Genomic DNA, 68,528 nt, shown 5'->3' with positions numbered 1-68,528 from the left:
AACCCAAGTGTTGACAAAGAACCTTCCATACAGAAATCTTACTATATGGAGACTAAGGAGAGAAATTACTCACTACATTGAGAAGAACAGATAGTGCTCAGGCAGGGTTGGATCCAGTGAGGACATCCTCTAGGTGAGAAGGGAGACACACATCCCAACTCTCAGCTATAACCTGTTCCAGAGGCTTTTCACAGAGAGCAGAAGTCCACAGGAACCCCCAGCTGTGGCTGGTTGGAGTGGGGGCTCTGGTGAGGGTGTGGGGAGGAGCACAGCTTTACAGCTGAAACAATATTTACCTCCACATCTGAGAGACTTTGCAGCAGGGAACAGGGAACAGCATGGGGTAAAACTCAGCCCTGGGAGAATGCTTGGTGAACTTAGCAGTGTTGAAAAGAGGGGGCTGGGAGAGGGGGAGACAGGCCCAGGAGGGTAAACTGAGGCCTGGCTTCCATGCCAGGGAGTTTGAACTTGAACCTATAGGTACTTCTTCCCCAGAGAGTTCTTGGAATTAGCCCAGATTGCAGATGTGGTCAGATGTCTGCAAGGCCCTGGTCCCCATCTGAACATCCCTCTATTGCCAGAGTGTGGCAGGTTTGGCAGCCTGTGGTGGCAGAGGGCCAGGTCGGAGCTGTGTGCACAAGGGTTGTTATCCTGGCCTTTGTGCCTGCTGCTCCAAGGACCTGCCAGTCTTCCAACTCTAGTTCAAATTCATGTTCAGGTTTGCCCACATCCTCTTGGGAATTGGATCCTTTCATAATTCTACATCGTTGTGAAATGTTTAGACATCAGGAAACTGGAGGGAGTTGACATACAATGAGATAATAATAGAGAATTTTAAAATAGATAATGTATTCCATATTACTTTTCTCTTCATTGATGGCTAAAATCCCCATAAAAACCACAGGGTCAGATTGCTCTGACTCGTCGAGAAGTGGTTTCCGATAGTTTTAAAATAAGGATTAATTACATCTAAGCTGGAATGATTACGAGCTTCTGACCCAAAATGTAACTTTAGCCTAATTTCATTCAGTTTACAGTTTCAGAACCAAGAGCTAATTTAATTAATGTTTATATGAGCATTAAACATCATTAATAATAGTGTGGTGCATTGTTAAAGTCATTGCCCCCCAACAAATGGTTCCCCTGCGTCCCCAATCCCTTGCAGTGTGACTTTGCTGCTCCTCCCTAAGTCAAAAGATTCAACCTTTTTCTCCATCCCTTAGACTCTGGGCTTGCTGTGGCTATCAGAATGCAGCAGAAGTGACATTGCGCAACCTCCGAAATTAAGAGGCATTGTAAATTCCGTTGTTAATCTCTTGGAACACCCGGATACCACGTGGAGAGACACACCAAGCGAACAGCCAGACCAAGGCTCCAGGCAAGTGCATGAGGCCATCTCAGACCTTCAGGCCTCAGCATTTCCACCAGCTCTCTGAGCCAAGGGAGTAACAAATTGCCCCCAAACAGCTACTTAAGCAACAAGGAACAATATCTCACAGGGTGGTCCAAGAGAAGGCCACAGCGCCTTGTACAACCTAGTCTCAGAAGGTAAAAGCCATCACATTCTGTTTATTAGAAATGAGTCACTAAGCAGAGTCCACACTCAAGAGGAACTTCCACCTTTTGAATAGGTAGAACCAAAGCATTCGTGGACATAACTTTAAATTCACCAGTGGGGTTATTTTAGGTTAAAAGAGGTAAAGGAACCAAAAGCAATGTGGGAATACTAATGGGATCCTGGATTTTTATTTTTATTTTTTATTTTTAAATATATATCTTTATTGACTCCAGAGAGAGGAAGAGAGAGGGAGAGAGAGAGAGATGGAAACATTAATGATGAGAGAGTCGTTGATCAGCTGCCTCCTGCACACCCCCCACTGGGGATGGAGCCCCCAACCTGGGCATGGGCCCTGACGGGAATCGAACCTTGACCTGCTGGATCCTAGGTCGATGCTCAACCGCTGAGCCACGCCGGGCCAGGTGGATCCTGGATTTTTAAAAAAAGGCGTAAAAATCATTTTGGGGACAATCGAGGAAACCTGAATATGAAGTAAGTATGAGATGAATTAGGGAATTACTGGTCATTTCCACAGGTGTGACCGTGGCACTGTGGCGATGTGGAGGAAGGTCCTGTTAGAGGACACAGACCGGAGTAACTAGCAGAGAAATGTCAAGATGCCTGCAACTTATTTTCAAACAGGTCAGGGGGAAAAAGGGAGATAAAGCGAAGGAAGCAAAGTAACAACACTCGAGTCTCAGCCGAGAGTATAAATGTGATCATTGCACTAGCCCTTAACTTTTTCATACTTTCAAAACAAAAAGCAGATAAATATATTAGGATAATTTGGGGCCAAATTCAGGGTGAAGTCTCAAATTCAAGGCTGAGGAATCAGGTTATCACCCTTGGTTTGGCCATAAGGAAAGTGAGAGCCTCTACTTCTGAGTAAATGTTCTCTTACCTAATATTCTCGGCGAGTGGGTGTCACATTAGCCTCCAGGGCTCTTCCTGAAGGAGTCATGGGAAGTCTGCAAACCTTCCTGGCCTGTTCGCAGGGACCCCTGCTAATCAGGCCCCGAGGCCACACTGGAGACATCAAAGACCCTGGGGCGGAGAACAGGTCAGAAGTGGTGTGGGGAGGAAAAGCCGGTGGACTTTACAAGTCAGAACTTCCAGGACGGCCAGTGAAAGTCTGAGGGGAGAGAGTGAGCTGCAGAGGCGGGCAAGGGGAGCCCCTCAAATGGTTTCAGAACCCAGGGCTTTGAAGCAAACCACCCGGAATCCGCTCTCTATTGGATGCCGAAGGGCACAGGAGCGGAGAACTGTGTCTGAGCTCAGCGGGCAGCCGAAAGCCCCAGGACTGTGCCTTCCAAAGCAAGCCCACCCCCTTTCCAGGAGAATGCCCAAAGGAAACCCTGCACATTAGAATTTACGGTTAGTGATGGAAAGGAATAAATTAATAAGACGTTATTGCATGATTCAATAAATCCTATTGATGCCAATCATTTCACCCATTTAATGACGTGGTGTTATTCTTAACAACCAGATATTGATTTTAAAATCATGTTTGATTAAAGCCCACCAGAGAGAAGCAAGCAAATCCGGTCTGGATGTGGGACTTTCTAAAAGATAACTCAGTTTCTAGATTAGAAGAGCGTTAATAAAAAAATAAACTCTCAAAACTTGGAAATAGAAACGGATGACTCAATGTCCTGCCCTTTCAATATCGTGCTGGGGCACTAACACCCTGGTGGGGGGGACAGCTTCGCTTCAGGTTATTTAAGGTTAATTAAGATGTTTCACAATTCCGTGAGGGAGGGCAATAGCATGTACAAAACTGACAGCGATGTGTGCTTCTTAGGGCAAGGGAGATTAATGTTGTCTGGTAGGGATGCAAATGATTTCTGTCTGGTAGCAAAAATCAAAATGTTTTGATGATCAGTTTTATTACCTTACAGGTTATTAACCAGGCTTTAAAAAAAAATTGAACTTAGCAGTTATTTTCCAATGCCTGTGTAATACTCAGTTTCTCAAAGTTCCCTTCAACCACCTTAGCTATCCTGCTGCTTCCCTCACTCCTGAGTTAATGAAATATTTGATCCCTGGTTCCTTTATGTTTATGGGAGACGCAGGTTTGGTCTTTTTTAAAAATTCTACTTTGAAAAGAGACTTGAAAAACTTACCATCAAATACAATATGTGGGTGCTATTTGGACTCTGTCTTCCAACAAACCATTTTCAAAGATATTTTTGGGGAGATGGAGACATTTATAAGGTGGTCTAGGTATTAGATGCTACTAAGAAATGACTTAATTCTGTTAGGTGTGGAGATGGCATTGTGGTATGAAGTAAAAATATGTATATTTACTTTATTAGTTACCTAGTGTTATGTAACAAGTTATCCCAAATCACCATAGTCTTTTAAATGTAGGCTTCATTATTACTTAGGTTTGGCGAGTTCAACAGATCAGGAGTTGCCTGCCATTGAAAAGATAGTTTATTATACTCACACATCCCATGAGAAGGGGGCACATCATGCTACAGGTGGAAAGCCAGTGTCAGGGGGAAATGTGGGCAAGAGCCTTTAATGTGGTTTCCACAGGGAGGAACAGGTGAGGCAGGGTAGGTGGGTTTAGGATTGGCTGATCTGAATAATTTCAGTGGCTCTAGGGCACAGGGGCTGTCTCTAGTTGTCTGCTACCTGGCCCTGGGGGTGATTAGTGCAGGCAGGCAGTGTCCCAGTGCGTGAGAGCCCTCTGAGAGTCTGATAAAGGAGGTGGTTGGGTGTGGGCTCTGGACTAGGCAGATGTGCTGTCTCTCTGAAATTGGTTGGCCCTGGAAGGGACAGTCTTTCCAGGGTCAGCAAGGCCCCAGATGTCAAAGCATCAGAATCACATGATTGATACACATAGTGACTTAAAAACTTTTTAGTGTTTTATACAGTTTCTGAGAGTCAGGAATCTGAGTGTGGCTTAGCCAGGTAGTTCTGGCTCAGGATCTCTCAGGAGCTCACCATCCAGATCTGGCCAGAAGTGCAGTCATCTGAACCTTGATTGGGGCTGGAGGATCTGCGTCCGAGGCACATGGCTGTTGGAAAGAAGCCTCCATTCTTTGCTGACTTTGGCCAGCAGCCTCAGTTCTTCACTACGTGTGCCTCTTTATAGGTTGCTGGCTTCTCCTAAAGCAAGGGATCTGACACACACAGAGGTAAACCACACTTATAAAAATAAGTTAACATAGAAGTGACATACCATCACTTCCTCTGTATGATATTGGTCACAGAGACTAACTATGGTGCAGTTGTGGGGGAGGGCTATACAGGGTGTGAATACCAGGAGGTGGGAATCAATGTGAGCCAACTGGAAGACTACCACAGTCCACCAAAGACCCATGTCCTTCCCACATGCAAAATATAGTCAACCTCTTCCAGAGTCCCCAGAATCTCATCCTATTATAGCATCTGCTCAATGTCCAGAATCTTTAATCTAAATCAGGTCTACATGTAATTATATTTCCTTAAATATAGTACAGTTCTTCTCGACAAGTTATTTTCCCCCACCATCCACTCTGTATTAGTCAGCTTAAGCTGCTATAACAAAATACCATAGACTCGAGGGCTTAAACAACAGACATTTATTTCTCACAGTGCTGGAGGCTGGGAGTCCAAGATCAGGGTATCAGCACAGTCAAGTTTGGGTGAGGACTCTCTTCCTGGTTTGGAGATGGCTGCCTATTTGATGTATCCTGACATGGCAAAGAAAGAGCTAGCTTAGAATGGTACTAATCCTGTTGCCAGGACCCCACTTTCATGGCCTCATCTAAACCTAATTACCTCTAACGGCTCCATCTCCAAATATCACGTTGGGGGGTAGGGCTTCCACTTATGAATTTTGAGGAGACACAAACATTCAGTCCATAACACCTTCCCCTACTGGACATACAATGGGACAGAGGTAGAATAACCACTCTAGACCCTTCTGGCCAAAAATGGAGAAAATGAGAGCCATGAGGAAGTTGTAGTCCATATAGATTCTAGAATCTAGCCAGGCAAATGTAAATTCCTTAGTTATGTCTCAAGGCTTGGGAACTGTACTCCAAGGCCCCAGGCTCTGCTCCCTGGGCTCTTGGTTCTTCCCTACCGGTCATTTGTCCTTTTTCATAAAAGTTATGTGTTTGCAGCTGAGTAATTTCTCAGTCTGCTTCTTGTCAGTAGAATTTTGAGGGCCCAAAGGCCTCTTTTTATTTGGTACTGTCCCTTTCAGTCCAAGCTGGGGATGGTTCTGTACATACAATTCTCTTTAAATCTTTATGGATTTTCTGTGACTCTCGTTGGGATCCACTCCATAGATGAAGACAATGCCCACAATTCTTTTTGAGATAAGTCCTTCCCTGCGTAGGGCTTCTGCAGAGAGCAGAGGGACAATAAAGCTAAGCTTTCTAGGAGCACTATCCTTTGACTGAGAGGACCTGGGAATGTCTTAGGCAGCTTGGGCTGCTATAACAAAATACCAAAGACTGGGTAGTTTATATATACAACGGAAATTTATTTCTCATAGTTCTGGAGACTGGAAGATTGAGATCAGGGTGCTAGCATGGTTGGGTGAGGACCCTCTTCTGGGTTGCGGACTTCTTGTTTCCTCACATGGTAGAAAGGGGAAAGGGAGCTCTTTGGGATCTCATTCAGAGGGGCTCCATCCTCATGACCTAATCACTTCCCCAGGTCCCCACCTCCCAAAACCATCACACTGGGGATTAGGATTGAACATAGGAATTTGGAAGAACACAAGCATGCAGACCGTGGTGGTGAGGCACACCTCTGATCGCCTTAGAGGACCTTCTGTCTGACTGAGCAGTACTCTGGGATACTACCTTATATCTTTCTGAATCCTTAAAAACGATTTCACGGGGACACTCTAGGGTTTATCTCTGGTGCATAGTTTTCCTGGCAGAGCCCTCAATTTGATCTTTGCTTGGAAGCCATTCCTTAGTTCTAGCATAATTTGCCACCTGGAAAGGCTGAGAATTTTCAAGCCCATCCAGTTGTAGCTCCTTTCTTCTTAACAGCCCTTCCTTTCATTTATCTCTCTCCCCTGTAAGCAATCTGAAGAAACTAGGCAGCACTTTCAACACACTGGTTCAAAGTTACGAGTCCCTTCGAGTTTTCTTCTGTCCACATAACTGCAGGCAACAGCATTACCAGGATACCCTTCCTTCAGTTCCAAGAGCATTTGCCTCACTTTCCTGCAAGCTCTTACCTGAATCTTTAAAGACATTGACTCTGTTGTTAACATTTTCTCCAAGGCACTTTAATTGCTGTGTCACAATGTAACCCAACATTTAGCAGCTTGAAACAATAGAAATTACCTTGCAGCTTCTGAGGGTCAGGAATCTGAGTGACTCAGCCAGGTGGTTCTGGCCTGGTGTCTCTCAGAAGGTTACTATCAATGTTACATTTCAGATGGCTGGGGCTGCTGTGATGTGAAACTTGATTGGGGCTGAGGATCCGTGTCCATGGCGGCCCAGGCACATGGCTATAGGTCAAAGGCTTTCTTTGCCCCATGGGCCTTTATGGTGGTACTCATGACACGGCAGCTGACTTCCCCCAGAGGAAGTGATGAGAGAGAGACAGAGACAGAGACAGAGACAGAGATTGTAATATGGGAGCCACAGTGTCTGTTTTAACCTAATACCAGAAGAGACATACCATCACTATTTCTGGATTCTACTGGCCACAGTAGAATCAGCCCTGGCACAATGTAGGACGGGAGTGGATTCCCAGAGGCAGGGAGTATTGTGAGTGATCTGGAAGTCTGACTACCACAAAATTATTTATGGGCAAAATGTCATGTTGTCTATAATTTACATACTTCAGCAAAAAAAGAATTTGATGAAGCAAATTTAGCAAGCTATTAATAATAATTATATCTAAGTCTAGGGTATATAGGAGTTTATTGTACTCTTTCTACTTTTCTATATATTTGTAAATTTTCATTAAAAAAAGAGAAAAAAGCTAATTTAGGCTTTCTGTCTGTCTGGAGGTGATGGCTTATTGGCTCAAGAATCTCCTAGGGGGGGAAAAAAAAAAGAAAAAAAGAATTTTCTAGACACCAGCTACTTCCTTTTGTATCCAGCCTCTGACCTGCCTTCACCAGCAATACCTGCTCTGCACATAAGACTCAGTGCTTTCCCTGCTGGCTACCTACCGCTGTACTCAAGGGGCGGGAGGCTGAGTCAGCACCATCACCCCTAAGTGGTAACAGATGAACTGGAATAGGTTCTCCTCCAGGTACTTTGAGCTGCTCTGAAACACACCAGCACTTTTTCTGATTTTGATCCAAAATTTCTTCAGAGGACCAGTTCCATGGAATACTTCTGACCTTGCCCTCAAGATCAGTGTTAATCACAGGGTTTTAGCAGAGTCAGCGGTTTTGTTTAACTTTGCCTTTGCTCTGTTTGTTAATTCAGCTTGGGCTCATTCAGTCCCTGGAATTTAGTTCCTTATTTCATAATGAAAAATAAAACAACTTTGGAGGGAAAACCAGCTGTGACTGCTGAGTCACAGCTCTTTAATGTATTAAGGAACTCCATGAAATCCTAGTGTTCACTTACGCTGAGTTTCTATAAGAATGTAACTTTTAATTCTTTTCATTTTTCTTTTTTTTTTTCTGGAGCCTGGGTTAAATATTAACTTGTGTGATGAATTTTCCAGAGGAGTTTAGAATTAAAATAGGTGAAGCTGAAAAACTGCCATTTGGGGTGTTGAAGCAATTTCTGCATTTTAGGATAGAAACAAGGATTTGTTCCTGGTTCTCAGTTTGCTCTGGGTGATAACACTCTGGTGACTTCTTTTAATTATTCAGATGTAACAAACAAAAACAAAACCCAACAAGCAAACAAACAAAAGTACCTACCAATTATTTTGGAAAAACCCCTTCTCCCCTCCTTCCCCTCCCTCCCCCTCTTCTCCCCCTTTCCCCCTCCCTCTCTCCCCCCTCCCCCCTCTTTTCTCCCCTCCCCCTCCCTCCCTCCCTCCTCCCCTCCCCCTCCCTCCTCCCCCTCCTCCCCTCCCCCTCCCCTCTCTCCTCCCCTCCCCTTCCTTCTCCCCTCCCCCCTCCCTCCCCCCTCCCCCTCCCTCCCCCTCTTCTCCCCCTCCCCCCCTCCCCTCCCCTCCCTCCTCCCCCTCTTCCCCTCCCCCTCCCTCCCCCTCCTCCCCTCCCCCTCTCCTCCCCTCCTCCCCTCCCCTCCCCTCCCTCCTCCCCCTCCTCCCCTTCCCCTCCCTCCCCCTCCCCTCCCCTTCCTTCTCCCCTCCCCCACCCCTCCCTCCTCCCCCTCCCTCCCCTTCTTCTCCCCCCCTTTCCCCCTCCTCCCCCCTGCCCCCCGCCTCCCCGGGAGCCTGGGAACCGGGAAGCCACTGGCCCGCGGGATCCCGGGCCGGCGTCCGCTTCCGCCCGGGAAGGAGGCGCCTCCCCTCGGCTCCGCCGCGACGGTCGCTCGGCCCGGCCGCGGCGCTGCCCCTCCGGCCTCGCCTCCTCCGCGCCGCAGACGGTTTCCAGGCGGCCACGAGGTACGTGCGCTTCCCGGGCGCAGAAACGCGCCGAGCCCCGCTCCGCTGAGTCCGTGGGGTGTTTGCACGAGGCCAGGTCCTTGCGGGGCGCAGGTGACGAGCCCGCCGTGAGCACCCGGCTTCTGTCGAGCGGGACGCCGTCGCCGCAGGAGGGCCGCCCGCGTCCTCCCGTTTTCAGCCACGCATCTTAGAGTGGAAATCGTGCTGTGTATCCGCTTGCGTTCTTTCCCCCCCAGAGGCTGGTCAGAAGCCTTCCCTTCGTGCCAGTAGATACTCTTTGTAACTATTTTCCTACATCGAAACGTTTTGGTGTGTGGTTTTTACTGATATAAAGCTGGGGCGGGGGGGGGGGGAGCATATTTGCATCAAGATCACCGTCCCCATTTGGCAGCGCTTTGAAAAGGGTGGATGGTAGGAGAGGAGGTGCTGGGTCAGGAGTGTGGGGTCCCGGCCGCTGGGTGCGTGCTGCCAGGAAAGGCTGCAGGGTGCGCGCACCCACGGCCCTGGGGGTCGCGAAGCACAAGTGTCGCCTTGCCCAGGCCTTGCCAACATTGGGTACTGCCAGTTAGGTTTCTTGCTGATGGAAGGTGCCACCTGTTGCCTTGAAAGCCCATTTAAAATGAGGTGGTCAGAAGTGAGCCCTGCGAGTATCTGGGGAAATCCTATCTCCGCCTGGAACCGCCCAAGGAAAGGTCAAAGGCAGCTGCGGGACTGGCAGGTGCCCAGGCCAGCGTGTGCTCAGGGCTGGCTTTCTTAATGCTGCCCGGACCGTGTACCCTATAGAAGATACAAGCATGATTGCTGAAAAATATCGTCCGCAACTGGAGGAGCTGACGTTCATAGAATCATCTAAGGAGAAGGAGGGCCCTGTCTTCCCCTGTAAGACTGAAAATCGGTTCCCAGGCACGTTCCTACTATGTTTACCCCAGTAAAGGAAAGTCGCTCAGCCTTCCCCGTAGCCACCGCCCTTCCCATATTATCTTTCAGTGTTGCTTTTGTGGCGCTTGCAGATGGTTTCTATTTCCAAATCTCTGAAGCCTCCAGAAATTTATTCCTAGACTTCTTTGCTTGTTACAACCCCATCTCCGCCAATCCCCTTCGCTAGTCAAAAATCTGTTTTCTGCATTTCTGGCTGAGATCTTGATGGCGCTGGGAAGTATGACTTGGAGTTGTTTAGATCCTTGGGGGTGTGAAAGCAGGAAAACCACACTTGCTCACCACACTTTACCACCCATTTCTCGCCTTTCTGACTTCCGGTGAGAAATGGGAATGTTGTTCGAGGATACTGTTAGAAGACAATTTTCAGTGAAAGGTGAAGTCACGACTCTCATACAGGTATAAAAATGAACATGCGTTAAAGGTTCTGTTTTATTTATTAAAGAGGGAACCCAGCAGATTTTATAAATGGTTGAAAAAAGAAGTCAAGAAGCACAAATTTATGTGGAGTAGAGAGAGGACTGCTTCAGGAAGGTACACCGTAGAGAGGAGTGAGGACTGGCAGCTTCTTGAGATTTGCAGATCAGACATACACCAGTGATCTCCATGGGTCTTGACTTGTAATTTTGTGGAGGCACTTGCTGTGCGAAGCAGGGCTTGAGGCTGTCCTGGAAAAAAAACACCTATTCATGACAGTTGTTACAGAATAGCACACAGACCTTGTTCAGGACCATTTTGACAGATGCAGGGGCCACTGCAATGGGATTTTTGCAGCAGCAGAGAGATTGAGCTCAACTCTGAACACAACAAGGAAAAGTGGAGATTTATAGCCAAGGAGCAGAGTAGGGGGTCAGTGGATTGAAAATCACTAAGGAAGCATTAGGGTTAGGAGAATTTAGCTAAACCGACTTGACAAGATTTTGGCAGAAGACAAAGCCAAGGTGATCAGACATCACCTGGGGGGTTGGAAGAGGGTGAGGGTCTGGATCAGATATGGAGGGTAGGGGATTCTACTAAGCTACTTAGCAGGTTTCTTACTAAAACTGGGCAATGCAGAGACAAACTTGGAAGCCCAAAAGTCAGGGCCTAGTTGAGAATAGTGTTCAGAGGAGTTTGGTCAAGGAGAGAGTCTTTGTCAAGAGACCATCAGTATGTAGGGGAGTGGGCTTTGCAGTCATTCACACAGATGTGGCATCTTGCTTGAATATTATGGGGGAATCACAAGCATTAGTGTGAATTTAGTCTGGCATTGCCAATGAATGTGCCCATCAGGATGTCCTCTGCAGGAGCATAGCGTGTCTTTGCCAAGTCTGGTGCCATGAAGAGGCCCCTGACTTCCAGAGGCTTCACCAGTGGGAACCAAAGATCTGACCTTAGGGTGGCCAGGATGTGTTGCCAAGTCCACCTGCTGTGATACAGATAAGCCTTTCTGGACACACATTTTATGAGGACCTCACGGTACATGTCAGACCCATAGTCCCATCCCCTTCTAGGAGGAAACTGGAAACCTTACCACTCACAGTGGATGACTCTTATAAGTTCATATAGAAAAAACTATTTCAGTGGAAAAGTATTCATTGTCCACAGCATACCCTTCTGGGCTGTCTGATTCTGACTCTGTTCATTGTATTTGAACGAGTTTGCAATTCTTCGAAAGTCCTGGGTAACTAATAGATTTGAGATCCTGTCCTGCCTGCTAGAGATTTAATTGGCTTCTTCCCCTCCAGTGGAAAATCAGTTTTGTCCCCACTTGCGATTCATCTCAATCTTTCTTTATGACATGTAAATTTATGTTCTTTTTTTTTTTTAACCAGTTACATAACATCTGTCTCATTCCCTCCTATCGTATGTGTAAAATAAAATCTTTAATGTGTTCATTTTCATATCTATGAGGGTCATCGTTTTACTTTTTTCCTAAAATTATCTTTTAACAAATGTGTCATTTGGGGGGAAAGAGCCAAAATCCTGACAGGTATATGTATAGAAAGTTTCTTTCTAGTACAGTCAGTAGAGTGTCAAGGGTATGTTCCCTGAGGCTCTCACTCCACTAGGGGGTACAGTCCGTAGAAACTGCCCTGCCCACTGTGACCTTGGCCCTGGTCACACAGGCTGCTGTACCACGTGACGGGTCTGGCAGGAGCCCAGCCTTCCACACACAGCACACCCAGGCCTGTCCTGGCCACCTCCCCTTTCAGCAGGAGGATAACCTTGCAGGATCAGTCCAGAAAGTGGGTCTCCTGGCTGTGAACACTCTTTTTAGAAAGTGGATATCAACTGCAGCTAAAGTTAAAAGATTCAGGTTCAAGGCTAATTTGGAACAACAGGATTTTCTGTGGTCTCCGTGTCTTCAGGACAGCCCAGGTAAGAAACCAGTCCAAGGAATCAGTTCTCCAACACAGTGCAGTGGACATAAAGTTCATTGCTACTGACATTGGACCTGTTCTGACTTCTCTGACTAATCATAATTCTATAATGTAGCTTACGAACAAAAAACCCCATAAAAAATAGAGCCAAATTTGATCAAATGGCTAGCTCTTAATTTCTGTCTCCTTAAAATTGTTATTTCTAGTTATGAACACCTAGAATGTTATGTAAAGTACACGATATAATAGAGCTGCTGCCCATAGTCACATGACCCAGATTTTTAAAAACATTATCTTTTTTCCTATGTACTTCAGATAAAAACTTTTTAAGGAAATAAAATATAACAAGTACAATGAAAGCCAGCAATCTCCTTCCCCTGCCAGTAGCCACTGTCCAATGTTGATGTGTTTTATTCTCTTGAGTTATACTTTAAAAACACTGTATTTATTAATAAAAGATGTATTATTTTGGAATTTTAATATTTACTTAGCATAAAAAAGCCATTATCTTTGTTATAGCATTATGTTTTTGAAATTTATCATATTGATATATGTAGTTTGTTCATTGAACTGCTACGCAATATTCTTTTCATGCCTTTTCTTGTGTCCTAGTGTTGCCATAACCAATTATCATAAACTGAGTGACTTAAGACACCAGAAATTTATTCTGTCAAAATGTATTCAGTCGTGGAGGCCTGAAGTTCTAAACGAAGGTGTTGGTAGGACCCTGCTCTTCCTCAAACCTTTAAAGGAGAATCCTTCCTTGCCTCTCTCCCAGCTTGTGGTGGTTGCTGGCCTTCCCTAGTGTTCCTTGGTTTGTAGATGCGTCACCCCGACCCCTGCCTCTGTCTACCTTCTCTCTGTTGTGTGTCTCTATACCAGATTTCCCTCTTCTGAATAAGGACACCAGTCATTAATTAGATTAGCATCCACTCTCATCCAGGATGACCTAACCTTAATGTGATTACCCTTTTCGAAGACCCTATTAATTACTAAGGTCCCATTCACAGGTTCTGGGGTTAAGACTTGGCCTATCCTTTTTGGGGGACAGAATTCGACCCACAACAATGAATGAATCACGGTTTATTCCATTCTCCTCCTGATGGTCGATTAGATTGCTTCCAACTTTTGCCATCCCATCTATGCTACCAAGAATATACTTCCATACCCACCCACTGCATGTGTGCATGGGTGCACACACACGCACACACACACACATTTCTCTAGGGGATTTCTCTAGGGCATAAACCGAGTAATGGGATTTCTGGGTTGCAGGGTGGCTTCATCACTGCTAGACCTTGAGAGACTTATTTCTAAAGTTGGTATCAGTTTACATTCCACGGGCACCGTCTCTCGGTGTTAACAGACTTATTGACCATCTGTAAGATGTAAAATGGTATGTCATTGATGTTCTTTGTATAATTTTCTTAAATACTAGTGACTTTGACTATCTTTTCATATCATTCACGTGTTCCCTTTTGTGAGTTGCCTGTTCATATCTTTGGAGCATTTTTTCTATTGGGGTTGTCTTTTTCTTCTTGATTTATAAGAATTCTTCATAAGTTTAATCTAGACACAGAATCTTCTGCTTTGAGAATAGTATCTTCTAGTCCGTATCTTGTCTTCTCGCTATGTTTATCTTATCGTTTTAAAAATTTAAATGAAAATTAATTTTTGTTGTTGTTGAGGAAAATCTTAATCACATATAAAAGTAGAGAGACTAGTACAAAGTACGCTCCTGAACTCACCACCCAGTTCCAACACGAGGACAACACGGGGACACGGGGACATCACGGGGACACGAGGACAACACGGGGACACGGGGACATCACGGGGACACGGGGACAACACGGGGACACTCCCTTCCACCTCTTCCATCCGCTGGGCTATTCTGAAGCCAGCAAACCCCAGACTTCTGGTCGTTTTATCTGTACGGACATCTTTGGGTTCCGTGTTCCCAGGTTCTCCTTTCTGATGGTGCCTTGACATTTAAACATTCAATTTGAGAATCTGTCTCAAATAGTGGATCTAATCTATTTATATTTATTCGGATCTATTTCAGCCACTTGCTTTCTTCCTTGGCAGTTGATAGGTTTTAACTTTTCTTTCTTCCCCTTTCCTGCTTTGTTTGTTTGGTGAGGCTTATTAGGTTCCTTCCTCATTTCTCCCCACGCTGTCACCATAATTTCTCCTGAAGGTTGTTTATTTGGAGCGCTTCCTTCCGTGTAGCGCTTTATAGTGAGTTCCTTTTTGATGGGTATTGTTTTTGGCCTGGATTGTGAAAGTCTCTCTATCAAGTAGATTTGCTTTTCCTTCTGCCTGGTGCCCAGGGCCAATTGTTATGTTAATGTATCAGACCAGGCTTTCCTACTTGAAAAGGACTTTGTAAATTTGGGGGGGGGGGGGGGATGGTTTCTTTCTTCCCCCTTCCTCGGCTTCTTTACCATCTTCCTAGTCCTGGTTGGTAGAGTTTTTCTTTTTTGTTGTTGTTTGTTTTCTATTTTTTCCACTAACTCTGAACCTTTGAAGGGCTCTTACATTACTTGGAGAGGTCTCAGCTACAGATCCTATCTTACGGGGTCCCAGGGCCTTGCTGGATGCAGAATGGGGCTGGTAGAGTGGGTCCTGGCTTTGGCCTGTCTCCAGCCTCGCCGAGCTCTGGGCCTACGTTCCCTCCACGCTGACCCTGGTTTTAGTTTCTTCTCCTGGCTAGGGTGCTGTTCCTTTCTTCCTATGAGCTCCACCATATTTTGCTTTTATTTGATGGTTACATTCGTTCTGGCATTTCTAGTGTTTGCCATGGGAACAGAGTCTTATTAGCCCCAATCTGTGGTATTGCCAGAACTAGCCATCATTGATTTTTTTTTTCTTCCAGGAAATAGATTGTAAAGGTATGCCTAATAGATATTACACATATTAAAGGTATATGAGAACATATCAAGCTAATATAAAATTGTTTCCTATAATGTCTTCAGATGGACCAAATATCATCATTGATTTCTTGTATGAGTACAGTAGGAGTAGAGTTAAAATTAACATTTCTCTGTAATCTTGATTTTAGTTTACTTACTGTTCATAATCTTCGGATTCGCACCATAAGGAATATAAGGCATATTTCTCTCTCTGCAGCCCAGCTTAAACCTCCCCAATGGCTAACGAAGCCCACCCTTGTCCCTGTGACATTGGCCATAAGATGGAGTATGGAGGGATGGGCCGTGAAGTTCAAGTGGAGCACATCAAGGCTTATGTCACCAGATCCCCTGTTGACGCCGGCAAAGCCGTGATTGTCATTCAAGATATATTTGGCTGGCAGTTGCCCAACACCAGATACATGGCTGACATGATTTCAGGAAACGGATACACGTGCGTATAAAGTTGTTCCTGTGCTTAAATCCATGTAAATTTCAGTGCTCTATATTTTATTCTCCTCAGGGGAAACAAAAACAGCACCAAAAAACCCCTGACTGTATTCTTTTTAAAAATGTTTAACTTTATTTTTCTCGTTGTCACGATTACAGAGGCCCCCATTCCGCCCCCTCCGTTGCCCACCTCCACCCAGCGCCCGCTGCCCCTTCCCTCTGGCCATCGCCACACTGCAGTCTGTGTCCATCGGTTGTGCATGTATGTCCTTGCGTCCAGTCCCTAATTTACATTACCCGCTTCCTTATCTCTCTGGGGCTCGGGTAACCGGGAAATGTCCTAGGAAACTTAAAACACCCACCTGCTGTGCCCCCGAAGCCACCGCTCCTGCCCAATCCCAGGGCTTCAGTTCTTCCTGGGAGCGCCCGCGTGTGGGGCCCTGCCGGACACAGGTACAGGACACGTGTCCCTGGCAGACCTCGCCAGCTCTGAAAGGGACCCATTACTCGGCTCTTAGAGCATGTCAGCCTCGAGTCAGATTTCACAGGCAGGGCACCCTGGTCTCCACACAAACGATCATGGCCCCGTCTGAGCTAGAAGTGGCACAGCGACACCTCACTCGGCTCCTCACTTGTACCTTTGTCCTGTCCCCGGCCAATGCTGCCACCTGTATGCTTTCCACCTGCCCTGGTGTTGGAAACAGCTTCGGTAAAGCACGGAGGAGAAGAGGAACTGTTCTTTCCTCTCCAGCTTCAGAAATCATCAGCCCAGCAAGCCTGAGTTTGGAGCACCCTGATTTCTTTTGTTTTCTCCAAAAGAGAAGCTGGACATCAAAGGGTGCACTTTGCTTTTTTCCCTATGTAGAAAGCCCGACTTAAAGGAAGCAGACTCCCTGTTGTGAGTGCCGACTGAAAAGAGGACTTTCACTTGAGTTTTTCACTTTTTCATGCCCCCCAGTTTCGTTTAATGATGAGGCAATTTAACATCCCAGCAGCAAGCCCAGTAATGAAACAAGCGAGTGACAGCCCTGATTGCCTCTGGCTCAGCCAGACCCGCCTGAAGGCTGTGGCAGGCCTACTGTCCTCTCAGTGACCCCTCGACCCCTCGAGGGCCGCACCGTCTTTGTTTTCTCTTTGCAGTTTGGGAAACCGGGGCGTGGAGACAGTTGTGGTTGCCTCAGGTCACCCCGCTGCAGCCCGCAGAGTGAACGGGATGTGGCTTCTGTTGTTTCAGGCGGTTCCTTTAGCTGACAACAGAGTAAAGACGTCTGATTTACTGAGCCCTTTCGCACCGTATGACTCATTTTGCCCCTCGAAATAAGCCTGTTGGGCGGTGCTGGGCGTAGACTTTGTCAGATGGAGAAAATGAGGCTAAAAGTGGTTAAATGAAATTTATATTCTTCTGACCCAAATTTCAGCGTTTTATCCTGTCCCTGTGGGAGGAGCTGTGTTCCCCCATCTGTGGCGATGGCCCTTTATTATAGGAAACAGGTCTCTGGCCAGATCCGTGTTGGCCTCATCCTTCTGGGTTGACTTGCACGGAAGACTGTGAAAGGGAGCAGAATAAACCGTCCCACAATGTGACGGTTGCCATGGGCATTGTTTTGAGCTGAAGGCAAACAAGACCTAGCAGACTCAAGAAAAACTTTTATCTTTCCCTTAACTACCTAAAAGAGTTTAGATAGGGGGGCCTCACCCAGGAAGAGAGTGATTACCAGAAATAATGTTTACCCGAACGGCCTACCTGCACGGCAGGACAGACATCTAATGACCAAACATCTGTTCTTACCCTCCCATCTTCCCTTCGAAGCCCTATCCCAGTCCTCAGCTCAGAATGGCATATAAGCCTCAATTGTCTGACTGACTGCCTTTGGGTCTCATATTTTTATGAGGCTCCCCTACATGTGACATTGTTGATGTAAGAAACGTTCAAATCTGTAGAAAATTTTTATAAGAGTTTATTTGAGCCAAACTGAAGACATAGACCAGGGAGCAAGATCTCAAGTGCTCCTGAGAATAACAGGAATTAATAAGTGGCACGTTTCGGAGGGAAAATATGGAAGATTACACGGAGGTGGGAGAAACAAGGCGGGGATTGAATTACAGGAGAGTTAACACGATTATGTGCTTTCTCCAGGGTGGTTATGCTTGTTTCAAAGGTGTGTTAACCTAGATGCCCAGAAACAATGGACAGGGCTTGCTTAAGGCAAAGAAAAACCTCTTACAAAAAATTACACGTCTGGGGTGTGACTGCCTACCACGACCTGCCCAGTTAGGAATTTATGATCAGATCACCGTGAGGTTACTTTCCCTAGAACCCCTTTTCTCATCCACAAAGTTGAATTTGTTTTTCACCTTTTCATCTGTCTTATATCAATATAATTAGTAGACTAGCCAAGGAACCTAGAAGGGAAGGAGAGAAATTTTTTCTGCCCCTACAGTTGACATGGACTCAGGCAAGCTGGCTGTTCTCTCGTCGCAGCCCCTTTTAGAACCCTCATTAGACTACACTGTGTGGGCAGGAGATTGTGCCCTGTTGGAATGCGGGGTGGAGCTAAGGAAAATTGCTTGGTCATAGTGAGTGGACACGCTCACCAGGCGTGCCCTTCTGACCTGAGGCTAATGTGAAAGGCCAGCTGAGAGGTTTGGGGACAGGCAGGGCCCACCTTGCTCCAGGCCCTCGCTGGTGGGTCCCTCTGTCCTGTGTGGTAATATCTGGAGGAGTGTGTGCACTGCTGAGTTGCCTGGTCATTTAAAATGGGCTGGGTTATACACAGGCTGCGAGAGGCCCGCACCTTTGGTTGTGAAATCTGAGATGGTTTGGCCCAGTGCCAGTTGGCCTCTTTGTTGTGATCAAAGTTGGCCCTGTGGCGGTGACTTCTCTTTTCCTGTGAGTGAGGATCGCCAACGTAGCAAGTTTCTTAAGGAATGTAAGTAAACACCGAGTCCCAACAGCAACAGAAACTGAGATCAATTAATGTCCCTAATTTACAGGACCATCGTTCCGGACTTCTTTGTAGGGCAAGAGCCATGGAACCCCTCTGGGGACTGGTCCACCTTTCCAGAGTGGTTGAAAACAAGAAATGCCAGAAAGATCGATAAGTAAGTTATTGGCAGGTGTGGCTGTGTTTGTGGTATCCCCCAGGGCACCAAGGAGAGCTGAGTCCTGAGGGAGAGGTGGTTCTGGCATCACTGTTCAGACATCTAGCCTTCCTCCAAGTAGGACTTGGATGGCCGTGACCCTGGAATTAAGTATATTGCTTCTAGTTGAAAATGTCTTCTGAGTTGTTCCAAATAACCAATTTGCAAATGAACCGTTTACAAGGCAGGGGCCACTGTGCTTGATCTCTTCATGGCTTAAATAGTCCTGGTGGCTTTCCAAATCTTCCTCTGCTCTTTGAGTATAGGAAGAGACAGGCAGTGCAGAGTGGGGTGTCAGGCAGGGGGAATGAATGTGCCAAGCAGAGAGTTTGGGGAGCTGCCCAGTTTCCACTGGTGCCCATCAAGAGGAGAGAGGAGACTGGGGTGCTGGGCAGGGGCAGATCTTCTGGTCAGGTCTTAGAGCCATGCTGTGGCCTTTGGCCTTTACGCCGAGGCTGGGGAAGGCTGTCGCTCAGCTTTTGCTGGGAAGCAAGCTGGTCGGATTTGCTGATCTTTGGGAAGGAGCCCGCCTGCAGCCCTGTCAGGTGGTTGGAGGCGCTGGGCTTGGCAGGGGGACTTGCCAGGAGAGGCATCACTCATCAGTTGGGCAGGAGGCAGTGAGGATGGCGGAGCTCGGAAAGTAAGAATCTCAGAACCTCAAGGAACAGCTGCTGATAAAACCCTGTTACCTGCCCAGTGCCCTTCCCGGGGCCTCACAAAATACCTCTTGATTCTTGAATAACTATTCTTTCTGTTCCAGAGAGGTTGATGCCGTCTTGAGGTATCTGAAACAACAGTGTCACGCCCAGAAAATTGGTGTCGTGGGATTCTGCTGGGGAGGAGTTGCTGTCCATCACGTGATGATGAAATACCCAGAATTCAGGGCAGGGGTGTCTGTCTACGGTAAATCTGCCTTGCACAGACTTACACGGTGAAAGCAGGAGGATTCGTGGGTGACCATACCATGAGCCTCTTCCCAAGCGAAGGGTCCCAGGTGTAACACAACACAGTCGTCATGAAATTGGCTTTAAAAAATCTGGAAGTCGAGGTGAAGGCTTGTACTGCAGTAACCAGAGGATGTCACTGGGAGTGGGGAGACCTGGGTCCCAACAATGTTGCTTTGGGAAAGTCACCTAACCTGACGTCTCAGTTTCTCCACTTAGGATGAAGGGGATAACATTTACTTCTGTGATAATGGATAATACTAAGCAATATTTTCATGAGGAATATCTTAGAAAAGATTTTTCCAAGATAAAAATTATTCTCAACTGCACACACGTGTGTGTACACACACACACACACATACACACACACACTCTAAAGAAGAAAAGGAAAACCCACTCTAAAATGTAAATAGCAACATGAACGTGTCAGCCCAAACAAACCAAAGGTGTCGCAGCACTGAGAATAGCACATGTAGAAATGGCATACTAAGTTCACGAAATAGAAGCAGTTAGACCATAAAAAATAGTTTTAAAAAAAGGAAATTTGACCACCTTTCATAATATATATCATACAGTTATACTAATGATGCTTATTTGGCTTAATAGTTCCTCACTGTGGTGTTTTCACTTACTTTTAGCATTAAAAAATTCCCTTTAAGTATTTACTTAAATGAAAGGAATACATTTCCAGTTGTCACTGGGGTTGCTAGAACTTGCAGTCCCTTTGTGTGAATTAGCAAAAGGTGCTCCTGCAGGGACGGCTCTCTGGCACCCCCTTATGGCCGCTGTTGCACAGTGCATGGGTTGTGGCGCATGGCAGGACTAAGAGGCCTGGGGACATCAAATACCTGTCCAGCCATGCGGTGAGGCAGGGAGCCTCCGTGCCCATCTTTCCTGTGGCTCTCTGACTCCTAGAGAGGACTTATAGGTGACGGGAGGCTCTCTAGGTTACTCAGGTTTGCTGTGCTGCCAACAGGAAATGGGGGGGGGGAAGCCATCCATTATGCAGCACATGTGTGGCTGGAAATCATACCCCGTGTCCCTGTCCCCACCCTGCAGGCATCATCAAGGATTCTGAAGACGTGCACAGTTTGAAGAACCCCACGTTGTTCATTTTTGCAGAAAACGATGCTGTGATCCCTCTTGAACAAGTAAGTTGGCATCTTTCCTCTTCGCACTTTTATATTTAACAACACGATTTGACATTTTGGGGAAAACATACTAAAAGGATTCATTGGTTGTTCCAAATATTTTTCAACATTAAGGTTTTTTAAATTTGATTTTTTAATTTTTAACATTAAGTTTTCAAGTTGGGTTTCATTGGGGACTTAGAGAGGGATTGTAACCCCACCAAAGTGCTCTTGGAGTGTCCTGGTTACCAGGCATAGATGAAGCCCTGCCTCCCAACCCCACATGTGTAATCTGGTTGGTAAGGAAAATGCAGACGAAAACTGTGGTTCAAAAGCAGTCATTTAGAAATTATTGTTATTCATAAGCAATACTTTGTTAACATAAATTTCAAATAGTTTATACTTGAATAAATGGAATTTTATATTACATATATTGAATATTACATATTTGTCATTGAATTAATTGAATATGTATATTGAATATTACATATTATACAGTATTTGGATTATATAAGATGTATTAATACAATTTCAAAGAGTTGATGTTGTATCATTTTTATATTGCCCTGAATTCTCTCCTTTGCCAAAGGTAAGGACTGTGTTGGTTATAACATTAAAAGTAAAAAATTCATTATGGCTGTGGAACTCAATTTAAAGTATTGATGTTGAATCTCTTTTATGAGCATTCACAGGAGATTTAGTGATTGGAAAATACAACTAGAGGGTTAGAATCATTTCATCATGAAAATCTTTGCACACCAGGTCTCCTTGCTGACCCAGAAGTTGAAAGAACACTGCAAAGTGGAATACCAAATTAAAACCTTCTCCGGGCAAACTCATGGGTTTGTGCATCGAAAGAGAGAAGATTGTTCACCTGAAGACAAGCCCTATATTGACGAGGCAAGAAGGAATTTACTCGAATGGCTAAACAAGTACATTTAGCAGTGGCCAGTGCCAACTTTTCTCAAGATAGGTTTTGTCCAGAAATTGGCTTTGAAATACTTAGATCTTTTGATTTAATTTCCATTTTGTATAAATCAAGGAATCCTGAAATTCATTATTTCATCTGAAACATAGATTCAGTAGGAAATGTTAATGTATTAGATAATTTACTTTTTAATATGTACCTAAATAAAAATTTAAAAAATAGGTTAGTACCTGAAGACTTGATGGAGTAATATCCTAACAGTAAAAACCTGGGGTTATTCTGGACCAGCTGATGTCTCAGGTGTGGCCTTTCTGGTCTTTAATGGAGGACATCTTTTAAAATGACTAATGTTGCAAAGCCACGAACACATGAATTGTAAACGTAGGTAGATTAAAAGCCCAATTTAATTAGACTGATATCTTTGTCTTAATGCAAATGAATTTCATGTTCACATATTGCACTGAGAGAGAGATTAAAATAGGGGGTCCATGGGCCTAAATTATATCAAGCTAATACACTTTTTGAGTTTTTGAATTTGTGGCTTTTTCTAAAAGCTAATTAAAAAATGATGGGTTGGAGTTACCATCCAGCTGTCTCCTATGCATTTTTGGGTCCCAGGGGCTGCAGATGCATTAAAAATCGCTCATGCATTTAATCAGAATGAAAATGAAATCAAATAAAAAGTTCAGCTCCTGAGTAGCCCTGCCACACCTTGGCCGCTCCACAGCCGTGTGTGGCCAGTGGGAACCATATTGGGCAGTGCTCACATACACTAGAAGGTGCTTCGCACCCTCTAGCTGCTCCTGTTGACTTTCTGTTAATCCTGTGACCTCCCATGTAACAGCCCCGAGGTTGATCTTCCTCAGTCCCTGCCGAGAATTTGGTTACTTGGCAAACCAACCAAGCCTAGACCAGTGAGCTGGCCTTCCCACTGGACCCTCTCATGTCTGCAGACACCAGAGGGCTGCTTAGTTTCCAGCCCACACAGGCCTGGGCCCTCAGGAGGCTCCCTCCCCTGGGTGGGAGAATGGGGAGGGGGCTTGCTTGGGTCCTGGGTGGAGGGTGGGGATTTCATCCCATGTGCCAGGGCCAACTTGGGGGGCTGTTCCTTGTCAGCCCTGGGGCTCCTATAGAAGATGGGGAGCAAGGAGCCCCGCAGCCTCAGGGAGCCACACGGACTCCTCTTTCATTGCTGGGTTGGGCTGCAGAGTCCCAGCTGGCTGAGGTTATTTTTTTGAGAGCAGCAGGAGTGACATTGGCCCCTCGGGAGACAGAGGGACAGGGAGCAGTGAGTGTCCTGACCCCAGGCTGGGGAATGGAGAGGAGGGATTCCAGAGCCATTAGAAGCAGTGAACTCGGTATCTGAGGCTGGCATAGATAACCCAGCACGGGGAATACTGGAAGAGAACTGTGGAGGAAAGTTTGGTTTTGGTTGACCCGGGAATATCAGTTTTTTTTGGGCTGCAGATAACTGGAAGCCTAACAGTATCCGACTAGTGGTGGCTAAGAGAGTAACATTGAAGTCTCTTTCACAACACCCCTAAATGGATCTAAGTGGCTCAGGGCTTTCCTGATGTCAGAACATGGTCAGGAGCCTGCCATTCCAGGTACTCCTCAGCCTCGCAAGACACCAGCCCCAGCAGCAAGGCCAGGAAGGGCTCTTGTGTCTAGTTTTGTGGGGGAAGAAACTCCCTGGAAATCCTCCGGCTGGTGACGGCACGTGTCATGAAAGAGGCCTGGAGTAACCATGGGTTAGTTGGGGAGTCCATGGCCAGGACTGACTGGGTCCCAGGCTGGGTACAGTGAAGAAAGGGGAGCGTGGAGGTCTGGTGGGTGTGCAGCGGAGGCAGCCCACCAGGTGTGGGCAGAACGTGTGAGGCAGAGTGGGCGTGAAGAGCTCAAGGTGTCCAGGGCCTACCATGTCAATTTTGGGCAGGCACCTAAATTGTTTTTCTCAACGTAGGATGAGGAAAATGACTTACAGGGCTGTTGGGGGAAATGGTCTCATATGAGAAGTATCATCATCGTACTTTGACTTGGGTCGTGGTGAGGACTTCACATACCTTCAGAGAGGAGATGGAGGAGCCAGGGATGCATGAGGACAACTAGGACTCCATGAAAATCACGGGAGGAGCTTCAAAAAGCAAAAAAAAGGTGGGGGGAGACAATCACTGAGGTAAGAGATCCGCCCCGCCCTGGGCCATGTGAAGATACATTGGATCTGCCAGCTCCTTTATCTTGGATGTCTAGCCTCCAGAACTGAGAGAAATGTTTATTAACCTCTCAGTCTGTGCCACTTAAAAAAAAGGTTTTTACTGACTTGAGAGAAAGGGAGAGAAACATCAATTGGCCGCCTCCTGCATGCACCCTACTGGGGTTTGAGCCCACAACCCAACCCAGGCATTCTGGGCACGTGCCTGACCAGAAATCCAACCGGTTGTTACCTCCAGGTGCATGAGACCACACTCAACCAACCGAGCCACATCAGCCAGGGATACCATTTTTGAAAAAAATGTCTGTTCCATACCCAAATCTGAGTAACCAGTTCATCATTCTTTGAAGTAAAAATGGTGTTCCACAAGGGGCTAGTTCAGCTGAGACAACCACCATACTTGTTGCACAAATCTTTAAATACTTACATCACAGAACACTAAAAAGGATGCACTCCAGGGCTGAGAACCACTTCAGGCAAGAGGCTCTGGTCCAAAGCAAGCTGCTCTATGCTCTTTGCGGGCTGGAATCAGTCCTTGTAAATCAACTCATCTGAACTACCACTCACTTATTTAAGCAGAGCTTTATGTCTGACGGGAACCTACTCTTGGAAAAGATGCATCCTGATGTGCCACTCAAAATGTAGTAGCACAAATTATAATAGTGCAACTTCACAATCCATTGTATGATGAAATACTCAATTGTTTAGTTCCATAGACATTCTAAAATTATGAAGACTGATATTAGCACTTTTTCTGAAATCAACAATATAGTTTTTAGCAAAACAACCAATGCACCAATGTAGAGAAAACACGATGACCCAATGGTTAAGAGTGGTCAATGTCCAGGTTCACAGAAGGTGACCCTGACACTTAACTCAGGAAGAATCACTATTTCCTAATCTTAGGAAATGTGACAAGTCTTATCAGCAAATCCTCTACCCCTAGTGGCACATAAGTGAACTTTATCATCATGATTCTCTATAAGAAACATTGTTTTAGAAAATCTAGAGAACCATACACAAGCAAAATAGCATAGGGGATGAGAGGAGAACTCTCGAGTTAAGACTGCCTAGGTTTGATCTGGCTCTACAACTTACTGGCGAGGAGATGTCTAGCAAATGATCTAATCTTACCTGTAGGGTGTGAGTAATAAATTATCCTTCACAGGATGATGAGAATTGAGACAATTTAAGTCTTCAGAGAAAGACCTGGCCGTGGTAACAGCAGTCACTGCTGGCCAGTGTTATTTTAGTACAGAATTAATTCAATAGCAATCCACCCATTCATGGCAATTGCAAAGCATTTCCTCCCACTAGAGCCATTTCTCCCTTATTTTCTAGAATTCACTCTAACCTATGCTTATTCTATCCCTCTGATAAGAAAACCTCAATTGTATTCTGACTTGCCCTTCTAGGCATCTGTAGGTGCTGTAGGAGCCTGTGCCCACTCTGACCTTCTCCATACACAAGCTGGCTTGTGTTCAGGGTGGGCTAGGACCAGAATAAAGAGGGATTATGTGAAGATTTAACTTGCAACACTGGTTTCATTAGCACTGTAATAATATCCTAGGTTAAGTCAGTGTAATCTAATAGCACTTAAGACAGCCCAAAATTCTGTGGTAGAAACACTCACCTATGACAGGTCTCTAGAATCATAAGATCCACCCATTTAGACAGGCGCAGCATTTAAATACATTTAATAGGATCAAGCCCACACTCCTCTCAATGTTAAATCTCGAGAACAATCTCAATGTTTAAGCTGTTAAAATAGTTCCTAGAGCTTATTAAAAAAACAAACTCTTTGAATGAAGGCAGCATTTGATTACAGTGAATACTTATTTATCTTAAAAAGCAAAAGATAAAGGTGGTTTTTAAAGAGATCTCTTTAATATAATGAATACAAAAGCTTGTGAGACATTGTTCCTACTACAATTTTATGTCTTTGAACAAGTGAAACTATGGTTACCAAACAACTATTTTTATTATAGCATCTATAGTGTCTGAAAAAGAACATAATAATAAATAACTGTAGATGTATCATAAGACACCCTTTTATTTAATCACAATAGTGGTTCTTACTACTACATTTTACTCTAAATTTTTTCTTTATTCTTCAGATTCTCCAGGCTTACGGATATCATCAATCTTCAAAATCATTCTAACCATCTGTGTTGCAAGAGAGATTTGTTGCTTTTTGCCAATCAAGGTTTCTATGACATGTTGTTGCTTCATATCTGAAAAATACAAATAAATTATCCTAAAATACCATACATTTAATATTGGAAACTTCTGATTAATGAAATCAGACTAAAACATAGGAATTACAAATTTGGAAGCCAGTTAACTTTATTCTGAGGAATAAATGTCATTACTGCCAAGGACACTCTGGAATTTGAACCTGGTATAACCAGAAAGCTGGGGGAGGGGTGGGCACAGGGGGCACCTCTCTTCAGTTATAAGCTAAAACGCTAGGCAACTAACTAAAAGGTGAACCCTTTCGCCCAGATGGCATGGCTTAGTGGATGAGCATCGGCCCATGAACCAGGAGGTCAAGGTCTGATTCTTGGTCAGGGCCACATGCCCGGGGTTTCAGGCTTGACCCCCAGTAGGGGGCGTGCAGGAGGCAGCTGATGGATGATTCTCTCTCATCACTGATGTTTCTATCTATTTCTTCCTCTCCCTTCCCCTCTCTGAAATCAATAAAAACTTAGTTAAAAAAACAACGGTGAGGCCTTTCAGTGACATCTCGCCTCACAAAATATCCAATACCATGTAATTTAGTAAACAAGAAATAAGTGAAATCTGACTGTACTCGAAGTGTAAGATAATTCCAAGAAAGGCCTAAAAATGGTAAATTTAAGTACAACCAGGCATTCAAATTTAAAAAAATTTATATATCTGAAAAAGAATTGTTGCCGTTGTAACATCCTTGGGCTTTGACACGAAGAGCAGAACATATCTAAACTTCTAAGTAAAAACAAACTGTCCGATTCTGCCGTCAGGACTGACTGCAAAACTGCAGATACAGCAGAAGCAGTACAGAAACCACTGGGACCACTGTTTCAAATGCTTTACTACCTTTTCAGCAAGGGAACTAACTGTTCACGTGGCCGTGGTGGTTACAGTACATCACATTTATAAAACACACCATAACTTATGGGATACAAGCACAGAATAAGCTGTGAATTAAGTCAGTTTCAGGGCTACTTTATGAGAGACGCAGAACCAAAGCACTTTGACAGACGTTTGTGTAAAAAAGGGAAGACAAGAATTATTTTCTAAAACCAAAGATGAAAATGGAAGCCATCTTTGGTGTGAATACCACACTACAGTTGAAATGAAATCAAAGATCTGAAATTCAGGACGTGAATACCTTCAGTGTGTTTAAGTATTTAAAAAGACATGATAACCTCACAATAAGCATTACCTACTATATAGCCAAGCACGGTGTAATTACTCAATTTAAATTAAACCATGCCCCACACGCAGTCATGACAGCTCCTCACCATTTGTACCCTTGTGCATGCAGTCAATCCCAAGAGCAGGGTTCATTTCCTTCACTTGTCTGGCTCGGACCTCGGACATCGTCTGAATGGGATTCATGCCACTGTTCTCGGCAAGGGCCATGGGGATGACCTCCAGGGCATCGGCAAATGCTCGCATGGCATACTGCTCCAAGGTTGGGCACTGTAGGGTACAGGGAAATGGTAAATGTACTTGGCAAAAACATCCCCAGGAGCAATTTAGAAACAATTAAATTACATACTTTAAAAAGCAAACAAACTAACTCACGAGGAATTCTAAGCACAGGCTATCTTGATTATTTTCAATCTGCCAGAATATTAAATGTCACAGCAAAATAAGGATGGAGAAGGCATACATGTGAGAGAAGTCTGAGAACTGGCTCTTACCGATCTGTTTGTATTGATATTTAATTTTGAATTTCAAATAACATTAAATGTAGAGATCTACATAAAATAATAATTTGCAAGGCTGGAATGACTGAATGAAGCTGAGAAATGCTAGCTTATGGTAACCTGAATCTGACTACATGGGCATGAGAATCAATTCAGATCGAACACCTGTTAAACTCTGATGTTTTTGTTCACTTTGAGTCTAGCACCCCGTTGATTCTCAGCCTCACATGCCAGAGCTGTCTTAGTCCTTCGTGAGTCCCCATGAGCATTTTACCTTATCTGCTGCTTGGCTAACTGCCAAAGCACAAGCAATTTCAGCAGCACCTCCACCATACACCACACGATTATCACGGATGAGGTTCCGGATGACACACAAAGCATCGTGAAGGGATCGTTTTGCTTCCTCGATGATCTAGGGAAACAGTTCTGCCTAAATTAATGTGATCATGATTTATTCATTTTAGAGCCAAATACCTGGCACCTCTGGTTTAATCTAAGTGTTTGCTGAAAATATTCCTAACTCCCCCATTAAAACCAGCTTGGTAAAAACAAATGAAGAGAGCCTGCCAGAATATCTGTTATCAGGTGGCTTCTATCTTTACCTCTTTTCCCTATAATGTAGTAAAAAAACATGCAACAGGCAGCCAGTGACTCATTCCAGTACACACAACCAGGCAAAGGGGTCAAAAAAACCCCAAAACTGACACAGAAACCTCACAATGAATCATTTATTACAATGCACTAAAAATTCATTCTAGGAAAATGGAGAGATTGTCAATGTTTACTTGGGTTCCCTATTTCTACCTAAGGGACTGAAGAAAAGCAAATGTGCCTTGTGGAACTGACAACGGAACATGGTCTTCGGTAATTTTATACCACAATGTCATTGTTTCTTTGAGAAAAATGATCCTGTTTTACTTACGGTAACTGTGTCTCCATTAATATATTAGTTATGGACAAAGCCAAACCATGTACCAAAACTGGAAAAAAATGTAGGACAAATAACTGAACTCTCACCATCTTATTTCCTCCTCTGATGAAAATGGTTACAGCTCTGGAGTTCTTACACTGCTCGATGACCAGCATCTTGTCTTTAGTTGTCCCAAATGAGATCTCTTTTACAATCCCAGCAAAGCCGAGCTTCTTAGCTGTGAGCTCTGAGAAGCGCGGGACGATCCGCCCTCCTGTTGCAATGGCAATCAACTAATTGGGGTGGGTCAGGCAGAGAAGAAAGACAATGCTGGTCAACAATGAATGTTCATAATTGGATCACAATGAGCTGAACTTGATCCATGACCACCTTTTTACTAGAATAGCTGCCCCATTCTGGCTAAAAAATTCAAGTTCAACCCCAAAATCCTTGATAAATGAACAGGTTCTTAAAAGCTCAATGTCTTGGTCTGGCTCTGTCACCCTGCACATGTTCCCATAGTTCTTGACCTCATCTCCTGAGCGTGCCACTGAATTGGAGTCCTGCACAGCTGTCCCTCTGCAAAATGGGATATAGTGAGGACCAATGAAGCTGTGTGGGTCCAGGTACAGACCATGTCTAGGATGGCTATTAAGTATTCGGCTGACACAGAAGTGGGTAAGACCACATTTGAGAGCTCAGGAGAGGCCAAATGAGATGACACATGGAAACCATATGCTATAGAACACTGGAAATAGATGGCAGCATTAGTAAAACAATAAAAAATATCCTAGCACTTTTCTCTCTCCCAGCTCACCCTCCTCTAACCTATAAAGCCTTAGCATGACCTGGTAATTTAAGACAAGCGTTATCAAAGCAGCCCCATAATACATAAATGCATTGTTAAGCCCCGCCGCTGTTTAGAAGTCTCTTTCCATAGAGCTTCCTACCTCGATTTCAGGTCCTCCTACCCAACGAACTGCAGGCAAGTTGTTCTGAAGTAGTAAATGATTTGCTTCATCATCAAAGCCCCACTGGCAAATAGCTAGGTTAGCTCCAGTTTCTTTAATCTGGGAAAAGAAATGCCACAATCATGTTAAGAAAAAGTATTCTTTGTGCTCTAATGTTTAAAAAAAGGTGAGATGCGTGCAAGATGGGTGCACTGAAATAAAGCACAGAAAAGGAAATAGACAACTGTCTACTTTCTGTCAACTCCATATTCTAAATAATGAACACATATCAATGGGAATCACCTTACTTTTAAACTATGCTTTAAAAATTAGTAATTCATACTGAACTCAATTGTTATAGTGAAGAAAAACTAGAGAGTCAACAAAACTAAGCATTTTGCTAGCTCTCAGGAAATCAAGGTAAACAGCTCTGTCCTGTCACAAACGTCTATGAAGCAGTTTCATTCACTCGTGTGTGTTTCAACAAAACATTTTATGACATACACTGCTCTGCAACTTGCTTTTCTCACCTACATGGGATATCCTCTATGGATCTATGGATACAGACTTATTTAGAGACCAATAAAGATGATCCTGCTTCTAACAAACACCCCCTACTCTTTGCAAATGCCTCATGACGCGTCCCAAGGTGGCAATGATTATAGTTGACTGTCCATCCTTCCCTTGATGATCACCTGTGATACATGTGCTACAGCTGCCATTTCGCTTCTGTCCTCACCCAAGACTCCCAGGTCACCTACCACGCCTGGCTTCCTACCTCTCCTTCCTTCCCCAACTCTCTGGAACTAAGTCCATCAACAGAAAACTCCTTGCAGTGTTTCCATTACATTCTTGCTGTAAACAAACCTTGGCTCTCCCTTGCCCTTCTACTCAAATGGCTGTTTTTTCTTCCATGTGCTAAAAATAGGAGAGGGGTCCTTCCTGCTCCTCACAGCCACCCCTTATGTTTCTTGAGCCACTCCCTCTCATTCTTTAAAATGGTAGCACCTAGCCCCCTCACTATTCCCATTATCATTCCTGACAACCGCACATCTAACAACGCAATCTATCCAACTCCCTTGGCCTCTCAGTTCCCATGCTTTTCCTCCATTGCATCTTGGCCAGCATTCCCATGGCCACCCAGGTAACAGGCCTTTATTTACAAACTCCTGCCAGCATGCTCCAACTCCTCAGTCCTAATGTTCTTTGCACATGCCAACCTCATTCCTGCCACAGGACCTTTATACATGCTGTCCACGCCCCACCACCTCAGCCTGGAAAACTCCTCACCCAGATAAACTGCTCTCACTTCAGTTAGGTTTCTGTCCACACATTACCTTAGAGGCCCTCTCTGACCACTGTCTGTAACAGAACCCCTCCCACTTTTCCCTGATTCTGCACTGGAACAGCAAGAGCTCTGCTTTGTTCCTTGCTGTATCTCAGTGCCTCATATAAAGTAGGAACAGTAAAGGACTAAATGAATTCAATACCCCTCAAAAAACAGACCTCTAGTTTTTGCTTGCTATGATAATGTCCATGTTCACGTATCTTTGAGTTCTGCTGCTTTAAATTCCCAAGGACAGGGTGCCAAAGAAGATCCGCTATGCCACAGAGCACGTACATGTAAAGTAGTTAACAGCCAGAGGAGAAAGAGAGTAGGTCTTTATAAAATAATACTCTGATTTGTATAAGCAAAGAGATGGGATTTCTATGATTGCATTTGGGTTTAATTCCAGGTATCCAGTAACTCCTTTAATAATATTTAGAGGTCTCAAATATGTGGTAAGCCATATTAAAATTGTCCAAACCTTAAACTTACTAGTTTAGATATGTTCAGGAGAGCAAGTATGTAAAATCAAAAGCACAGCTCAAGAGCCCACTCTTGCAGGCATCCTAGACACATGACCATTTTAAGCCAAAAATCAAGTGAAGCAAACAAGCCTATGCCGGTTACATGTTATAGCCATGTGATGAAATATCGAGATAGTACAGGTCAGTGCCACATACATTTACTACCTACAGCTGCCTAACTGCTTCCTTCAGGAGCAGAAATGTCACTAAGTGCTATGGGAAGACCTACTTGCTGAATCATCTCTTCAAACTTCTCCTTCTCGTATTTCTGAAGGGCTTTATAGTCTTCTACAGAGGTGACGTCCAGCTTATGCTTTGTCTTTGGTTTTGGTGGTTCAAATGGACATGTGAGAATTGCAATCTTGGCATTTTCTACTTCCTGTGGGGAAGGATAGGAACATCTGAGTTGGTGGCTTTAAGAGTTAAAAAAGCATGAAACTGTGAAAGGCAATGACTTACTTTTGGCATCTGTGGGTGACTGAAATCCTTGTCCACAATCACGCCCTTAATAAGTTTAGTGTCCTCCAACCTCCCACCCACTTTGCCTTCTACTTTGATGAGCTCAAAGTCAACGTCTCTGCGCTGCATATCGGCCACAGTGAGAACAGCATTCACAGCAATCTCAGCCATTTGTCGGTGACAGCTGTTAACCCTGATGAAAATATGCCAAATAAACCACTCAGTTTGTTCCACTGAACAGTTATTGAAACCCAAGTAAACCATATAATGTGATATGGTAACTCAAATACAAGTTAACATATCATAACTCAAAGATATTTTATAAAACTAATGATGTTCAGAGTCTTACAAATGAATGGCATCACAACCCGTTCTTTCAAACAGCGTGGGACAGGGATTCAAAGGCAACCAGGAACTTGGATGGAAAAAAATTTACATCTTTATTTCCACTAACTCTAAAATTTAATATTTCCTTCCATTAGAATGTACACAAGAGACTACTGAAGTATGGCAAGAACAAAGGTTTTTCCAAGACTCTGCTACTTTTTAAGAATACTATTAATATTTTACAAGTCCAAAACAGAATCAGAAAGATAAGAAATCATCCAGGAAAAACCAACCTTATCTAAATGAGATGTAGCACTTACTGAGAAGTGAGTTGGTGTGGTGTCGTACCTTGCAGAACTTTCCACTGCAATACTGGTTACAGGTGGGAGATACCTTTTTTGAAAGCTTTGAAACATCTGAATAGACTACTCAATAAATTCACTTTTAATTCTGGAAGAACCACAAGGGAAATTTAGTACTTGAAATGGTGTCTGAAATCTTACATCATTTAGAAAGATAATCATGAAACTAAAAATGTTATGCCTGGCTGGTGTAGCTCAGTGGTTGAGTGTCAACCCATGAAACAAGAGGTCGCTGATTCTAGTCCTGGTCAGGGCACATGCCCTGATTTTGGGTTCAATCCCCTGTAGGGGGGTGTGCAGGAGGCAGCTGATCAATGATGTTTCTATCTCTCTATCCCTCTCCTTTCCCTTCTCTCTAAAAATCAATAAACACATATTTTGAAATAAAGTTGTTAGTATCCTAAGTAGGTGATTTACAATACTTTGCTTTACGTTGACTATGTCCACACCTGCATTAACAACAAAACCAAACCAAAATAACAAAAACAGAAAAAACTCATCAAATCAATATGAAGACACTGAGGTCATTTCCTGTTGCCTTTAGGAACAGGCAAACAAACTTTGCAACCTATAACATGAGAACATACACTTTGGAGCCCAGCGTGGTTTTAGCAGTCTGAATCAGGGGCTCAGTGTCCTTTACGTCAACAAGGACACTATCGCTGATCTTGTCCAGGAACTCGATAGCAATGCGGGCGGCTTGCTCATAGCCGTCGGCGATCCTGATCGGGTGAATGCCACGATCCAGCAGCTGCTCGGCTTCTTCCAACAAGGCCCCAGCCAGGACTGCAGACAAGACAGTGACAACAGGTTCAGGAAACATTAAAACTTTGCCCTGGAACTCTGAAGGTTCCAGAATTAAGCTGGAAGTAACTTAGAGGTTGAGACCATCTAATCTATGTTAAAAAAGAGAGCCTCTTGTTTCAGTTCTAGCAAAGGTCTAATAGGTCTCCCATTATAGATGGATGTTCAACTGTCAGTGATGTAAAGAATGTAATTAAAGAATATAATGTGGAAACACTTTTATAAGGGGAAAAACTCTTATGTTTCCTAGGCCAGGGATTTCTATTCCATGAAATTCATGCTCATGATAAAAATTTATTACTTAACCTCCGCTCCCACCTCCCTTTAGTGTCACAAAGAAGAGTTTTATCTGTTTTAATACCGCCACACTCCAAGCATATCTAGAACACTGTTTGGTACCCAATTAAGATTTTTGAATAAATGAATTAAAATACTGCCTGCAGAAAAAGTAACATTAAAAATATTTATCTCTCTAATCTTCCCTAACTTTTTAACATTTCAGAAAAAATGTGAGAACAGTAAAATGAACACTACTTATTAATAACATCTTGTCACACACATTTGTTTTCTCTGTATATGCACTTTTTTCCTGTTCAATTCTGAGAACTGTTGCAGAAATCATGGTATGTCACCCCTAAATATGTGAACAAACAGCTCCTAAGAACCAGGGCATTTTCTACATCAATGCAATTTGTTACTCAGGAAACTTAACACTGAAAAAAATACTATGTATGTTGTTATACACAACCCACAACCAAATCCCCCTATATGTCCCAAACACCCGTCATGGCTTAAATAAAATCTGGCATCTGATCAAGTTTTACGCATTATAGCTGGTTGTAATTTCTCTTTAGCTCCATTAATCTAACTACCTCCCTCATCTTGTTCTTTTATGATACTGAGTTTTGAAGGGTCTGAGCCACTTGTTTTGTAGGGTGTCCTTCAAATCTGATGATCAACTTGGATTTGTCTATCTCTTAGTAATTTGATTCAAAGAAAACACTCTGGGTAGGCATGTTAGACCTGTGATTCTAAATAACACCTTGTAAGTGAGAAAAGCTATTTTGCCCTTTCTTACCAACCACTCCTGTGGTTCCATCTCCAATTTCATCATCCTGTGATTTGGCTAGTTCAACCATCAACTTGGCAATCTGATGATCAACATCCATCATGCTCAAAATGGTGGCACCATCATTAGTTACAGTCACATCACCATCCTTATCAACCATCATTTTATCAAGTCCTAAAAAGACAACAATGCTTAGAATAGCTTTGAGGGGGGGCAGAAAAAAACAGCCTATACCAAAATCTATAGAGAAAAAGTCTTGACCCAGGTCCTATCTAGGAATTTATCATAAATATTCAATATACACAAAGACATTTTAGATAGGCTAATACAAAGTAAAACATTGCAATTAATCTAAAATGGCTAAAACCAGAGAAATGTCAGAAAATTATGGAGTATCACTAAATGTAGTATCACAAAAGATGACTGCTCTGATTTCACAGGCATCTGGAGGCTGCAAGACCATGGACTCCAGTACCTGTGGTTAGAGTCCCACACACTGTGCAGCAGAGACCAAAGGCCCACACCTGCACTTTTCTCCTCATTCTTTTTTAAAAAGAAAGCTTTTGTTTTACCTTGAAAACGCTAAGATGAGACATTCCAAAATGAAATATAAGACAGTGCTGAAAGATGAGACTTCCAAGTCCTCAGTTAATAGGAACATGGTACGTTAAGAAGCATAAGCCAAAGTAAACAGGAATTGTAAAGCAAGAAACGGAATGTCTCACCACTGCAGTGCTCGGGGTTAGCAAGCTAGACTGGACTGGACTGGGGCATTTCCAGCAGTGTTCTGCTCTGGAAATGACAAGCTCAGAAGAAACAAAGTGGCTTTAATACTGAGGCAAGATGTAACACAGGCAATTAGGGGTTACTTCCTGAGGTCTGACCAATAACATCAATCAGACTCCTAGGAAAACCTATGAACACAACCATTATTCAAGTCTACACTCCAATTACAGAGGCTAAAGATGAAATTAAAAGCTTTTATGCAAATATTCAAGAAATTGATCACACATCAAAACAAGACATGCTGATAATTATAGGTAACTAGAACACAGAAGTAGGAAATAAAACAGAATCAAATGCTGTTGGAAAATTTCTATCTAGGGGTCAGAAATGAAGCAGGAGATTGACTTGTGGATTTCTGTGAAGCCAAAGCTTATCTATCGCAAGCACATGGTTCAAACAACTGAACAGGTGACTGTACACATGGACATCACAGATGATCAACAGGGAAATGAAACAGACTATGTAATTGGAAACAGGAGATGGAGAAGCTGTATCCCCTCTGCTAAAACAAGACCAGAGAAGACTGTCCATGAACTGATAATGACCATGAATTGTTAATATCAAACATCAGGGTAAAGCTGAAGAGCACTAAAAGACCTGCACAGCCAAAAATATAATGCAAATAACATTCACTATGGATTTAAAGTGCCATAAAGAACAGATCTGCATTGTTAAACTTAACTGATCGAGGGTCAGAATTGTGAATTGCAACTAGAGATATTATTAGGGACGAGTGTGAAGCGACAATGCTGGAAGTAAAAAAGGAAAAAAACACCTTGAGATGGATGACAGAAAAACCCCCTGTATTTGTTAAGAGACAGGAGAGAGGCAAAAGGTGACAAAAGCAGGGTTAGAATTCTGAATGCAGTTTTTCAATGACTGTCATATAGATATAAAGAAAACTACTGTAACAGTCAATGTAGCAAGGAAATAGAAGAAAAAAGTAAAAACGAGAGATCTCTACCAGACAATTCAAGAAATAAGAGAGAAATTCAAATCCTGATTAGGAATGCTGCATTACCAACACAGAAACATATTATCTGACCTGGAGAAAATAATGAAAAGGTGGAAGCAGTCTACTGAAAATCTATACAGAAGAGAAAGAAGGATGAAAGATACTTCTAAAGAAGGTTCCTATGAGAAAGAACATGTAATTCTAGAAAGCAAAGTGAACGCTGCCCTGAACGTGTTGGGAAGAAATAAATCACCAGGGGTAGATGGGATACCGATAGATTTATTTCAAGCCAGAGACTGCATCTGTCAAAATCCTAATAAAATATCAGCATGGAAAACAAAACAATAGCCTATAGACTGGAAACATTCAATATACATCTCAGTCTTCAACAAAGGTGATGCCCACTAGTGCACTAACTACAGGACCATTGTTCTAATTTCCCACACAAGTGAAATCTTGCTCAAGGTGATGCAGCAAAGGCTTCTACCCTGCATGGAGCAAAAGAAATGCTGGATGTTCAAGCTGGATTCAGAAAAAAGGCACTTGAGATTTAATTGTGAGTTGAATATTGGGAGTGCTCCAAAGAATTTCAGAAGGTTAGTCCACATTTTATAGACTACATAAAGACTTTGTGTGGATCATGAAAAGCTACGTACGAGTTGCTCTGAAAGAAGCAGGCATGCCTCAGCAATTGATTATCCTGATGCATAACCTGCACTGTGAAAAGGAAGTGGTTGTCAGGACAGAATATGGAAAGACAGAAGGTTTCCTATGGGCAAAGGTGTCAGGCAAGGGTGCATTTTATCTCCCTATTTGTTTAATCTGCACACAGAACTGGGCTAGATTCAGAACTGGGCTAGATTCAGAGGGAGAAGGAGTGAAAATTTGTATTAAGATTTATTAACTTAAGATATGCAGAAGATACCATCTTATTGGCAGAAAGTAGCAATAACTTGAAGACTTCTGATGAAAGTAAAAGAAGAAAGTGCCAAAGTAGGGCTGCATCTGAACACCGAGACGACAAAAATCATGACCAGAGAAGAAACGCACAACTTTAACATAGACAATGCTTTTAAATGGGAGAAATGAAGAAATCAGGAAAAAGCTGAGACTAGAAGGGTAGCAATGGAAGAATTAGGAAAGATTGTCAAGAGCAAAGATGTGTCTTTAGAGACTAAAGTTAAGATCATTTACATTCTCGCGTTCCTAATTACTATGTACAGATGTGAAAGGTGAAAGTTGCAAGTTGGACAGTGAAGAAGGCTGATAAGAAAAAAATGGAATAATCTGAAATGTGGTGTTGAAAAGCTGTATGGATACCTTGGACAGCCAGAAAGATGAACCAAGTGAGTCCTTAAGCAAATTAAGCTTGAAATGTATCACTGGAGGTAAAAATGGCAAAGCTGCAGCTGTCCTACTTTGGGCACATCACCAGAAAGCAGATTTCTTTGGAAAAGGCAATAATGCTGGGTAAAATAGAAGGCAGAAGGAAAAAAGGAAGACTGAACATGAGATGGACTGACTCCATAAAAGAAGCCATAGGCATGAATCTACAGGAGCCGAGCAGGGCAGGTGAGGACAGGACGTTGTGGACATCACTCTACTCACAGTGTCACCAGGAGTCAGAGCTGACTCAACAGCATGTAACATACACACATGATCTGGAAAATGCTAATGAAATGGTGTTACATGGAAAAAAAAATAAAAATCTGACCTAAGATTGTACACGTTATACTATAACTGTGTTTAGAGTATGCAATACACCAAAAGTTTGGCTCTATTAGGGGAGTAGGAAGGCCCCCCTCCATTCCCCTATTCTGTAAAGAGGTTTTACTGTTTAGTTTCTAATTTAAAACTTTTGTTAAAAAACTCAATGTTAGCCTCTTACCATTTGGTCCAAGTGATGTTCTCATTGTATTTGCTACAGCTTTTGCTGCCATTATGTGAGACTAAATGAAACAGAAAAAAAGCAAATATATTCAAGTTACATATAATTTTAATAGTTCAAAGCATACAGCTGCACTTTGCAATGCTAACTTCATGTGAGTCCAGCTGTAAACATACAGTACCTTGAATGATCACACATGGTTTATTGCAGAAATATACTCTTCTCTCAAATGGCCCAGCCAATACACAACCCATACACAAAGAGTCATCCTTGCATGTCTCTTGCCAAGGTTTTCAGTACTGAAAACAATGGAAGCTTGAAATTATCCGTTCCTATTTCCACACATATAACTAGATCCACTTTTCCTCCATGTTGTTTCCTTTCTATTCTTGCTGTCACAACCTAACCCAGAAATCCAGGGTCTCTTATCTCACCTCCTATCCTTCAGATTCATCCTACACCCACCTAAGCCATCCATTTCTGTCGCTTATCAGTCCCCAAACCTTAAACGCTCCTGCCCCATGCTTCAACATGTAAGTCTAAAAGCTTCAGCTTTTCCAAAGCTCTCCACAATGTGAGACCTAGTTCCCTTCCAGTGAGGATGGTCTATGTCTGTTTCCCAAACATGTCCTCTGACTCCTGGACTACTGGGACACAAAAGGCCCTTTCATTACCCACCAAAATCCTGACCAACTTTTAAAGCAGTTCAAATGCACATGTTCTGTGAGGCCTTCTTTCCCTGGTCACCCCATCTGGCAGGTAACCAAACACAAAGTTCATTAGATCTGTGAAAATGCTGTAATCCTTAAAATATACTTTGATATGTCTGTATAATGGAATTTTTAAAGGATAATAATAATAGGGGGGTAGTTCCTAATGCAGGGGAGATTTTGTCCCCCAGGAGACATTTGGCAATATCGGAGACATTTTTGGTTGTCAAAACTGGGGAGGGGGCTATTATTGGCAGTGGGTAGAGAGAAGTCAGCCAGGGATGCTGCTAAAACCCCACACAAGCCAGCTCCCACCACAAAGAATAATCTGGCCCCAAATACAGTGCCAAGGCTGAGAACCCAGGTCTATACCACTGGTTCTGGAGCAGGACAAAGGTGGGCTTCAACTATGGCCTGGTTCTTCACTAGCTCTGTGATCTTAAGCAATTACATCACTGCTCTGGGCCAAGTTTCCAATTCTGTAAAATAATACCTGCCTCAGAGCATGAGGATTACATGAAATAACGCACATAGTTAACACAGTGGCCGATGCAAAACTACCTGCAGATTCTATTGTACTGTTTTACTGGGTGTGTGTGCTGAATGTTACTTTCTCTGCTAGCCGCTTTTAGAGTGTAGTCACTCCTTAGGTTACCCCACTTAATTCTCATTCTCAGCTTGACAGAAGTATATTAACTCCACTGAGAAGAGGTTCCGAGAGGTTGTGTAAGTTGTCTTAAGTCAAACAGTCTGTGGAAGAACTATACTGTTTCTTAATTTAAGTAAAACTGCAAGACATTAAGTGAACAGGGACACTCTGACCTGGTGGGAAGGTCTACGCATATTTAATGTCGTGCATTACTTCACTTTATAAGAAACTCTAAAGTCAGTGCCCTCTCAAAGCTTCCCTTCCTCTGTACTTTCAATGTCTGTGCTCAGATGACCCATCCTTACGTGGACTCCTGCAATAGTGTATTTGACTCCCGTGGTCTTCCTTGTTCCCTTCAGTCCAGCCCAAACTCTACTTCCTAAGGCAGAGTTCTACTTACGTTGTGACTCTGCTCAAAACCCCTTCCTTCCCACGGGATAACATCTTGACTGTGGGGCATTCAAGGGCCTGCATCTTTGGAAACTAGTGTAACTTGAGTAGACTGTGCTCCGCGAAAACCAGGGTGCGTCTCCCCCAAGGTGCCATGCCATTTCCTGCCCAGGTCTTTGCTTTTACTGCTTCCCCTTTCCAGAATGCTGCTCTCCCAACCAAAACAGGACCCCATTCCTGTTCAAAAGCCACCTGTATCAAATATCTGAAGGACACCCTCCAACTTTTATCTGCATCCCCTCCAGTAAGTGCTGATTCTGGTCACACACCACCTTGTATTTTGGCTCCCGGTGTTCATGTCTCACATTGTCACGGTAGCATTCTCTTCCTTAAGGGTCTACATTAAAAATTTTTACGACACTGCATCCAGAAAAACGCCACGCATAAAGACACTAAAAAAATGAAGTACTTTGCACGCGACTCAGCCTTTAGGAAGTGACAAAATGGACCTCCACTTCTCTTAGGGCTGTCGCAGGTACAGCAGCTGAAGATTAAGCAGCAGGGTCTCAAAGGTCCAGGTGACCTGAGGATACTTCCTCCGCATCTGACGAAAACACTGGGCTGTAATGTAAGGCTGCCAGGCTGGAGAAACGCGGGTCCCCCGCCGGAGATTTACAGCTGCCCCACCCAACTCTGAAGGGCGCCTGCGGATCACCCTAATCCCCAAAGGCTTACACTGCCTCTCCCCAGTTCCAAGAGCGGGGTGCGGGCCTGTACACGAGAAAAACTCCCTCGGCCTCTCCCCGGCGCACATGGCAGAGCCGCTCCTGGGCTTGCGCAGGCGCAGAGCCACTGGGTTCGGTCGCCTCCTCACATCCCACCGCCAGTGTCCGGGTCCCGTTACCTTGAGAGCCTCCAGTCCCATAAGACGAGTCTTGCGGTCCTGATCCTTGATGATAAGGAAAGGGCGCCCATATTCATCGAAGGCGAGAGTCCCCACAGACGCCATAGTGCAGCAGCAGTGATTATTCTCCCGCAACCGGCGGAGACCACTCCGGAACAACCGAGCGCGCACCTTCCGCTCGTGGGAGGAGTCAATAGCTCGCGCATGCGCAGCACAACCCGCGTGAGACTTATTTTTCACTTGAGACTAGTTTAACGCCGACAGTACTTTCTGGAATCGGCGGTCTTCGGAAACTTCTATCATCTAGGGAGCTGTGTGTGGGGGGCTTCGGAGTCACAGACGGAAACTTTAGAACCCACAAGCCAAGAATAGAGAGAATTTAGTCATTTCGTGAAGTTATACAATATCGTGTTTCTGGATAGGATCCCAACTAGGAACTCGGAGTTTTTTGTCCCTCCTTCCTACCCCGACTCCAAGAAGATGGTAGAATCCACTTCCGGGTTTTATTTTCCACTGCCTGAAGTCTCGCGATGGAAGGAGGAGGAGGTGAGGGTGGCCCGGCGAGGCGGGCTCCTCGGGTGCTGGCCTGGGAGCAGGCGCGCCGTGGGCCCCTCGGTCGGCCGGGTCTCCTCCCCGCAGCCTGTCCGTGTGGGGGCGGGCGGGAGTGGGAGCCGCTGGCGCCGTTCAACAGCTGCCGGGCGCTGGGTGCACAGGGCTCGCCCGGGTGCCCTGTCGCGGGCCGCCGGAGCGGGCCGCGGGCGCGTGTGCTGGTAACGGCATCTAGCTGCCGGGAAGCGTTCTAAGCCCTTCGGGCGAATAAGTACGCAGTTCTTTGCACGCCCTTAATGTGACATGGGTACTGGAGTCACTGCCTGGGTGGGAATCACGGCTCTGCCGTGTCACTGGCTGTGTCCTTCGGACAGTGACTTTAATCCTCTGTACCTCGGTTTCCTTGTCTGCAAAAACGGCAGTAATGTAGTATCTGCCTTACACAGCTACTGTTCAGATTCAGGGAGAGCAGTGCCTGGCTCTTAGCCAGTTCTGTTTAAGTGTTTGTTCAAGAAATGCCCAGTTTGCGCACATGGCTTAGTAAGTTGCCCAGCGTTATAGAACTAGCTAGTAAAGAGCAGAATTGCATAGCCTTGCGCCAAGGGTGCCCCTCTGAAGCCCTGCGTTGTGCTGCCTCGGAAAGCTCTCTCCTGGCAACCCTAACTAACTAACTACTACCTGGTTCTCTAAATCCCTTCTTCAGAGCACTGGTCATGACCAAGTATTTTATGGGCTATGTATTTGTTACGGGTTTCCAGCCTCCCTCTACCCCAGCTGCCAAAGAACATGGGCTTACCCCTGTTGTATTATTTCGTAGTCTTTATTAGGTACTCAAATATTGAAATGAATGCATGCGTTATAACATGGTTAACCCTGGCCTGAAAGTCAAGAGCTGGCTTTGTCACTGGAGGGTTGGTGACCATTTAATCTCTCCTAATGCTTGGCCCACTTATTCTCAAGACAGAGCGATGACCCAGGGACATTGTAGATTTTGCAGTCAGGACTCCATTCACTTTAACTTGGCCAAGTCAGCATTTTCTCATTTGAAATGGTGAATTCTGCAGTATCTGTGGCTCATTAGATTGTTGTGAAGTGTAGGAAATGTCTACTATTCTTCATGCAGTTTATTTTTATTTCCTGTCAAAACATTGGGGGAACAAAGGTTTTTCGTAGTATCATTAGGTGCTGTATATCAAAAGGACACAAACGACATTAGGCCAGTATAAGAAAGGCTTCTTAAGGGACCAAAAAATATGTTAAAGGGACATAAAAATATGCTGCAGTTTTTCAGCTGGTATGTAAATGCAGGTACACAGTAGCCCTTAAATACTGTGACATTAAAATATAAACCTCAGTTTAAACTCAGGTGTCACGCCACAATTCCAAACAGGCCTGTTTTTTCTTTCTGGCCTTTTTCCTTTTGCTTGAACTTGGATGAGAACCCTGTCTACTTTTTTGTGTGCCTCTCAGTCACTGCCTCTATCTTTAGGTGACCCAGCTCTGTCCCTGAAAATTGAGTTTTCAGTCATTGTCAGAAGTCAGTAACTAGGCAGGGGACAACAGAAGTTCATCTCTTTGGGTTCTTTCTTTTCAAGGACTGACTCCCTCTTAAGTGCTCAACAAAAACAGCCAGTGGCCACCACAGCTCTTACCCAATGGAATGGCTCAGTGTTCCAAACAGCACAGTTGACAGAAGTCTTTGTCATTTATTTATATCTTAGTAAACAGTCTTGTGACTCTAAATGTGTTCCATTGAAAGGACTAGAAATTTTAAGAGACAGTTTTGATTTTAGTTTTGAATCTTCAGGGACTGTTTTTCACTGATAAAAGTCAAAACATTTTTCATCGAATGGAGGTAACAGTATAGTCATATATTGGGTTTACATAGTAACTTCAAAAGCTCATACAAATTTTTGTGAAGTTAATAGTCTTGCAGGTGTAAAAACCTGTGACAGGAAATTCAGTGATTTCATCAAGGGAGACACCGCTGCCTGTGTTTCCTTTCTTAAATTACAGATATTGTAATGACTTTGCTCAAAAAGTTTCATCCCAGTGCATAAGAATAAAATACACATTTAGCCTGCCATCAAGGTCTCACATTTGCCTTCCTGTGCTGTCTGCCACTCTGCTCAGCAAATGGTTTCCCACCTTCTATGCCTTAGTTCCAAGGCTCCCTTCTTTTGTTAATACCCCCTTTCCAGCAACCTCATGCACTGCTCACATTCTGTCAACATCTCCCTGGTTCCACCTCCCCCTGTATTCCCAAAGCATTTTGCACACCTTATAGCATTTCTTACAGCCTGCCTTGTGTGTGTCTCAAGTGGACCTATCATGCACACAGGTTAGGTAGGAGCCCTGAAGACGGGAGCTCTTTGTTATATCTTTTGCTAGTTAAATTGCAGGGTACAAGTCTACACAGGTGAAGCAGAACTTGGGTTGTCTAGTTAACTGTCTACTGGCGTATGCCGATTAGAGAAACTCTTCATTAATGGACCAATGGATAAACAAAATGTGGTATATCCATACAATGGAATATTATTTGTCTGTAAAATGGAATAAAATGCTGATACACAGTACACCGTGGATGAATCTTAAAAACATGCTAAGTGAAAGGGGCCCGTCACAAAAGACCACATACTGTATGATTTCACTCCTATGAAAGCCCAGAATAGGAACTTGATAGAGAAAGTAGATGAGTGGTTGCTTAGGGATAGGGAGTGAGGGGGAGGGTAGAGAGGTGGTAATGAAAGGTTAAGGGGTTTCTTCTTGAGGTATTGAAAATGTTCTAAAATTGACTGTGACATAGCTATGAATATACTAAAAACCTTGAATTGTGTACATTAAACTGTATGGTATATGAGTTACATCTCAAGAAAGTTGTTAAAATTATTGATTTCCCCTCCCCCCTCCCATGATGGTATTGAGAATAATAATAGCAGCTAACAGTCATCACTCTTTCCAGCCTGTGCTAAGTGCTTTATATGCATTATTTATTTAACTGATCAGTAACCCTGTGAGGATAGTATTATTTCTTTATTTATTTTTAAAATTTTAAATATTTTTCCTTTTATTGAATTTATTGGAGTGACACTGGTTAACAAAATTTTACAAGTTTCAGGTGCACAATTCCACAATACATCATCTGTACCCTGTATTGTGTGTTCATCACCCCAAGTCAAGTGATAGTATTATTTTGAAATCCTACAGGTGAGGAAACCCAGCCTTAACTACAACTTACCTAATGTCACAGAACTAGTTAAGTCTGAGATTCCAAATCCTCTTAACCTCTCTGCTGTACATTTGGGATGTCCATGGGATAATTTTATATAAGACATGGTGGATGTGCTTTTACTATTAAAAAAATAATCAAATGCATGACTACTATAGCTCGTAAGGTCCTCCAAACATTGCTGAAAAGTATAACTGGAAATGTATTTAAAACTCTTGCTTTCTATTAAACACCATCACCTTCCTAAACTTTACTTTTATTTTATCTCCATCACTAGCACCAGCAGTAGACTTTTGTTGTTTTTGTTTCTGAGTTGGTTTCTACTATGAACCAGTTTTAAAATTCACTTTAGGGGACCTCAGGCATCAAGAAGAACAAAGCTCCATTGCAAAGGAGGTGCTGACTGTTGGTCAGCTGCTCTGGAGCAGGGTCTCACTGCTGTGAACCAGCTTTCGGTGTGTCATGTGTTCAAATTTGTACCTCCCAAAATTGTAACAGATCATCACATTTCTAGGTATGATAGGTAGAATAATCACCCCCTCCCCTGCAAGAGGTCCATGTCCTAATTCTCAGGACCTGTGAATATGTTACATGAGAGATTTTTGCAGATGGGCTTAAATTAAGGACCTAGAGATGGGAAAATTATCCTAGATTATCTGGGTGGGACTGATGTAATTACAGGGGTCCCTATGGAGGAAAGAGAGAGGCAGGAGGGTCAGAGAAGATGTCATGATGAAAGCAGATGTTGGAGTGATGTGGGCCACTGGCCAAGGAATGTAAGCAGCCTTTAGAAGCAGGAAAAGGCAAGCAAACCCATCTCAGACAGTTGACTTCCAGAACTGCATGATGATAAATGTGTGTTGATTTAGCCCACTATGTTTGTGGCAATAGGAAACTAATCCAGTGGGCCTTTTGAATGGCTTTCTAATTACTGAAATTGAATATCAGTGTTTTTTGAGTAACAAGAATCTGTTGTCCTCCTGCCCCCTTGTACTCTCTTTCCTGTGGATTCCTGTCTTTGGTCTTAGCTCCTCAGCTAGATGGTTTACTGCTTCTGGGCAGGATGGTGTTGTCTCAGGTTCAAATGCAAGGCACTGTTTCGAGTGGTTTACCTGCACCCACTCATTTCATCCTCACAATGACCTCTAGATCCCACTTTGCAGTTGAGGAGAACGAGGTTCAGAGAGGTGAAGGATCGCACCTTAGCAAGATTCCAGGCTGGGGTCCTAACCTTGGCAGGCTTATGCTCTTACCTGTGGTGCTGTGATCGTTAATCAGTTTCAAAATTAATTTCAAATCAGTTTCAATCTAAAAAAACTTGAGATCTTACTAAGAATGTGTTTTAAAGGATAAAACTCAAGAGGAGGGTATTTAAGATTCCATTCATTTCTCTGTAATCAGTGATTGGAATTTTCTTTATTCCATACTAGTGATAGTATTGAAGTGATAATTTTATATTTTGTTCTTTTTAGATCTGCTTTAAAAATCTCATTATTACCATACTTATTTAAGATTTTTAGTAAAATCTGATTCTTGTCTCCTCTGTTATTTCAAATTGTGTATTTACAACTGGATTAGAGGTACCTGACCAATTTTGGTGTGAAATCCTTTCATCTTCTTTGAAATAGGGTAATAATTAGATATTTTCATGCTTATTTGTTTATGAGGCTTTGTTCTGAACCATGAAAGTATAAAGTTCATGGTTAACATTTGTATTAACAGATATTGAATTCATAAAATACCGAATAGGTATGAATGCATTGTTTTCTAAGGATGACTCCAGACACAAAAAATAAAATGTTGCCAAGAAAAGATTTAGTCTTTCATTAGTATCAAATAATTTTCTCTAAAACACCTTAGTTTAATTGATGGAATTTAGAACTCATTCTGGAATCTTATACTTGTAATTTAAATTATATTCAGCTAAATTATCTTTCTTCAAAAAGCATGAGTTTATTTGCCAATAAGAATTGTAGAAAAATACTACCTTATATTTCAGATTTGGGGCTACCTATATATTTTCTGCTTGCTCTCAATCTAGGTACACCCCCAGAAATATTTAAAGAAGAAAGTCGGTCAGGATGTGTTCCACCTACAAGTCTTGAAGCCAGTGGTTTGAAGAAGAGCAGCTGGGGCTTCTTAATTACTGGGATTGTTGGTGGGACACTGGTGGCTGTGTATGCCGTGGCTACTCCATTTATAACACCGGCCCTCCGGAAAATCTGCTTGCCTTTCGTACCTGCAACTACAAAGCAGATTGAAAATGTTGTGGCAATGTTGCGAAGCAGAAGAGGACCTCTGGTGGACATCGGTAGTGGCGACGGTCGGATTGTGAGTTATGCTAAGACGTTTTAAGGTTTGGTGCCAGAATTGTTAAAATTTCTCTTTCACGTTTCTTATGAGGTTTATGCAAAGACTCGCAGAACCTGACAGTTTAATAGAGTGGTCGTTTCATTTTGTGCTTGTTTGGCTGAACCATCAAACCCTCCAGCTTGAATTTGGAACATAATTTTCTCAGATTTAGTTTTTTCTTAAAGCAGAAAGTACTCTGTGGAAATGTCAGGTAAAAAGGAACAATTAATTGGTAATGATGAAATTGCCTGGTAAGAAACGGGCCAATAGAAGTGGGATAATTGGAAGAAACATGTTAATTCATGGAGTTTCACTGGTTTATATTTTCGCATCATAAATGTTTGCTTCTACATTTATCTGTACTTACACATGTGTAATTCCTGTGGGGTGACATAGAGTTAAAATAGGGAACAGCATTAATCCCTCGTTTTCGAAAGGTCAGATTTTTAGTGACGTCAACTTACTTTGACACCTTCCCCGCCACTGGGAAGCTGTTTTACTTCCTTAAGGCCACTGACTGGCAAACGGGTGTCCCAGACCATGTTCCTCCATGGACAAGGTGGCATCTAAGGATTTGGGCCTCTATTCACCGAGGAGCTAAAAAATGAGGTGGTAGCAGTCAAGGCTAGTATTGTGGAAACAGTTAGTGTGGAGACCAGCAGGACATGATGTTTTCACTGGCCCTTGACCACCTAGGCCCTGCAGTTTCATCGTGGTGACCTGGAATAATCAGGAAGGGATTAAAAAGTGCCTTGTGTTTTAATAAACCAGAAGATATATATATTAATCAGGAGGAAGTTTTAAAATCCAGATATGAATGCTTTGCATATTCAAATAGTATCTCTATGGTTTCTCAGAAAATGGTTCTTTCTCAAGCAGCGGCACTATAGTTATTCTGGAAATTACTGTAGGTGGGACAGCTCCTTCAGAAATGCTCCTTTCAAGAGTGGTGGCAAAACCAGATAAGCAGAGAGACCCCAGAGAGCAGCCCACGAGAGGAACCAGCCCACTCTCCCAGTCCCCTTACGTAGGTGGTGGCATTCTGCAGTTGACTTTATTCCGACTTGTTCTATTTTACTTTTATCTGCTTTCAATTTTGAGTGAACAATCTTAAGTACTAAGGAAATATGTAACAATGGTAGGTTCTTTATTGACAGACTATTTTTATTGCACATTACAACTAGTTCACAGTACAGTCTCTCGGGTACACTCATTTTTCCTGCTGTTGTGCTGTCACTGATGGAGAGGGACTGTGGGTTTTCAGTAACTTTTTGTCAGACTGACCCAGAGGTTGGCCAATCCAGAATTAATTTCATAGTTGTCTTAAGCAAACCTGACTATTCTGATGCTTGAGGTGGAATCTTTGACAAAAACGTGAAAACTGAATTAAAATTGGCTGGCATTATCTTGTCCACAAAGCTACGTAACTTTAGAGATCTATCTTTAAATGGTGTCTTGAACAAAGGGAGTGCCTTTTGATTGGACATTTTATGATTATAGACCATAAATAGGAAGCATTCATATCATTTTCTCAGATAAGTTGATGTTTTTCTTTTTATCTTCAATAAATACTGGCCTCTTTCTGCAGGTGATAGCAGCTGCAAAGGAAGGATTCACAGCTGTTGGCTATGAATTAAACCCATGGCTAGTTTGGTACTCCAGGTACCGCGCCTGGCGAGAAGGGGTACAGCACTTGGCCAAATTTTATATTTCAGATTTGTGGAAGGTATGTAAAGCAGACCACAGTCCTAGGAAACCAACCGAAACTTTATAACTCATAATTAGTATGATTGTGAACTGAAAAATATATAAAAAGAAAAAGAATTAAAATACAAGTGTATATTTTAGCATAATGAAATGCAAATTGACTAGAGTATAAGCTTAAGGTTTATGACATGATAGATCTGTGAATTCCAAGAATTTGCGCAATTAAAAAAGTTCTCATTTCTATTTATTACAAAACGACATTTATCTCATTTGGAAATCTTATAAATTGTGATACAGTGTAGGCATTCACTTTATTAATGTTGTTCTTGGTAAATAGTAGCCTTTTCTGTGTGTGAGTGTGTGTGTGCGTGCGCGCTCGCGCATGCATTTAGAAAGGCAGAGACATGTAAAGAAAAGAATCCACCACCCGTGCTGTCATGGATTGCCATGGTCTTCATAAAGTACAGGATACTTCCAAATTTATTTGTACTCTCAAAAAATTGCTCAGTAATTTTGCTTTAGGAAAACTCCATAAAATGCTTTTTCTTAAATAAGGATTTTCCATTGTAATGGTGTCATCAGTAGCTTATAAAAATTCACTTGAGTTTTGCTTGCATTTTTTATGCCATATATACATAAGTGATCTCTCTGTAGAGTAAATAAGACTTTTATTGGGTGATAAGAATTTTGACTGGCAAAGCACTTTTCCTCCCAGTTTTTCAACTAAAGACCATTTTATTGCATTTTTTACTTAGTATTTTAGAGAAGAGGAGGGGACTAGAATTTTAAGGATGGTTCAACATAAAAAAAATGGTAATCTGAGATCCCTTGAGTTCTTGCAAAGCTACTTTGGTGTAGAGCAGCAAAGTGTGGACCGGGGCACAGATGCCCAGGGCCATGGCTCAGCCCCCAGCTGGTCGTTGGACGAGTTACTGGCATTTCTGACAGGTGACCCTTAGGCAGGCCCTTCATGGAGCAGTTGTGAGGATGAGATGAGATGACTTAGGGGAAGCATTTGGAAAACTGATGGATTGAACTAAAATGAACAAAACTGTGCACATGGTATTTTTTCCCCTTGTGAAATCTAAAAGGGGACCACTCTTTGTGAAAATCTACTATTTGATGAAATGTAAAATTGATACTCATTTTGAAACAAAAGTTAAGCTGGATGTTTGACTTTTAAAAATTAATCTATGAATTGTTTCCTCCTCTCCTTTAGGTTACTTTTTCGCAGTACTCAAATGTTGTTATTTTTGGGGTGCCTCAGATGGTGAGTACGCATTCTCTTGTCCCCTGTCTGGTTCTCAGGCCCTTCCAGCTCTTATAGGCCACCTCTCTATGGCCTGCTCATCCACGTGCAAAATGACGCCTCCCAGATACTCTGAGGGGACACTGGATTTCAGTTTATTGGTTAAACAAAATACTTCAGGGCCTTAAAAGGTTAATCATAAAAGATTCAGTCTTATTTTTAAACTTTTGCTTCAGATAAAAATCTCAATTATCTATCGAAGCCCTAAAAATTCCAGTCTGAAAACTGCTTTATGAGCTCCCGCTGTCTAATGTAGCTGCAGATTTTCACGGTCGCTCACTTTCATCCAGCTGAGATCACTTGGGAAAGTTAATGGGATGTTCGCTTTGAATTGATCATTCCTCTGGTTTTGCAGTAAGATAATTTTCAGGGCAGACAAGCGCTGACTAGTTTCAGTTGACCTCAGATGACTGATTTGTACTGAACTTTGATTATCCGCTTTCAAAAGTGAAAGTACCACAGCATTGCACTGAAAATAGTCCTAAATTTAGCCTTTGGAAAGATGACCAAAATGGGATGCTTTTGTTGTAATTGTTGGTTTACAGACCATGGAAAGAAATCCCTTTTCACTTTTCAAAGCCTGTAATTAGCCATAATAATCTTGGTGAAATTGGATGTTTCCTGAAATACCACTATAAAACTGATATGGTTTTCAACTTAAAAGGGAAATGTACTTTTTTGTTGTTTTGTTTTCTTGTTCATATCTTAATTTTTGTACAGGAAGTTTTAATGTTTGAGAAATTTATTCTTACCCCTTGAACCTTCAGTGCAATGCTATTTTATTTTTAAGAAGTCGATTTAGAAGTGTTTTGTTACATATTCTTGAAAGTAACAGGATTCTATATGTTTGTAATTTTCTGTAAACCTAAGATTAGCTGAAACCTGAGTGTCTACACTTTTGTTATAGAAATGAAAAGAGGTAGAAGGGCATGATCCTTGGCAATTAAAAACAAAACTAAATTACTTAAGACCTTAGAAGTGCTATGGAATTTCATGGTTATTTATTAGTTACACTGTTTGGGCTTTCCTTCAGAATAACTAGCATTTTGGGGCAAACAACTTTAATTTGAAATCCATATTTTCTGAAAATAGAAAGTTGATATTTATTGGGACTTCCAGGCAGTGTTGAGAGGCTGGATGATGGCCTGAGATGTGGACTATGAAACCACAGCCGCTGTGTCCCAGTGGGGGGCAGCAGTGGCCTTTGGTGGTCACTGTCACCACGTAACCTGAGGGCTCTGACTTCTTGTACTTCCCTCTTACCATGTTTGAAGTATAGTCAGTTTTTGTAGCTGTTTACTCAGGGGAAATAAAAGAGTCCTAATATTTTGATGAATGCTTTCGCAATTATTGCCAAAAAATAAAAAAAGAAATTCTTAATAAGAAACTTGTAGTATTTCACTATTCCCAAGAAAAAGGGGAGCAGCAGAAATGTGGGAAGCACCCACGTTCCCTGGAATGGCAGGGATTCAGCCACCTTGCAGTTTTCCACGCAGGTGGCTTGATCACAGGTGCAGAGGGCCCAGGTGGCTTCTGTTGGTCTAGAGGCCCAATTTCAGGTGTGGAGGGCTCTGGCTTTCTACCCTTACTAAGCTTCGCCTTCATGGAGGATGTGAGCAGGAGGGAGAGCACTGGCTGGGGAGCCAGGGGCCAGGTCTGCCCTCAGTGAGGTGAGTCCTGAAAAGCCCTTTTATGTGCCTGGGCCTCATCATTCACTGTTCTATTAAAATGCATTTCCCTTCCCTGAGCATGGGTTGGTATTCCAGTCATGCCTAGGTGGCTCCATGAGCCAGTGTGGCGTGAAACGTTTCCTGGGGCAGCGGAAGCACACATGGCACGAGAGAGCTAGGAGGAACCTTAGGGAACTTCGAAAGTAGAAACCTCAGTGTTATAAATCCTCACCCTGCTTCTGGTAGTGGACTGATTATTCCTGATAGCTCTTTGCAGTAGTAGCTCGAAATTAGAAGTGCCCTGACATTTCAACACTGGCATGTGTCTGACATACAGGAATGAGGAATCCCATTGGACCTGATAAATCCTGTAGGAGGATTGTAAATTCCCACTTAAAAAAAAAAAGTGTGTGTGTGTGTGTGTGTATTAATTGATTTCAGAGAGAGGAAGGGAAAGGGAAAGAGGGATAGAAACAACATCAGTGATGGGAGAGAATCACTGATCAGCTGCCTCCTGCATACCCCCAAATGAGGAGTGAGCCCACAACCCGGGCATGCGCCCTGACTCGGACCGTGACCTTCTGGTTCATGGGTTGATGCTCAACCACTAAGCCACACCAGCCATGCATAAATACCCATATTTAAGACTAGCTCTCCACCTCAAGCATCTTTTGAAAATGTGGGACAGATAATTTGTATCCTTGTTTAAAACCCTTCTGTGATTTCTTGCTGCTTAAAAGCAGTGAAGATAAGGCTTAAACCTTTTGCACGGCCCTGAGGCCTGACGTGGAGCAACTCCTGCTTCCCTGAGCTGCCTGTGCCCAGCCCCCATTTTCCTCTTGCACCCTGGGCTCCACAGTATGTGGGACCATGCCCTTTCTCTGACTTCAGTCCCCCAACTCTGGGCCTAGTCAGTGAACACCTATTGACTACTCATGCTTCAATGTCTTTTCCTCTGAGAACCGTCCCTGATCCCCCAATGGGACAAGCTCCAGTGCCCCCTATTTTTCACTCGTGCAGTGCCTGTTTCCCCCTCCTTACAAGAGTTACAGCACATTTCCTGTGTGATGGCTTTGGCAGTGTTTGCTGTGGGCCCTGTACTACGAGTGCTAGAACGAAGGCCGGCCTGTCTTTGCTGCGTGACCTCCAGCATGGCAGCACTCGGCAGAGAGTAATCACTCGGGAAGTACGTATTTGTTGAATGAATGAATAAATATGGTATAAACATACCCATTAAGTACAGTTTCCCCAGTGGGCTATTAAATTTCATAACTTCAAAGAATGACTAATTTAATTTTAGTTGTGAATCCTGTTTTGAATTAATGAATGAAAATGTTATCAGCATGTTCTGATGAAGAAAAAGCATTCATGATTGAATTATTTCTTCTTCATTCATTTGACCAGTTTTTATTCAGGGCTCACTTGGAATACTTTAGTGAATAAAGGAGAAAAACATACCTGTTCCAGGTGCTTATTTGCTAGGGAGGAGAGCAGATACTAATGAGATTCCTATACAAAATATATTGAATGAGAGAAGGGGATATGTGCTGTGGGGTAAGCTGAAGCAAGGGAGGGATGGGGCAGAGACAGTGTCCCTGTAAAGGGGATCTGTGGAGGTGGGGGAGGGAGGTGTGGGTCTGTGTCAGGAAGGGGGGAACAGCATTCCAGACAGGAACAGCTACTTTGGAGGCGCTGGGGTGTGTATGCCTGGTGGGTTCCAGGAGCTGCAAGGAGGTGGGTGTAACGGGAAGGGTGAGTGAGGGGAGCTGGGGAGAGGTGAGGTCAGAGAGAAAATAGGGCTGGGACATGAAGAACTCTGGGCCCTTGTAAGGCAGGAGCCACCGCGTGGGTTTGAGGGTTTGAGCAGAGGAGTGAAGGAATGGAATGGTCTGGGGCTGAAAAGGATCACAGGCTGCCCTGGGGCGAGAGAAATAGCCATGAAGGGTGGCTCCCAGGTTTTTAGCCTGAGCAACTGGAAATATTTTGAGTTGCCATTAGTGCGCTGGGAAAGGTGCAGTGGAGGGGCTGGGAGAAGATCAGGAATTCCGGGTGGCGTGTGACGTGTGAGATGTATGTGGGGAATACCAGGTTGTTGGTGGTGGGTGGAGGGATCTGAGGCTCAGGGGAGAGGGCTGGAGATCAGGCTTTCAGGCATCAGCCCCCGGAAGGAGTTGAAACAGAGGGGTGGCTGAGATCACTCAGCAGAGGGGCAGAGCCATCTGGGGCCTGAGCCCTGGCCTCTGACAGGTGGGGATGCTCAGCAAAGGACAGGAGAGGGGGAGCTGGGAAGGATGAAAGGGAGGCTCCCTAGAAGCCCAGTGCAGCCAGCGCCTTGGGAGGAGGCCGTGATGAAGGGCTCTAAGCTGCTGGTGGCCATGGCTAATTTACCTGACAAGCCTTTGAGCTGCTTTCAACTTAGGTTTAAAGTTCTGAGGATGTAATTAGAATGTGATGAGTTCGTGTCACTTTGAAACCTATAATTGTATGAATGAGTTTGGATTCCATTAGACATACATGACACGTCACTGCTTCTCTTGTGTATGATATCAAGACCCTGATTTGTTGCATATTTATGTGTAATTTAGTCAGTTAATTTCTTATGATTGAAATAGCTCCTTTTCATTTTTAGGTTTATCTTGACTTAGCATATGACAGTCATTTGGAAATAAAAGAAACTGTAAAAGGGAAAAGAATAATTGTAATATGAATATGTTTACAATTACCCTTTTTATGAACAAAATTACCATAAGAAACCCCTAATATGTTGGAAAAACATTCTTTGCTTATTTAATATTTCCCTCAAGGAACAAAACTTTTTTTTTAAAAAAACCTCATCTTTTTCTGGCTGTTAAAAGAATAGAAATATTTCATCCTTAATGGAATTTATTCTTTGTTATCTTGGTATTGATGCTAATGAAGAATCAGAATTCTGGCTCACTGTAGCCCTCGGTCATGTAGAGGATTTTTCCAGGCTACTTTTTAAAGGTATAAAATCTTCATAGAAATACTCTCGATTTGTCTGTCTTGATTTACTTTGGTACATGTAAAAAGAGTAGTTTTTGCTCAGATCTTGGTTTTTAAATACCGTGTCCCACTCAGAGGAACCAGGAATGTTTGAGAAATGGCTGATCTCAGGGCTGAGGAAGGGAAGATACAAAAGCCTGGAACATTTTGTTGAGCTGGAACATAAGGAAGTGCTCAAAATATTTGATGGGGGGCACATCCAAAGGAAAGAGAAGCCCACTTGAAGAGGCTCCTAGGGGCCAAACTGGGACAATTTGAGCATTTAGAATAAGTGGGACAGTGGTGAATTATCACTCACTGAATGAAATAATCTAGGAGTTCATCCTACAATGATAGCTAGCTAGGTAGAAGGAGAGAACGGAAAGCTGTTTATTTTGTTTTTTTGGTAATAGTAGAATTTCATCTAGAAGGAATGATGGAATTAGCAAATCCACACTTTGTAATCATTAGAGCAAAAATTGACTCCCTCCAGAATCACCAGTGAATGCTTCATCTAGCAGGGGGACAGCCTGATGAATAACAGGATATGTACATCCTCTCAAGGAATTTCCCCACAAATCATTTATTACAAAGGAAAAATAGTGACCGCACTATGGAGACACCAGATATCACCTCAGCCACGTGGTGAACCGAGTGGTGACCATCACCCTCAAAGCAGGAGGACCCCATGAGCGTCTCACTGTGGGTCCTTGAGATGTTCACAGCCTCACTTATGTGCCATTGCCAGGAACTCACATGCTGAGTCATCACGAGCAAACATCAGAGGAACCCCAGTGAGGGCCGTTCGGAAAAATAACTAGCCCATATTGTATGGGATGTTAATTGTTGTGAGAGGCAAGGAAAGATGGAGGAACTGTTCCAGATTAAAAGAGACCAAGGAAACATTGCAGCTAAATGCAATATGGAATCCTAGACTATGGGAAAGTGTTACAAAGGTCTTTTATTATGGAGACATTTGACAAAATAGGAATGTTACTATTGGAATTATTTTATTGGAATATAATGCTAAATTTCCTGAATGTGGTAACTGTGCTGGGGCTATTTCTTAGAAAATATTTCCTTAGAAAACACTGAAATATCAAGGAATAAAGGAGCATGTTATATGCAACCAATTCTCCAATTAGAAAATATGTTCATAGAGAGGGGAAGGGAGCAAATTGGATAAAGCAAATATGACAAACTTGTCTTGCAACTTTTCTGTAAGTTTGAAATTGTTTCAAAATAAATTAAAAGGAGAGAGTGGAAAAAATATTCTTAGGAGGCGAAGGTGGTAATATGTTTTTAGGACCTGAAGATAATTTTTAAGGGGTTGTTAATGTGCTGATGTAATTATAGTGTCAATATTTTTAGCAAACAAAATGCTTTCTCCACAGGTAGATTGGCAATAAAATGATACAAAAGTGACAAATAATAGATTTTACTGTTTATATAAGTTATGTTGACTATCAAGAAATCAATTATCAGTACATTATTGATATATATGTTTTAAAAAGTATGAAATATTATATTTCAAGTCTGTAGAATGTGTGTTATTTTATAGTCTTATCATTCTATATTTCATTGAATCTAGATGCTATTGATTTTAAGATGCATCTTTGCTATTGAGAAAGAAAAAAATTGCCAATTATAATTCTAAAACACTGTCAATGGTAAGATGTTAAAAATGTGGAAAAATATATTAAATAGTTGAGACAGAGTAGATTGAAATGTTTAGGTAAGTAAATAATTTAAATCTGCATCTCATTTTAATTCTTGCCACATCATAATTTTAGCTAGAAATGAGAAATCTGTAATATACATCTGCTAAAAATGGCATATTTTCATCATTGATGCTAGAAGATGTTCTTATAACTATTGTCAATATGACTTCTGTATATTGATGGATTGTTTGATAATGTATATCTGCCCGTAAGTGATCTTTTCTATAATTAGCACTTTTTGCACAGGTATTTTCTGGGACTCAAATACACAAGGACATTTGAGAATCATTTTCTGTGACTCGCCACTAAAATAGTGACTGTCATTCTCCACAGATGCTGCAGTTGGAGAAGAAACTTGAGCGTGAACTTGAGGGTGACGCTAGAGTCATTGCTTGCCGGTTCCCTTTCCCCCACTGGACCCCAGACCAGGTCACCGGAGAGGGGATAGACACTGTGTGGGCTTATGACGTGAGCACTTTGAGAAGGCGTGAAAAGAGGCCCTGAAGGTCGATGCATTTTCAGTCTGTCATTTGAATATAAAAGTTATTGAGAGTGTTTTTCTGTCCTGTTGGTGGTTTTTGATTTTATGGAGACTTGTAGCTGTGTGTTTAGCAAAGAGTGTATTTTTGTTTGCCATGGCGGAGAAATTACTGTTATTTTCCTTAATTTTTGGAGAAAACAAGTTAAGAACAGCAGGTAGATTTAAAGTCTCCTTTCATGATATATTGTAAAAAATGTGCTTACAGCTTTTCATGCACTTGGATGTATGAAAATAGGCATAAGTGATGGATGTTGATGGGTGGGAAAGATGTGGACAACTCTTCACATGATAGAGAATGTGATTTAATGCCGCAGATGAGAAGAAACAGTTTTAAAGATGTGTGTATTAGTGTTTGCAATTTCCTATAACTTTTTCATACTGAAGATTTATCTCTTTCTTCTCTATAGGTCACAACAAAATTAATTTTCTAAGGGATTTAGAGAGACATTTATATTTTATAGCATTTATTAGAAATACTTTGTTCCTAGGCTTGAGGATTACTGTATTTTATGGACTCTAAGATGAATATGTGTGTGTGTGTGTGTGTGTGTGTATGTGTGTGTATAAATATTTTAACATTTCTGAAGAAATTGTGAGGTTTCTTCCAGCTGATGGTGTTTTATAGCTGTAACGGACAGTGTTGTACGTAATCAACTACCATTGATAGAATCTCAGATTTGATGAAATAGAGCCTTCAGAGAAGATACATGATGCAGTGGAGTGGTTGGCAATGATTTAATAGTAAAATAAATGATCGTGAACTTCGGGGTAAGCCAGACCTGGGTTCAGATCCTTGCTGAACCCTCAGCAGGAGGCCTTGGACAGTGACTTGCGCTCTCAGAACCTTGGTTTCCTGAGTATCCCTGTCATTGGGATAATGATGTACTGAACATGGGGACTGATTTGTAAAACTCACAGTATTTAGTCTTTGGTATGTAAATTATATTTATTATTAATTTAGATGCTGATGAAAAGCTTATTCACAGAAGGTGCAGATTATTTCTGCTAGTCACTATTTTATGAAAGCAGCCATTTATTTAATCACATTTATGAGAAGAGACTTGACCAAATTTAGATAAAGACAAGTTAAGGAAAACCTTTGAATTTGAGTAGACAGGCTTCATATATCTGAAAAATTAATATTGAATGGTGGCTCGGCTAATCCCTGCTTATCACAGAAAAGAATTGAACTCCCAGCCATACAACTTGTAACCTAAATACCAAACTGTCTTAGAGATCCGATAAAGTTGATGGTTTGTGTCTTTTACTAAACTGATAAAAATGTGATCAATTTGATAATTTTTATTTAAATGAGAAGTAACTGGGAACTCATTAATTCACTCAGCAAATACGGAGTGTCTACTGTGTAATAGCTTTTCTGATTCAATGGTGAATGGACAGGCAAAGCCCCTAATCTTAGGGAATTTATATTCTGGAAGCGGGAGACAAAGAAATAGGTGAGTAAATGTTGGTATGTGTGAAGTTCTTGGAAAGGTAGCAGTGTGATAGTACAGAGAGCAACTGCAACTGTGGGTTGTGGGTGAGGGGATGGGGTGTAGTGGACATCTGTCAGGGTCGTGGCTACCACTCTCTCCCCCATTCTCACCAGGTGAATGCTCTGCTCTGCTGTGCAGCTTTGCTGCCTGCCCCTCGCTGTCACCTTGCTCTGGTCAGCCCTGAAACTTGCCCGGCGTGCTTGGAGAGAGATGCATTGTAGCTCACTGCCAGGGCGGTGTGGTGGGCAGACGCAGATGTATTCCAGGTGGATTTGTAGAGGCATCAGGTTCTATGCAGGGTCATGTATAATTTGCCACTTTTGGGGTTTCTCCTTCAGTTTCTCAAGAATTAGATGATGCTTGATCCTGCAACCTCAAAGTTTCATAGAAGTATTGTGATTCACGGAACCTGCAATATCTTCAACCGTTTTTTAAAATTGTGCCTTTAAGTAAGAACTATTCAATGAGGTTTGTTCCTGTAGAGGTTATTGTGGCTTCCCTGACTGGCTGGTTTGAATTTTTATCAGTTACTAGGTTGAGGATATGATCAAATTTGCACATGACACAAGGAAGAGAATGGCAGCTACCATGTTTGATGTCAAAAATAGGGCTCAGAAATGTCTGTGCAGATTGAAATCAGGGATGAGTACTAATCTGGTAAAATTTAAATTGAAAAAAACAAACAGAAATAGAAATATAGCTTCAGGTGATGCAGCCTGACAGGAGCCATTGTGAACAGAGACCTGCAGGGCCCATCCATGCTCAGGTCAGTGACTTGAGCTCATTGCCATCTGAATGCGTCTTTCCCAAAAGTATGGCCCCAGGATTGCAACCTAGGTATTCCAGGTGCGCCTCATGAGACCCTCAGTCAGTCTGGCATTCAGATTCCTTGAAATGCTTAGCTTCACATGTGTACATGAAACCAAGTTTAAAAGATTTAAGAAATGAGACTCTTTTCTATGTACACTGTGTTTACCACTGCTGAGTGAGTGGCATACACCATGACAAGTTTTAACCAAACAGAATAGAAAAAATCCAAGATTCCTGACATTTAAACCACATATCCAGGTACTTCCTCTCTGCCAAAGTACTTTCCCCGATGGCCGAATGTATGAAAGACCTGCTGTAAAGAAATAAATGTTCTCAAGTCCAGGAGTCTTCTAAGCTTGTGCTACAATCTGAATTTCCTAGCTCGGGCTTGGCTTAGTGCATTCCAGGAAAGACCTCTGAGTCATTGCAGTGTATGCTACAGGAGTCTACTTAAGTCTCAACAGACAAACAAGAAACACATAGTTTGGTTGTGTGGTGTGTCTTTCACTTATTAGGGCCACAGTGTGCCCAGCTCTTCATTAAGATGTTGATGTGATCTAGGCCACAGTGGCGAAGTCTGCAGGCCTCTGACCCGGGCCACCTGTCCCGGAGCAGGGGACACCAGGGCGCCTGCCAAAGGAGGGGTGCAGACACTGCTCCCTCCTACCTAACAGTCATTGCCCCTCTTCCTTAGTAACAGAATACCCAGTTTTTCGGGCATTGATGTGTTCAGGAATGATGGGCTCTGCTGGTTGTTTGGTCCCCTTTCTTGGGCATCAGAGTGGGTTGTGGGCATGTGACCCAGTTCTTGCCAGTGAGGTTTGAGGGACATCTGCTGGGAGCTTTGAGAAAGGTTTTGTTGCTGATGGAAGAAGGAGCTGCTGGCGGAGTGAGCGGTAACACCTGAAGTTTTAGCAGCTACCTTGCAACCACCAGGGAAAGTGAAGATGAATGCCAAGCTACTAAGGCTGGTGGAGCAGAAAGATGGAAAGACTGTGGGTCTTTGATGATGCCACTGAGTTGCTGAACCAACCTGGAGCCTCTGACTTCAAGACATCTTGTTAAGTGAGGTAATAAACACATGTTGTTTTTAATCTGCTTTGACTTGGATGTTGTGTTATTTGCCCCATGCAGCACCTTGACACTGATAGGAGGGTGTGAGGCTGAATTGGGGCGAGGGTTGCCCAGCAGTGTGTGATGGCAGGCACTCGTTTTTATCCACTTAAGACTGCATAACCTATGGACGCAGACATTGGTATGAGCAAGGCCTGGGGGTGGGATGGATGCGGGGCGGAGGGAATCAGTGGGGAAAAAGGGGGCATCTGTAATACTTTCAACAATAAACATAAATTAAAAAAGTAAAGTGCAGTCTTAGTAAAGTCATTTAAAGTTAGAATGCATTGCTTCTGGACATTGTGAGTTCCTTGTCACTGGAGATGTTGGAGCAGAGGCTGGGCAGCCACTGGGTGGGGATGTTGTAGAAGGGATCCATCTGTAAGCAGGTGCCGAGTCCTAAGATGACCTGAGGTGACGGTGAGCTTTCCAACCTGGGCAGGGCTGCCTGCCTGCATCCTTTCAGCCTGTTGGGTCTGGGAGCCTTCAGAGTTGTCTTCAGCGGTAAGGTGTCCAATAGAACTTAGCATCACCAAGCAGATGGCTGTGGCAACTGTTGACTCTGATATTGCAAAACAAAGCACAGGCACACCTTGTTTTATTGCACTTCCATTTATTGGGCTTCATAGATGTGTTTTTTACAATTTGAAGGCAAGACCCCCCCACTAGCAAAATGATTATGATTCACTTTATTGTGAGACTCACTTTATTGTGGTTGTCTGGAACTGATCCCACATCTCCCAGGTAACCTGTAGTCGGAATATTGGGGAAGCTGAGGAATGAAGACAAGCCATGACGCTTTCTCTTTTGCTTTTTATATTGTCTAATAAAGGATACACTGGGTAGAGCAGCAAGCTCTCATGTATTGACTCTCATGTTGAAGGTCTTTTACGTACATTATTTTTAATGCTTATATTAGCTCTGCATTGTAGATAGGACATTTGTGGGGAAAGCTCTCCTGCTCGGGAATTGATCCCATCTGTCCAGTTAGAGTAGACATTAGCAATGTCTGAATAACTGAAGCTTGGGTCCCATGCCTCTTTGAATCAGAATAACTCCTTACGCAGCCCATTTTACCCAGGTGCACCCCAGTTGGAAATGCCTTCTGTATACCTGGCTGAACCCTGGCTCCCTAGCGCTTCCTGCCCACGGGGCCCTGGGAACCACCCTTAACAAACCCAGTGCTTCCTCTATGGGCTAGAACTGCAAAGATTTGAAGTTTATTGTCCCCTATGAATCTCCCATTCTCACAGTTCTTCATATAATCCAGTCCTCCCCAGACTGCTGACTCTCCTCTTAACAGAAGTAGGTTTTAAATTATCTTTCTGAAGTGTGGCTCCTGGAGCCAGACACAGCCCCCAGGTGTAGTTGGACCAGCAACCAGTGCAGAGGAGAACAGGCAAACATCTTTCTGGCTCTTGAACTTGCCTTCAAATAAGACCGACATTGCTACTCTGAACTCACATGGAATTTTTACTTATGTGTCTAAGTGATCTGTCCCATCTCATAGTCCAATACAAACCACATCAGTAGAGTTACTGTTTTTGACCCAAATGAGTTTTAAGTTTTTGAAGCAAATGAAAAACCTTAAATATATTCCTTTATAAATTTTATGTTAGACTTTCCCTACTACTATGGGTTTTTAAGGGACTCTGGGATCCTAAGTGGTTGTCCCTGTGGACTTTACGCCACACACAACTTTAATAATTATGCTATCAGTGTCCACATTCACATTGTTTGAAAGAAATAGCCACAAATGTTGAATGAGACAGAGCTCCGAGACCTCCCCACCCTATAAACCATACACACCTACAATTTGATGAATTTGAACGTAGCATACCTCCCTGAAACCATCGCCATAATCAAGGTCATAAACATGTCCATCACCTCCAAAAGTTTCCTCCTGCCCTTTTGATATTGTTTTTTGTTGAAAAGAACACTTAACGTAAGATCTACCCTCTTAACAAATTTTGAAGTGTGCAATACTGAATGGTTCGCTCTAGGCGCTGTATTGTTCATCAGATCTCTAGAACTTAATCAACTCCCTATTTCTCCTCCCCCAGCCCCTGGCAACCAGCATTCTACTCTGTGCTTCTATGAGTCTGATTATTTCAGAATCTTCACATAAGGGAGATCACGCAGCGTTTCTTGTGACCGGCACACTTCACGCAGCCTCGTGTCCTCCCCGTTCACCCATGTCGTCACATAGTGCAGGAGTCTTTGCTCCCTTTTTGCAGGCTTGCAGAAACCTTCCAGGCCAGCCTCTCTCCCAAGGTAATGCCATGCTCTCCAGTCCATAGTTTTCAGAATTGATCACCCTCACCTTTTCAAGACTCACACTGATGTTTGCATACCGCTGTAGCTCTCTGGCACCTCTCCTGCTCTACAAAGCATCTCCAGTATCCCCCAGTAAAAATTTGGCTGTTTCATTTATTCATTTTCTCAGTTTTCTGGGCATTATTTTATGCTAAACATGCTTGGAGATTGGACTCATTTAGAGCAGGTAACTGCCACAGCTGTCTCTGTGGATTAAAAATCCCAAAGTTGGAATACATTTTACTATCTCTTCTGTTTTTTTAAACTTCCTTTTGCTTTTTATGCCTGTGAAATTCTTACAGTGCTGGTTTCTTCCTGAGTAAATGCATCTAAGTTTGTAATTTTTAATGAGAAAGTTTTCTCTTAGCATAATCACTCATTGAGGAAACATTTCTTTCCACTCATAATTTTGCATATATATTATGTCAATTAAAAACTAAGTTTTTTAGGAATGGTGAATTTCAAATATAAAACAATGGATTTCACATTTATCACATGTTGGGGATGGTGAATTCCAAATATAGAGCAATGAATTTCACATTTATCAATAAATTTCACATTTATCACCGTTAAATAAAAAAAATATTTTCCATTTAATAGTTTTTTTCCACCCATCAATTCAGCTGGGATGACTTTTCTCCTATTCCCGCTGTCATTCACCTTCATGTTTTTTGCTGTCCTGATTCTCTTGCATCCTGGGCCCTGTGGGTCCCAGCTTGTGTCATGTACTCTTTCTGTCCTTGATGGGGTTTTAGGCCCTTTCCTTCCACATTTTAATTTTTTTGAATACAATTTTCTATTGAAAAATTCATGCCCTAATAAAGCCTCTTGTCATTTTGTTTTGTTCTCATTTAAGTAGGCGTCCTCTTGTTTTTTTGTGTTTTATTTTGTAACCTATCTGCTGATGCAGCATCGCTTTTGTTTCCAGTAAATGAAAGGAAAACATTTCCACTCACTTAGTAGTTAGGCAAAGGGAAGGAAAGAGCTTGAGTGCTCAGCAGTTCTCCGAGATGAGATACGTACGTGATGGATTTACATTTTATTCTGCTTCATGGTTTGGTTCACATGTCGGCATTTTGTATCTTCAGTAGTTTGCTGATTATTTGTTCAGGTTTTTACTCAGTGTTTTTTAAAGACATGAATTTTGATCATATATAAAGAGAATTTCCATTAAAACAAGGTTCTGATTTTTTTTCAGGCATAAAGAATTGCGTTGTTACAGAACATAATGGATTATGTTTAGACTGATATGAACAAACAAATATTTCCAATTACCCATATGACTCTTGGTCAAGTCCTGCAAACTGCTAGCAAAGATGAAAATAGTTCAGACCGATTATGATGAATTCTTTCCCAGAATCAAATGAATTATTGCTGGAATTAAAATGAGAAAGAGAATTTTACAGTTCAATTTGTATGTGGAGGGAAATGATGAAGGACAGTGATTTGCTATTTACATTTTTCCCCATAGTAGCAGAAAGTTTCAAAGTGGGCTTGATGTATTTTTCTTTCAATTTTCAGTCCTTTGTTCAGAAAAACTAATATTCTGGCCTCCAAAAAGAGAAATTTCTTCCAAGTATAGGCTGATCATGATACCATCTATAAGTACTATGCAGAAATGTTTTAATGTAATGTTTTAAGGTGTTAATGGTAGAATATGAGAGCTATAGACTTTGAAAAATTTGAGTATAATTTACATACAGAAAATTTCACCCTTTTTAGGTTACAGTGATGTTTTGACAACACAGTCAGTCACACATCAACTACACAATCAAGATATAGAATAGTCCCATTACCCGCAAAATCCCCTCGTGGTCATCCCTTCTCCCTACCCTACTCCCTGGCAATCATTGATCTGTTTCCTCTCTATAATTTTGCCTTTTCCAGAGTGTCATATAGATGGAATCACACAGAATGTAACCCTGGGAGTTGGCCAATCTTACTTAGTGGGATGCATTTGAGATCATCCAGGCTGCATGTCTGTTACTGTTCATTGCTGAGTATGGCTGTATGAATGTACCTGACTTTATCATTCAGCAGTAGAAAACCATTTGGATTTTCCCCAGTTTTTGATGATTATGAATGAAGTCACTCTACACATTTGTTTACAGGCTTTCTTTTGTGAACATAAATTTTTGTTGAAGCTGGGTGGATACCTAGGAGTAGGATTGCTGGCTTGTATGTTAACTTTATAAGGAACTGCCAGACTGTGTCTGTGCCATTGGCATCCCCAGCGACAGCGTGTGACGGTTCCAGTTGCTCTGCTTCCTCATCAGCACCTGGCTTTCTCAGTTTTCCCCCTTTCATTCTAATAGATTTGTATCGGTTTCTTATTAGGGTATCATTTTGCATTTTGTGGAGCATTTTTTCTGTAATCTTATTTGCTACCCATGTGTCTTCTTTGGTGAAGGGTCTGTTCAAATCTTTTACCTGTTTTAAAAGCTGGATTGTTTTAAAAAATTTTTTTATTGAATTTATTGGGGTGACATTGGTTAATAAAATTATGTAGGCTTCAGGTGTATAATTCTATAGTACATCAACCGTATATTGTATTTGTGTTCATCACCGCAAGTCAAGTCTCCCTCCATCACCTTTTAGTCCCCCTTTGCCCTTCTTACCTGCTCTACCCCTCTACCCCTCGCAGTCACCATACTGTTATCTGCGTCTGTGAGGTATTATTTCTGTTTAATCCCCTCACCTTTTTCACGCAGTCCTCCAAGCCCTCTCCCCTCTGACAGCTGTCCGGCTGTTTTCTGCATCTACGAGTCTGTTTCTATTTTGTTTGTTCGTTTATTTTGTTCATTAGATTCCACGTATGAGTGAAACCATATGGTACTTGTCTTTCTCTGACTGGCTTTTTTTACTTAGCATATCTCCTTCAATTTTAAATGATAGCCTTGCTGGGTAATGTAGTCATGGTTGTAGGTCCTTGCCTTTCATCACTTTCTATATTTTGTGTCAATTCCTTTTGGCCTGACATGTTTCTCATGAGAAATCAGCTGACAGTCTAAGGGAGTTTTCTTGTAGGCAACTAACTGTCTTTCTCTTGATGCTTTTAAGATTCTTTGTCTTTAATCTTTACCCTTTTAATTATGACGTGTCATAGTGTGGGCCTGTTTGGGTTCATCTTGTTTGAAACTTTCCGTGCTTCCTGGACTTGTACGTCTTTTTCCTTCACTAGGTAGGGGAAGTTTTCAGTCATTATTTCTTCAAACAGGTTCTCGATCCCTTCTCTCTCTCTTCTCCTACCCCTATGTTGTGGATATTGTTACACTTCATGCTGTCCCAAATGTCCCTTAAACTATCCTCATTTTTTAAATTAAAAAAAAAATCCTCACTGGAGGATATGTTTTTTTTCATTGATTCTAAAGAGAGAGGAAGGGAGAGGGAGAGATAAAAATGTTGATGTGAGAGAGAAACATTGATTGGTTGCCTCACGCACATGCCCTGACCAGAGATTGAACCCACTACCTGGGTATGTGTCTGCACCAGAAATCGAACCCCTTTGGTACACGGGATGATGCTCTAACCACTGAGAAACACTGACCAGGGCTATCCACATTTTAAAAAATTCTTTTTTTTCTTCTCTGCTCTGATTGACTATTTTCTGCTACCTTGTCTCCCAAATCACTGATTCGATCTTCTACTTCATCTAACCTACTGTTTATTCCTTTTAGTGCACTCTTCATTTCTCATTGGTTCTTCTTTATGGTTTTTATGACTTTTTTCGTGCTTACTATCTCTTTAATTAAATTCTCATTGATTTCATCCATTCTTCTAAGTTTCTTGAGTATCCTTATAATCGTTGTTTTGAACTCTGGATCTGGTAGATTGTTTGCCTTTATTTCATTTCATTCTTTTTCTTGCTATTCTTCCTTTTCCTTCATTTGGGACATGTTTCTTTGTCTCCTCATTTTGGCTGCTGCTACTTCTTTTTTATTTTCTTTTTCTCTGTGTATCAGGTAGATCTGCTATGTTTCCCAATCTTGGTCGTAGGGTGGCCTTATGTAGTAGGTGTCCTGTGGGACCCAGTGGCACTGCCTGCTTGATCACCTGAGGTGGGTGCTCCATAAAAGTCCCTTGTATAGGTTATGTGAGGCCTGCTGTTGTAATTTAGTCTTGGTTATTATTGGTCTGTTTGTGTGTGGGGTTGATCCTAAGGTTGGCTGACTGTGAGGATTGACTCAGACCACAGTGTATGAGTTGCTATGAAGCAGAATTCACCTTAGCAGGGTTGGGAGCCTTTTGAGATCTCCTTTTGTATGTGCCCTTTATGAAACTAATTGGGTCTTGCTCTGATGTTCTCTGAAGCTCACCACTGGGTGTATTGGTTCTGGGGCCTCTTGAAGGGACTCTGGTGCAGTTCAATGTCAGACGCTGCCTGTGACTGGCCCTGGGCAACCTCTTTGGAGCTATAAAGTGATACATAGTTTGTGGCTGCCTCTTCTGGGCCTGGGTGTGCATGGGAAGGAGCAAGCTGTGCACCAAGGCCAGCTTCCACCAGCACCTAATTCAGGGGCAGGTCAGCAAAAGGCACAAGGTACCCTAAGATCTACCTCTGCCTGCCTCTGCCTGCCATTCAGTTGTTAGGCTCAGTCACTGAAAGAGCCTCTGGTGGTACTTGGGTTGCATGAGGGAGGTTCTCAGTGAGTCACCAGGTACGGGCGAGTGGTGTTCACTGGATTGATACAGGTTCATTCTTGATGCCAGTGCTGGGTCTGAGGCCACTCAGCAAAAGTTTCAGGGTATACCAAGCCTAGCGTCCACCTACAGGGTACCTGCAGGCCTTTGTGGTGTGGCAAGGTCTCAGGATTTCATCAGGGTGAGGCCAGCAGAGTTTATGAGGCCCAAGCAGACCAAGATTTGGCCGTGTGAAGGGAAGGCTCTGCACTGGTTGGGCATGCGAGGGAAAAATGGCCTCTGTCCTGGAGCCCCACAACTCGGTATGTCCCAGATTCTGCCAGGAGCCACAGCTCAGCAGAGGAGGGCCTCCAGGAGTCTGAAGGTTGTAGCTAGTGGATCTCTCATGAGGGGGAGCACGGGTCAGGCTTGAGGGAAGGGGAGAGTAGTTGCCTTAGCCCCAGATCCATACAACTCAGTCACAGATACCCCCTGAGTCTGCCTGGACCTCTACACCCCAGCTGAGGCAGCTGACTCCTCAGCAGGGTGAAAGCTCTGCAGAGTGGGGTGGCAGGAAGTCTAGAGGGTGGGGCAATTTCATTTCCCCAGGCTGATGCTGTAAGGAGGGGAGTGTTCTACCCAAGAAAGATGGCATCTGTGGAATGGGAGAGGGACTCAGCACAAGGATCCTGGTGGCTGTCCCTTCAGCTCTCTCCCCAGAGCCACAAATCTCAGTCTCTCCTCATGCAATTAAGTCTACTCTGCCCTTCCTCTGCTGGAGCCCAGGGTGAGTGGATGTGGAAGAGATTTTTTGGTCTTTGCTTTTAATTCTATTACTATGGTGTTTTACAATGATTGATTTTCATATATTGAATCAACCTTGCCTTCCTAGAATAATTTTTTAATGTTACTGTGTTCAGTTTGCTAGTATTTTGTTGAGGATTCTTGTGCTTACAGTCCTAAGGAATATTGGTGTGTAGTTTTCTTATCTTGTGATGTCTTTGTCTGGTTTTGGTATGGGGCAATACTAGATTCCTAGAATGAGTTGGGAAAATGTTTCCTGCTCTTCTGTTTTTTTGGTAGAGTT

General features: G+C 42.9%; 3 protein-coding genes across 5 annotated transcripts; 2 read left to right on the top strand and 1 right to left on the bottom strand.

Annotated features, from left to right (window-relative positions):
- Positions 1–8,876: 8,876 nt before the first annotated feature.
- CMBL (carboxymethylenebutenolidase homolog) lies at positions 8,877–22,392 on the top strand. Of its 3 annotated transcripts, none has more exons than XM_081132185.1 (6): positions 8,877–9,061; positions 15,490–15,723; positions 18,714–18,821; positions 19,621–19,763; positions 20,864–20,955; positions 21,697–22,392. In XM_081132185.1, exons 2-6 carry the CDS (start codon positions 15,509–15,511, stop codon positions 21,874–21,876), a joined length of 738 nt encoding a protein of 245 aa, XP_080988311.1. In that variant the 5' UTR covers positions 8,877–9,061; positions 15,490–15,508; the 3' UTR covers positions 21,877–22,392. The 3 variants fall into 3 exon arrangements, with proteins under 3 accessions (XP_080988311.1, XP_080988312.1, XP_080988313.1); XM_081132186.1 differs by lacking the exon at positions 8,877–9,061 and adding an exon at positions 12,128–12,358; XM_081132187.1 differs by lacking the exon at positions 8,877–9,061 and adding an exon at positions 12,182–12,358 and having other exon boundaries at positions 15,470–15,723.
- A 3,547-nt stretch (positions 22,393–25,939) lies between these two features.
- On the bottom strand, positions 25,940–41,188 carry CCT5 (chaperonin containing TCP1 subunit 5). The gene is made up of 11 exons (XM_081132184.1): positions 41,006–41,188; positions 38,353–38,413; positions 34,733–34,897; positions 33,438–33,636; positions 32,162–32,354; positions 31,932–32,081; positions 29,852–29,971; positions 29,009–29,194; positions 28,266–28,403; positions 27,581–27,761; positions 25,940–26,308 (listed from the first exon to the last, which is right to left on the bottom strand). The coding sequence occupies exons 1-11, from the start codon at positions 41,108–41,110 to the stop codon at positions 26,181–26,183; spliced, it is 1,626 nt and encodes a 541-aa protein (XP_080988310.1). The 5' UTR covers positions 41,111–41,188; the 3' UTR covers positions 25,940–26,180.
- A 79-nt stretch (positions 41,189–41,267) lies between these two features.
- On the top strand, positions 41,268–57,102 carry ATPSCKMT (ATP synthase c subunit lysine N-methyltransferase). The gene is made up of 5 exons (XM_081131925.1): positions 41,268–41,551; positions 46,825–47,114; positions 48,724–48,861; positions 50,062–50,112; positions 56,879–57,102. Exons 1-5 carry the CDS (start codon positions 41,536–41,538, stop codon positions 57,047–57,049), a joined length of 666 nt encoding a protein of 221 aa, XP_080988051.1. The 5' UTR covers positions 41,268–41,535; the 3' UTR covers positions 57,050–57,102.
- The last annotated feature ends 11,426 nt before the right edge of the window (positions 57,103–68,528 follow it).

The sequence above is a fragment of the Miniopterus schreibersii genome (genome assembly GCF_964146895.1).
Source record: "Miniopterus schreibersii genome assembly, chromosome: 3".
Taxonomy (NCBI): Eukaryota; Metazoa; Chordata; class Mammalia; order Chiroptera; family Miniopteridae; genus Miniopterus; species Miniopterus schreibersii.
Note: the sequence above shows the minus strand (reverse complement) of the source record. Positions and strands in the feature narration are given on the sequence as shown.

Coding starts and splice junctions, on each gene's coding strand:
- CMBL (XM_081132185.1), top strand. CDS start 15,509: ATGGCTAACGAAGCCCACCCTTGTCCCTGTGACATTGGCCATAAGATG. Junction 15,724..18,713: donor ATTTCAGGAAACGGATACAC/GTGCGTATAAAG, acceptor CCTAATTTACAG/GACCATCGTTCCGGACTTCT. Junction 20,956..21,696: donor CTGTGATCCCTCTTGAACAA/GTAAGTTGGCAT, acceptor TTTGCACACCAG/GTCTCCTTGCTGACCCAGAA.
- CCT5 (XM_081132184.1), bottom strand. CDS start 41,110: ATGGCGTCTGTGGGGACTCTCGCCTTCGATGAATATGGGCGCCCTTTC. Junction 29,972..31,931: donor TTGAAGAGATGATTCAGCAA/GTAGGTCTTCCC, acceptor TTCTTTTCCCAG/ATTAAAGAAACTGGAGCTAA. Junction 27,762..28,265: donor TTAGCCAAGCAGCAGATAAG/GTAAAATGCTCA, acceptor TGTACCCTACAG/TGCCCAACCTTGGAGCAGTA.
- ATPSCKMT (XM_081131925.1), top strand. Junction 47,115..48,723: donor GTAGTGGCGACGGTCGGATT/GTGAGTTATGCT, acceptor CTCTTTCTGCAG/GTGATAGCAGCTGCAAAGGA. Junction 50,113..56,878: donor TTTTTGGGGTGCCTCAGATG/GTGAGTACGCAT, acceptor CATTCTCCACAG/ATGCTGCAGTTGGAGAAGAA.